This window comes from Elaeis guineensis, chromosome 1 (genome assembly GCF_000442705.2).
Source record: "Elaeis guineensis isolate ETL-2024a chromosome 1, EG11, whole genome shotgun sequence".
Taxonomy (NCBI): domain Eukaryota; kingdom Viridiplantae; phylum Streptophyta; class Magnoliopsida; order Arecales; family Arecaceae; genus Elaeis; species Elaeis guineensis.
The window spans coordinates 53063024-53135112 of record NC_025993.2 but is presented as its reverse complement, the minus strand read 5'-3'; the positions used below and the strand labels follow the sequence as shown (position 1 = coordinate 53135112).

Here is a 72089-nt window from a genome sequence, read left to right as displayed (position 1 = left end):
CTCTCATCTGGATACACGGATGGACCTGAAAAAAAAGTATCATACTCATGTGGCCAACTGATACCCGGTGATGGCATCTGGGGGATGTAGGAAGAAGAAGACGCTGCCATCTGTGGATGAAAAGGCGGTGGCATCTGTGCAGTATCGAATGATGACATATGCGGAATATGCGGTGATGGCATATGTGAAACATATGGTGACGGCGTATAACTCATATCTGGCGTCCGAACTGCTCCATACCAAGGCGCACAGGTATGTGGATCAACACCAATCGCCACCAATATTTCGAAACTTGTTCTCTCCATCTCTCACAGTATCTGAATCCGCTCGTCCTCATCAGTCGTAGATAAAGCACGACGAGCGTCCAACACGAGATCCGACATAGAATCAGTCTATAAAATAAAAATAAAACAGTTAGTATAAAACAGTCAGTATAGTGTAAAATATAAAACAAAAATATAACACAAATAATATGAAGTAATTTTCGTAATCTTACCAAAAGACGTACAGTAGAACTCTCGCCCTCGTATCCAGAAACTGCATACTGAGACTGTCCAATGACTCGCACCGTAATGCTAAAAAATCAAGCCATGTAGTCATCAGTATACGAACGGCCTCTCAAAATAGGATCACCATGAACAATGTGATCTCGACGTGCATCCCAAATATCGATGTACTGTGCATGTCTGATACGCCAGTCAATACGAGCTCTCCCTCGTCGATTAATACGATGAAGTCCCTGGCTGGTATCAAACTGCTCTGGGATGCCCTGAGTCTGACCAAACTGCCGTAGGACACGATCGGGAAGATGTCACTCTACCACATCAAAACAAATAAGTGGCACCCTAGCAGTCCATATGTCGTGTCCAACTGTACACATCTGCGGCAGTATAGCCAATATCCCATCTGTATATGGCTCCCACAAAAACTGATATAGTATAGTTAAAATAAAAAAAATTAGTAAAAAATTATAATAGATTATGAATACTGTAAATTGATATTTGTAAAAAATTCAAAATTTATCCGTCTAGATGTATCAACTAATGTATCCAACTGACACCTATAAACCCATGCCACTCTTGTCGATACGTGATGAACGTTGAATGCAACGTTCCATCTGTTTCACAATGTACTAATATTAAATAAATTTTAAATAATAAATTTTAAATAAAAAAAATAATATTTCGATACCTGTATCCCAATGGTCCGTCTAGTCTGAATGGAACATCAGGATCCTGCTGCTCTGATGGCATCTCGAGCAACTGTCGTCGTAATGAACTGATAGTCGGCATACGCTCCCATACCCAAATCTGCAAATTTTAAAAATTAAATAAATGATATATCCAATGTAAAATATAATTAAAAATAAAAAATAAAAAATTTAAATTCACATACCTGTAATAATACAAGATAACCGTCAATCTCGCTCTGATCAGCATAGGAACCCCGACACATAGCTCGGTATAGACAAGCTAGTACTGCACTGCCCCAACTGAGTCGACGAGCGAAGTTTAAATCCTCTAATAATGGCAAAAACATCAACTTCATCTTATTCGATGAAGTATCAGGTAACAGGACACCACCTAACAACCGCAGCACCTGACCCCTAACATACTGCTGCACCATCTCCTCTGGTGCATCATCCGCAATATGAAAATGGCGATAACGATCATCCATACACTCAATCCTGAGTCGTGAATGATCGAAAAAATGTGCGTCGGGCTCAAACCCTAACAATCGCAAACACAAAGCCTGCCACTCCGGAATGGTAAGTGTGGGATCAACTCCGGTAACTGGATCTCCATCAACTGATAGTCCAGTAAGGATGCTGACATCCTATAAACTGATGGTCGCCTCACCAAATGGAAGATGAAATGTGTGTCTCTGGACACCATCTCTCAAGCAAAGCAGTAATAAGCCCAACGTCCATCTGTATACGACCAATCCGATATACTCCATAAAATCCTAGATATCGTAAATAATCTAATACTCTATCTGGGATGTCCTCTATCCTCCAAAAATCTGCATCGGATCGTCGTAGACGAAGATGTCTGGACTCCTGCAATAAAATATAACAATTAGATAACGTATATGATTTTTTAAATAAAATTTTAAAGAGTAAATAAGATTGTAATGCTTACGCCGCCATCTAAAATAGTCTGTGATCGATGGTGCTCCTGCAATGTAAGAATGCTGCTGTCTCGAGGACCGAAATATCGTGGATCGTAAGCCATAATACGCTGTCTCAAGCAATATTATCACAGATGTATTAAAAAAATATGACAATATATTTTAAATTTTTTTTTAAATACAATATTATCACACAATACAACTTAAACACAAAATTCAGTTCATCCCAACATATTAAACACGTAAATTCAAATACAATCTCACAGTAATTCATAAAACAATGACAAAAATAAATCTTTGAAGCTTTCAATTTCTTCCACTGCTTGAAGTTGAAGTATGTTGAAATATCCTAGGACAGCGACGACGATCATGACCCTGTTCCCTACAAATACCACAGTGGTTCTTATTTCTTATTTGCCTATCATCCATCTCATTTCGTAGTCTCGTTGACTTTGGTCTACCTTTCTGCTTCGGTCTCAAACGATGATGATCAGGCATACATTTGAACATTCGTGTATGCATCCAATAATCTTCATGTGGTAGTGGATTGAAATTATCGCTCCAAGCATTCATATATGCTGTAATTATATATGCATCATCCACAAAACCACTAAAATATACAGCAATTTCTTGACACACAGCTAAAACATGGGAACATGAATATTTGTACGTGCTCCACTTTTCACAAGAATATTTTCTTTCAGCTAATGTAACAGTATGAGAATTTTCTTCACCTCGTAACCCTCCGCTTGCTCTTCTCGTAAGCACTTCATATATACCTCTTTGAAGGTTGAATGCTGTTACTCGGTGCTGGTTAGTTTTAACTTGATCTTCAGCAATTTTAATTGCAACATGAGTAAAAAAATTATTTGGATTCTCTTCTACATATCTCAAGGCTTGGGCATACCTCGTATTGAAATATTTGACAAGACGATAAAATATCATTTGAACACAAGCTGTAATTGGCACATTTCTAGCTCCTCGTAAAACACTGTTAAAAATCTCCGATAAATTTGTAGTTAAAATACCATAGCGTAGGCCATCATCATGTGCCAATGTCCACTTCTCCTTTTCTATCTCGGACAACCAGCTCCAAGCTTCTTCATTCACTGTTCTAATCCTACCCATGATAAAATTGAATTTACGAACTTGATGAGCACTTCCTGCTTGCCATACTGCTCTTTTCAGCTGCACATTTTTAAAATGAGTGTTGAAATTACTGCAGATATGTCTTAAACAGTATCGGTGATAGGCACGTGGTGGACTCCATCCAATAGACTCATCTGCGATGGCATTTAATATACCTGTATGCCTATCAGAAATTAAGCATATTTCATTTCTATCTTTAACGATATGTGTTCTGAGCTGGAAAAGAAACCAACTCCAACTTGCAGTCGTTTCCTCATCGACAATTGCATATGCTAATGAAAATATCCCATTCTCTGCATCAATGTCTGTTGCAATTAACATCTTACCTTTAAATTTTCCATACAAGTGCGTGCCATCAATGCTAATTACAGGACGACAGTGCATAAAACTCTGAATAGATGGTTCGAAAGCCCAAAAAATATAATTTAAAACGCGAACATTGGAATTCACAGCTTGAAAAAAATTCCATGAAACAACTGCACCAGGATTTGCATATTGAAGTGCAACCATATAATAAGGTAATTTAGCATAAGATGGCTCCCATTCTCCATAAATATCAACCAATACCTTCTGCTTTCCACACCATGCTTTTCTGTATGATACTGTATATTGAAATTGATCATTAATGGCTGCCACAATAGCTTCAACTTTAACACCGAGATCTTTCTCAACAATTTATCGGACTAATGTGCTAATCATCTTTCCACTGACATGTTTGTGGTCTCGACTCAATCCCGTAAACAAACAAGTGTGAGGACCCTCATATTTTGTGATTTGAAAATATCCATATTTTTTCAACAATGCAGCACGAAGCCTCCATTTACAATGCTGAACATTATCTGATGATGCGCATCGTACGGACCATAATTTCGAATGCGACTGAACTACATTGTATGTCCGATGCTTCATAATATGATAAAGATCAACAGCTCTCCTTACATAATCTTTACTCTCAAACATTAAACCTTTAGAAAATTCAGTCATCGAAGAGTCCCAAAATTGATTGTCAGAATTCAATCTTCGACCAGCACTAACACAACCACCATCATCTAAATTTATATCATTAAAATATTATGGAGGTTCGTGCAAACGAGGTTGAGATTCTTCCACATTAATATTAGCTTGAACATCTTCATCATCATTCTCATCTTCATCATCATCATCATTACTGCTACTGTCATCATCCATCCAACTGTCTTCATCTTCATTTTCATCTGACTCAAAACCCAGACTATCAGAATTTATTCCACCGACTACCCAATCATCATTTCCTATATGAGTGTCGTCTCCCGCACTTACCACTACTTGTACCAAAGGAGAAGTCACCATAGCAGAAGACACAGGAGAAGTCACCACAGCACTTGGAATAATTGGACAGCTAGGACCGGCAGTAGTGGAATGTTGTTCTGCAAAACCGACCTCAACACTATCGGTTTGTATCATAGGAGTTACGAAAGGTAAGGAAGGCTCAATATTATTATCCGCTTGAGTTAAAAACCGACTATGGTATCCAAAGCTTGGTACATCTTCTTTTTCAATATATAATTCTAAAAATCGACATTCTGAATATTTCAAAAGAAAGGTCAGCATTTCTTCGACATCATCATCGTCATCAATTGGAACCAAGATATATTTACTCTGCATTAACTGTCCCGACAGATTAGGAGATCTCCATTTCAATTTTATTTCATATTTTTCTTTGTCTACAGGAATACTGCTGTATAAATGATCCAATAATTCTTGACGTGATAATGATGAAGATATTCTAATCATCCGATTTGCAGGGTGACTATACTGCATACCAGTTTGATCATTCTGTATCATGCCATCATAATACAATAACACACGAACTCGAGTACTGGCCATTTTCTCAAAAAAACCTACAATAAAATCAAAATTAAAATATTTAATATTATTAATTATTTTATCATTTCAAAAGATTTAAATGATACATGCATCATATCATCAACAAATAGATATAGATAGATCCTATCCCATTCGGGAATTGCATTAATTCTATAGATTGATTACATTAATCAAACGATATGCAAAAAAGACCGAAAGAAATTTCGGCAGCATTTTTCCTTAGTTCTCCCCACACGACTCAAAATGTGTGAGGAGAACTAAAGAAAAATACTGTTCGAAATTTCTCTCGAACCCTCCGCATATCATTCGAATAATGTAATTATCTATAGAATTAAAGGCAATTCCCAAACTGTCCAAACTGGACAATCAATTGACCAATGTATGTATTTTACGATATCCGTATAAAAATATATATTTCATATATATTTTATACGGATAACGTAGAATATTATACATTGATCAATTGACGGGTCTACGTTTTCATGAAATGCAATATATTTAAAAATTTAAAATACAACTGAATCTAATTAGATAAAAATAAAAATAAAAAAAAATTAATGAGATAAAAAAAACGAACGCCGGAGCCCGTGGGCCCCACCGTCATCATAGCCCATCGCCATGCGGGGCCCACCGTCAGGGCATGCGGCCCCCGCCGACCGTCTGTGGCCCACCGCCGGGGCGCACGGCCCGCGGTCGGCCGCAGACGGCCGGCGGCAAAGGAGAAGGGAGAGAGAGAGAAAGGGAGAGAGAGAGGAGGGGCGCGCGGCCCTCCGCCAACCGTTTGTGGCCGGCGACCGAGGAGAAGGGAGAGAGAGAAGAAGAGAGAGAGGAGGGGGTCGGGGCCCATCGTCGGGATGCGGGGCCCGCCGTCGGGGCGCGTGGCCCACCGCCGGCCATCTGTGGCCGACGGCCAAGGAGAAGGGAGAGAGAAAGGAAGAGAGAGAGAGAGAGAGAGAGGAAGAGAGAGAGGAGGGGGACGGGGCCCGTCGCCGGCCACCCGGCCGTCTGTGGCCGGCGGCCAAGGAGAAGGGAGAGAGAGAGGAAGAGAGAGAGAGGGAGAGAGAGGAGGGGGCCGCGGCCCACCGTCGGGATGCGGGGCCCGCCGCCGGTCGTCTGTGGCCGACGGCCAAGGAGAAGGGAGAGAGAGAGAGAGAGGAGGGGGCCGGGGGCCACCGTCGGGATGCGGGACCCGCGGCCCGTCGCCGACCGTATGTGGCCGGTGGCCAAGGAGAAGGGAGAGAGAGAGGAAGAGAGAGAGGAGGGGGCCGGGGGCCGCCGCCGGGGCGTGCGGCCCGCTGCCGGCATGAGACTAAGAGAAAAAGAGAGAGGGGAAGAGGGAGAGAGAAAGAGGAAGAGGAAGAGAGAGACGGAAAGAGCTCACCGCCGCCGAGACCTCGCCGCCGTGCCACCGAAGAGACGCCGGAGAAGATCGAGAAGGGAGAAGGGAGAAGGGAGAAGGAGAAGAGGGAAAAGGAAGGAGGGGAAAAAGGGGTTTGGGGAGGAGAAATTTTAATTTCTTTAATTATCTATTTGTAATCTTTTAATAAGTAAATTTAATTAAATAATAAAAATAATAATTTAAATGATAATTTTTAATTTAAATTAAAATTAAATTTCTTTAAAATTTATTTTTTCTAAAGTTCAATTTGTAAATTTTTTTTCCACATTTTTCCTCATTTTTTAACTTTTTAATGTATTTATTTTTTGATCAAAATTTAATTCAAATTAAAATTTTTTAAGTCACATTTATAAAATACCCTAAAAAAGAAATTGTAATTAATTTAATTTCATTTTATTCTTTTATGAAATATATTTTTTTATTTATAATTTTTTTAATTTTAATTTTCTTCCATTTTTATCTTTTTGACATTCTATTACGTATTTTTTTTTCTTTATTTAAAATATTTTTTAAAAAATTATATTTAAATGTATTTAGTTATTTAAAATATTATTTTTAATTTCAATTACAATTTTAATTCTTATTTCTTAAAATTAAAAATTATAAACTTTGTTCTTCAATTACAATTATAATTTCTATTTTTTTTTAATTCTTTATCTTTTTATGAAATTTTTTTAGGTCATTTTTAAATTTTTTTTTAAATTTTTTTAAATAAATTAATTTTAATTTGAGAAAATAATTTGAAAAAATATTTTTATTTCAATTAATCTTTAAAATTTTATTTTTTTTAAAATTTTAATTTATAATTCTTATTTTTTATGATTTTTAAAAATTTTTATTTTTTAATGCTACATTTTATTTTATAAATTTTTTTAAAAATTTTTTTGACAAGCATTTGAAATGATGTTTTTCAATTAAATTTCAAATTTTTATTTCTTTCATATTTCTTCCTCTTTTTTTTTATTTTCTATGATATTTTTTATTTTTAAATTTTTTAAAAAAAATTTTCATATTTTTTAAAAAAAAATTGAAAAATAAATATCTAAATTAAATTTTTTTTGAATTACAAATTCAAATCTTTATATTCTAAATTTCAATCAAAATTAAAATTTTAATTTATTTATTAATTTCAAATTTAAAAAAAAAAATTCCATTATTTCTCGATTTTTTTCTTTTTTTTTTGGTGGGAAAAATTGAAAACGTCATTTTGAATGACGTTTTTAAAAATGTCATTCAAAATGGCGTTTTTAAAGATGCCATTCTAATTGGCATTTTTTTTTTTTCCTTCGGACGATGCCATCGTGGAAAGTAGGGTGACATGGAAGGGGAAAAAATGCCATTCAAAATGACGTTTTTCTCTTTTGCATTAGTTTGGTAAAAAAGTTTGATTTTAAATTATTTTGATATTTAAAATTTTTTTTTGTATTATTTTGGAAAAGAGCTCCATAGGTATAGGTGCAGTAATGTAGTTATATTGGATGTGGAGTCAGAGACCTGGGGTGGAGTTCAGTTCTGACAGTTTGAATTAGAACTGTAGGCATTAATTAAGAGAATCAAGTAGTCCCAGGATGCTCAGGTTGCAGGGGTAGAAGAAGCTATCACAAATTGAGAGTAAACTGAAAGCGTAGCGGTTATGTTCATATATTTTTAAAATTTTATGATAAAATATAATTAAATAATTTAATATAATATATATATATATATTAAATTTAAAATTATTATACAGAATTCATGATATAAACTAACATACATATATATAAATCTGAAATCTAAAATTCAACAAGTATAGATCATATCTAAATATGAATTGAGTTCAAAACTTGATACCTAAGCGCGGATAGCAGATTACTGCATCCAAAATTCGTGATAGTTGATTTTTCATGATGCTCGGTGTTGGGTAAAAATACCCCCCAACCGAAATTCGTGTCAGGAGTGATCCTCCAGGGATTCTACCAACATCCGACTTTCGACGACATCTTTCCGAACCTCTCCAGCAGCCGAGCCTCTGCAACATTCCCAAGTTATGCCGACGGATAAACCCCTATCAGTGTCAACTGGATTCTCCACGACGGACGGACTCCATCCAAGTTTCTACGATGGTTGACCACCTTCTAGCCTTCGTCCGGACTCCTACGGGAGCCGGACCTCTTCTCCGAACTCCAACTGCAGGTAGCCTTCGTCCGGACTCCCACGGGAGCCGGACCTCTTCCCTGAACTCCAATTGCAGGTAGCCTTCGTCCGGACTCCTACGGGGGCCGGACCTCTTCCCCGAATTCCAACTGCAGATAGCCTTCGTTCGGACTCCTACGGGAGCCGGACCTCTTCCCTGAACTTCGACTGCAGGTAGATTTTGTCCGGACTCCTACGAGAGCCGAGCTTCTTCCCCGAACAGGTAGACTTCGTCCGAGCTCCTACGAGAGCCGGACTTCCACCCTGAACTCCTGTTGCAGGTAGACCTCACCCCGAACTCCTACAAAGGCCGGACTCCGAGCTTCTACTGCAAGCGACCCACTCCGAGCTTCTGCTACAAACGATCTACTTCAAATTTCTACCACGAGCGGTCCGTGCCGGATTCCCACTATAAGCCTTCACCCGAGCTTCCATTGTGGACGAATTCCTTTCGGATTCCTATTGCAGACTGGCCTCGGCCGAGATTCCTCGACAAATGATCCCCATCCGGGCTTCTACGGAGATCGGACTCTGACCGAACTTCTATAGCGGACAAATTTCGGGCTCACGGAATCCAGCAGCTGGACCCCTCCAGCGGATGAACCTCTCCAGCGCCATCCGACATCCCCGCCGGTCGACCCTCTGCCGAGTTCTGCATGAAATCGGACTGCGTCTAAGGAAAGCCTCTGACCGAGCTCCTACGGCAAGTGGTCCTCGCCTGCAGCCTTAACGCCCAAGGCACCCAACAGGATTTGCAACATCCGAGTTCCTCTCAGATGGATAGCTACATCTCTCCGCCAGGCACCTCAACCGAACTTCGGCCGACAGGCCTGGGCCCCCTGGCAGACCATAGTAACGATCACAACTCTGCTCCACTTTCTGTGACGGATTCCGTGCAGCTCCATCACTCCCTGGCAGGCCACAGTAACGGCCATGACTCTGCTCCACTTCCTGCGACGGATTCCGCGTGGCTCCATCACTCCCTGGCAGGCTACAGTAATGGCCACGACTCTGCTCCACTTCCTGCGACGGATACCGCGCGGCTCCTCCACTCTATGGCAAGTCACGACAACAGACGCCGCTCCACCCCCGCAACAGACTCCACGTGGCAAGTCACGGTGATAGCCACGATTCCACTCCGCTACTCTTCATAACAAACTCCTCCTGGCCCCGAACGGCCCACTGCCAGACGGTTACAAACGTCGCTATCAGTCTATTGCACCCTCCGCCTATAAAAAGGAGACCCCAGATACGTTATTCTCTAAGCTTTAATTTCTATCTCAAAACTCTGCTAAAATTTTCGTTCGAGCACTCCATTCTTGTTGAGGCAAAGAACTGACTTAAGCATTGGAGGGTCTTGCTGGAGCACCCCCAACTCTGATTTAGACTTCCTTTGCAGGTCCCGACGATTACTGTGACTCCCTCGACTCCAGCTTCTCCGACGCCGGCGGATTTCTGCACCAACAGGATTGGCGCTAGAGGAAAGGGGGCTGTGTCTTTGCAGTACTCTTGTTCTTAAAGGAGCGCTCAACGGAACCACCTTCGGTCATCCTCTCCGACATCCTCTTCTCCTTCCTCTACCAAGTCTTCGCCTGATGCCTCCCCGCAAAGCATCCATCCGGCGATCCATGGCCTCAGCGGCCAGATCTCAGGCTCCGGCCTCACCTCCAGTTTCCCAGGCTTCTCCGACAATGGCGGTTGGCGCGGAGCAATTCGACTTGCTGGTTCAGCAGGTCAGAGGCCTCACTGAAGCGGTACAGGCCATGCAGTAGCAACAACAGCCGCAGGCATCGGTGCGACTGGAAAGAACGTCGTCGGAACTCCAAAATCCAGCAGTAGGACGGGCCACTTGGGCCAGTCGCCCCGTCTTTCCCGGAAAGACGAATCCGAGGGTGGAGAGCCCTCAGTCAGATCACGATTCTACTCCTAGAAGATCTCTACCTCCATTCTACCAGAAAACCCTCGAGACTCGTAGTCGAGAGAATTTTCTGGATCGAAGGCTCTAGGAGATGAACCGTCGGATCGAAGAACTCCGTCATGCTCCCCCCGCTTATGGTGAGGATATTTGTACTGACCCTCCCTTCTCTCAAATGATCATGCAGGAATCGATCCCGCCAAACTTCAAGCTCCCTCAATTTGAAAGCTAAGAAAATAACAAACTATCTTTCCAGATAAGGTAGAAGATTATAAGTGTATCACACCCAATAAGACAAGGCTAACCACCTGACTCTCCTCCTCACAACACCTCAATCTCTGCCTATAAATAGAGGTCTATAGGAGACCCCTAAGGTATGAAATCACTTCTCTCACAAAACGCTCACTCCTTCCCATTTATTTCAGAGATCTAACTTGAGCGTAGGAAGGTCCCCACCAGAGCTAACTTTGATCGGGAATTTATCTTGTAGGTCCTACAGCCACCATTCTGCCGTCGCCGCCCGACTCCAGTTGATCCGACCCAAGGACAGATTTCTGCTACAACAATTTAATGTTGTGGTCAAGGACTCATGACTCGGATGGATGGGATGGATCGATTCTCTGCACTCGTTCGTGCAAGGTATTGTCTACTTTAGAGATTGCTTTGAGGGGCTGCTTCACATACACTCCCCTCCATGGTTTTGCCTTTCAAAAGGCACCTCGCTGGGGGGAAAGAATGCCTCGATCCCATATAAATCAAAGTACCGCTTGACTCACAACCGATGTGGGACCAAAGGTGCCATCCTCCCACAACAGTAGCCCCCAGTCAAAGGAGACTGTGTGCATGGGCAGGAGGCGATTCCCACAGACCGTCAATGTTGCGGTTAAGGGCTCATAGCTTGGATGGATGGGATGGGTCAGTTTTCTGCACTCGCCCACATAAGATATTATCCACTTTAGAGGCTGCTTTTGGAGGCTACTTCACATATACTCTCCCACAGTTTTGCTCTTTAAAAGGTACCTCACTAAAGGGAGAGAAAGCCTTGATCCCATATAAGCTAGAATCCCGCTTGACTCACAACCCATGTGGGACTAAATGTGCCATCCTCCCACAACAATATTCATCTATAGGTAACCTTCTACATGCCTAGTTGCCGGCAAGCAAGAGGCCTCTAATTAGGCACTTGAAAGTTTCTATACATGTTTCCTGTGTGTTGGTATCAAAGCCAATGCAGAACTAGCTTGAAGGTAGATAATCACTCTAAGTGGAAATAGAGAGGCATCACAAGATGATGCATTTAATGAATCATCATCTTGGTGGTGAATAGAAAAGTCATTTTTGCCAAAAGGATACAGCCACAAGTGTGAAAAAGAGAGGATAGGCATGTTTTCTGCAGGAAGCCAAGGAACAACGGAAGATCTGCACTTGATCTTTTGACAAAAAACCAGCACCTTACAATTCTAGACTGCAGAAAACATATCACACCATACTCATAGGATTTTCAGCTTTGTGCTGTAAATAACAGCCAATAAATGCAGGTCAGAAAGCAAAAGATAAGGAATATTTAAGGTGGAAAAAAGCATAGATGAACAAAAGGGGTGAAAGTTGGGAAAATAGATAGGGAGAAGAATAGACAGAGAGGAGATAGTAAGGGACATGCACACCTTTATTTTCCTTTTTTTCTTTTTGATTTCTTACCCTGGAATCTTAAAATATGATGTCCATGATTCATGGTTGGTGCACTACAAGAACACAGTAGAGTATCAAGAGCAAGAGTATTATGAAATGGACAAAGGATTATATCTATATCAAATTAAAAAAGCACGGCTGAAAATAGAGCCATGTATTTTGGTCCATCATACCAAAAACTGTGATGTTAGCTAAAAGCTCTATTGAATATTTGATGAAACAATGAACAATATAATCATCATCTACAGAATGAATTAAAAGTACATAGCAGAAGTAAGACCACATGATTACATTAGAGGAGATATTAGCCGAAGCTGCTTCTCTTGGCTTCTAGATAATTTTTCATGTTCATGAAAGGCTTGTAAAACTCTCTGCACTGCAGCTGTAGCACTCTCAATTTTTGCACGAGCACAAGCTCTTTCCTCTTCAACCACTTTTTTGGCATCTTCAGAAGCCTAGAAACAAGATGAACTTATTAAATCTAGTAGAAATTCATCACTAGAATATGATAAAGATAAGTCTGCTGCTACTGGTAAAATAGAAGAACTCAATGATATTGGAGTGTTGACTGCCTTCAGTATGATTCTATGACTTGGCTACTACTAGCAGATTTTTTTTCTCTTAATAAATAGCCATGAGTATGAGGGTGTGCTGCACTGTTGTAAGATGTTTCTGAATGAATTCCATCTTTCTTCTCTATTCCTCAAACTTGTACCACCAAGGATTGAAACCCCGGTATCAGTACCTGTCAGGTATGGATCCCCGGCCAATACAATACTAGGATGGGACGGGACAGATTGGAATGATCATTAACAATAAGAATGAAGAGGAACAAATTAAAAAAGAAAAAGTGTCCCATGATGTCAGAACTGTTGGGTTCCGATGGCACAACGGAAGAACTAATGTTTAAAAAAATTTTATTCAAAACACCTAATGCACCGAAACCTTAATGCCTAGGACATCTTGATAATAGCAACCAAAGCATAATCATGCATAGGAAGCATACCTATTAAATTCTGATTTGGTGAAGAATTATTTCCTCTAGACGATCAAATGTTCGCCCTCCAACGATGATCCACACAGAAACTGAACCAAAGACAGCACTTCTTCATCTTGCTTCAAGAGTTCTAACTCTTAGAACTCGACCAACCACCAATCGATCAAATCCTCCTCCAGACCTGAGTCTGGACCTCTCAGAACCTCCTTTGGACTTGACCACCTTCTTCAGGCCTCTTAAACCCTTAGAATTATTAGGGATAGGCTTGTCTTAAAAGAACAAGCCTTGTCCTAAAACCTAGAGTTGTAAAAGAGGGAGAGAGAGAATAAATAGGAATGTAGGAATTGAATGATCAATCCATTATGTCAGTCCCTATATATAGAATCGGAGGGGGCACCAATCGAAAGGACACGCCCATCTGAATCACTGTATCAGATAACCAAAGTTCCTTCTTGTAGAAAGACACATCTGGTTTTCGATACATCGATTTCCTCTCCCACGCGCACGCCAAGGATAAACGGATGATTTTGGCATCCCATACCAAATCAGATTAATCCTCAACTTGCCATGTGGCAAGAGGATTCAAATTTGGTTCCAAATAACCAAATAATCTGATAAGTGCCACCCCGCTTCTGCTTTGTGTGAAGACCTTATCACCCGCGCATGCACTGCATAAAGGATGTTTTTGGCATCCTTTCCCAAATCAGATTCAACCTGATTTTGCCATGTGGCATCTTCATTTGAATCGGAATTCAAATGTGCTGGAGATAAGAATTTAGAACACCACCTTCTGCCTAAAGCAGGAGTCTTCTGGCAATCTTTCACGTGATCTGCAGATCACCGTGCATGCCATGAGAAAACGAAGCATCCCACACCCATTCAAATGTTAAATCATCCTTTAAAAATGATGCCAAAGAGGTTTAAGATCAGATTTTCATGTCCTAAGGGTCAGAGACCCAAAGCAGGACTCTAGGACCTTCTGCATGCCAAAAGGGGAGAGCGCGTGCACTCCTTCACAATTAGCACCAAGAGTCCATAACCACTTGGACTCTTGGTTCCAACACATGGATAAGGGCTTTTAGGTGCCCCATTTTAGGCTGCCTCTAGGTGGCTTGACCGAACCCAAATACTCCCTAACTTGGATTAGCCAAAAAATAAAGATTGAGATCAAATCAGATCTCCCAAGGAGCTAAGGTTAGCCACACGTGCTAGCATGCTTACCGGCTACCCGATTGGATCCACAATTCCAATCAACCAAATCAATTGGATCTTTGGTCAATTCCTTAATGTATGTGACCCATTGGATTCCACATCTAGCCAGCAGTAGATCCAGATGCAAGTTGACCTAATTCGATTAAAATCCTTTCTAATCGATTAAGGTCCAAACCCTGTCAATTCGAGTTCAACAATTAGAATCCTTTCTCATTGACGATCGAATTAAACTTTTTAATTTGATCAAACCTACAAATCAAGATTGACGTCTAATAACATATCATGACTATCCAGAAGATGTAGAATTTGATGAAAATACCAAATATATCCTTCAGTGGTAAGTTATCATGCAATTCAATCCTTCGATCATTCCCGCATCCTGAATATATTCATGAGTATGAAATCATGTCTAACTCAAACACATTCTTATTAATTCTCCATCAATCAATGATGACTCTAATGAAACATTAGAAATTCTTTCTAATCTTTATCCTACTCTGGTCTAAGACTTCTTGAATCATCAAGAGATGAGAATGCATAGGATGACATCCCTCTTACTAGGAGTGATCGATTTCCTTGTTGACCGACTCACAACCTCCATACACACTACACCATATCCAAAACATCCTATACATGTCTTAATGTCATCCTATTCATGTACACAAGATTTCATGGTGATCTCAGGTCTAAGGATTACTTGCATAACTCCCACTTAGAGAACCATCTTTTGACATACAAGTAAGGCTCCATAAGATGTTTTCTGTCGGCGAGTTAATTCAGTGAACTCATTTTCAAATGAGCACCCACATTCTTGTATTAGTGTCCCCACACAAGTGGCTAGTGAGATCAGCCACCTCCATCGAGCATACATAGAATGTGCTGGTCTATCCAAAACATTGATCCCCGACTCAATACTCCTATGATTAGAAATATTTAAGATTAGGATTTTAGGATTTTAAGTCTCATAGGCATGATCCATTCATATCTCCTAAAATTATTATCCTAATTTTTAGGATTCATCATAATCTTATACACAATAAGATGCAGCTGAAATGATGAATCACACCTCATTTCATTAACTAATGAATAATGTCATTACATGAATTGAAAATTAACAAAGAAAAATCCCATTGCATCACTCATGCAATTGGCTTGTAGGGCACTCTTCTTTCAAGAACATCCTAATTGTCTCTATGCAATTGATACCAACAAATAGTTGGGTCATCCTTGTTCATAAGTCAATTGTTGTCTATGAAGCATTCCATAGTCAGTTCTCTTGTCAGAATGGTGCATACAAGTACTAGGCACTAAGACAAACCATGATGTAAATCCTTGCATACCGCTTTCCATATTAGAATACAATTATCAGGGATTTTGACCATGCACAGTAGCATTGTCCATGTATATACAGTACAAGGTCACCTACTTTGCATATATGTGGATCATGAAATACCGTACCAGACCGAACCACCCGATACACCCATGGTATACCATATCAGTCTCATACTAGTATGGTGCCGGTGTCTTGTACCATACCAACACTTGATACGCCATCTTGTACTGTATCGAACCACATATCAACACTATCATAAGATGGTACCAATATAGGGTCCAGTATCGAGACAGTGAACCTTGATGTTAAGTGTAGATATACAATCAATAATGAGTGCATCCATTAGGCCTGGCGCCTTGTTGGACAATTGCATTGCAGAATTGCAAAACTTTTTCCTTATATTAGATGATACCATACCATGAGATCAATATTCTAGGTATTTAAAATAGGAACATCACATAAAAGTTTAGTCAAGATGCCCATTTTTGACAAATGTCCACTTCGGGATGTTACTTTCAAGTATAGCGTCCATATGAGATGAGAAGCCAATTGTACTCCCTTGACTTATGAAAAAACTATGAGATGGCCATACATCTATCCCTACTTTATAAATAGGGTAAATCTATACTTTTCTTTCTTTAGCAATTTTGATTAGAGAAGAGCATATACTTTTAATGCCCGTAGTGGATGCCCAATGTTTTTTCTTCAAGTAGTGAACACCAATGGCACTTTAACACCACTTGAACAAGTAATATGATAATAAGGAAAAGAAAAGAAGGAAATGCAACCTTCCATCTTCTCCTCCATTCTTTCCATTCAAATGCATTAAAATTGTCAATATGCCACCATGAGACTCTATCAGTACATACCAACTATCACATCACTCCAATGGGCCAATGCCCTACCATATGCAGTCCTCAGCATCACCAACAAAAGAAGCTCCTAGATAAAATGGACATACAGACTTGATGATGTTTACTAGTGGTGGGGTGAGGCAAAAATGGCAGATAGGCGAAAATAGGGTTGCTGACTTCACTTGAAAATTGCAAAATAGAAAAACAAGAACCTAATAGACCCTTGTTTTGATCGCCTAGAGGACACAACCCTTCCTCCAGTCCTCCGCGGCCCTCCAACAGCCTCTGCGGTCCTCCCTCCCTCTCTCTCTCCCACCTTTACTGTGCCGATATGAGCCCGGCATGGAATGCCATGGAGGCATATCGAACTATGCACCGACAGACCAGTCCGACCCTCGGTACCAACACAATGAATCTTGGTTTACCGATTTAAAATTTATGGTATAAGTTTAAGTGGTTTACTTTAAAGAAACCCATCAATTTCAATATATTAAATACCAAGTGTCAAGGAAGTATAGGAAAGGATCATAGTATTTAAAATTTCTATAAAGAATCAAATCATTTTCTCATGACTTTTGACTTCTAGAACCCATTATAGCCAACTTTTCTTGTCAAACATCACATTTTTCAATGGGCCAAGGGATACAATTGACTTCTTATTATGTACCAAAGCCAAAGTTGAAAGACAAATCCCAAAATGGACATTTGTAAAAACTAAGCATCGTGAAGAAATTTTAGCATAATTTTCCCTTTAAAATAATGCTAGATACTTGTTAACATAGACCATCCAAATCTTTGGTAGTTTCCGCTACATAATAAAGCATCAACCATCCTCTTCTTGGTTGTATTTTCCCTCGAACTGATGAGGAAAAGTGTCACAAGATTTGATGCGAGAGCCCTATTACCTACCTTAGCTTGAAGGGGATAAATAGATCGGGCATTTTGTTTTCATTTTGAGTTTATCACTTAGGATGTAGAGTAATTTAACATAGATGGTGAGCCTTGGCATAATAATAAGGTTGCTCCATCATAACCTAAATGTCATTGGTTTAAAATATGAAAACAACCTTTCCACATGTAGGGGTAAGGCTGCATATATCTAACCCTTCCCAAACATTGCAATAGTGAGACCCTCATGCACTATCGCACACATTTTTACTTAGGCTATATTTTAAGTAGGTTTTCATGTCCTATTTTAAGAATGTTCATGTTTGTGGATCCCATTTAGGTATAGTTGGGTCAGAAATCTTTCCAAATCATTGAGAGTGTGTTCTAAGGAAGCTTTAATAGTTTTCCATTTGGGCTAAGTAGAATTTGAATTTTGCAGTTGTTGGAAAGTTTTGATTTCTGTTTGTTTTAAGGACTTAAGCAAATGGTCAGAAATAAGATGTTTATAAATGGGGAGGTCCACTTCTTCATGCAAACAGAATTTATTAAGAAACTGATTTAATTGTTGTTCCTCTTGTGTCTAGTTTTGCAAGTTAGATATGAGGCTTTCAAAACCTTTGTATAAGGCCTAAGTTTCGTGATGGTCGGAGACTACTAGATATCAACAACTCCTTTATTCTCCTTTCTTTTTTTATTTATTCTAAGTCTTGACCTTTCTTTCTTCTAATTATTCTTCACACGTACACACACACACAGAGTTTGCCTTACTGCCCCATACCACCTGGTATAGGGTGTATTGTGCCGTACTGGGAGGAAACTAGTATGAAATCCCATTTCGAGTTGGTACAATCCCTACACTATCCATACCAAGGTGTAGCATCCCACACCGAGGCATGCCTCCCCGTACTGAGGTGTGTACTGATCCGTACCAAAACATATCGACCTAGGGTGTACTAAGATAAAAATTGAGAAAATAGTTTGCGAGCTGTTTCGACACAGATACTATACCGACTATACTGTATCAAATCGATAAGGTACCGATACTGTATCCGGTACCAAGATAGTGGACCTTGCACGCACACACACACATGTATGTACGTATGTATATGTGTATATATGTATGTATATGTGTGCATGTATATGTGCATATATGTATGTATATGTGTGTGTGTGTCTATAGATAGATATATACATATATATGTATGTATGTACACACATATATATATCTATGTATGTATGTACATATATATATAGAGATATATATATATCTCTACATACATACATACATACATATATATCTCTACATATGCATGATGTATGTATGTATGTAATGTATGTATGTAATGTATGTATGTATGTATATTACACACACACACACACACATACATATACATATACACAAATATATATATGTATGTATGTATGTACAAACACACATATATATAATACATAGTTTCCTTTAGTTCGCATCAATGTTATTTTTTGTTTTATATGAAAATCAGTTTTTTTTTCTAGAAAATTCCATGAGGTGATTGATTTTGGTATTTAGAAAATGGTATGTATCAAAAAAATTCAAATTTAGGTCCTAGAATCCTAAACTCAGGTTAGATAATAATCAATTTCCACCTTTCTTAAAAAAATTAACTCTCCGGTTCATTTTTATATAAAACTCAGATATCAACCTGAAATTTAAGCAAATTGTTATAGCAGCTCTAGTATCCCAAATCCTAATAGGTCTCGTTATGTAGTCTGCACTATATCAAGAATAGGGTAACCTTTTTGAGAATGTCCTTTGGAATTACACTTAATCAAGGTTTGTTGAACCGTGCCAAACCAGCCAATTCAGGGCATACCAAACCAAACTGATCGGCTACTGGCATGGTTCAATATATTGATTTGAAATGGAGGGAGAGGGAGAAGGAGAGAAAGGAAAAAAGGGAGAAATGAGGAGGGAGGAGAGAGAGGGAGAGGGAGAGGGACGGGAAAGAGAGATCACGAGAGATAGAGAGAAGGCTCGAAAGCCCTCATCTCATTGGCAAGGGGTTCCCTTGTTTCATTTCGAAACAGGGAATGCCCCTTTTTTTTTTTTTTGAAAATTTCAAAACAAGGGGTTCCCCTGCTTAGTTGTAATCTATGCTCCTAGATTTAGAGCTTAACCTTCCAAAAACAGTACACTATGGCAATTTAAAAGGGGTTGTCACAAGTAGCCACTTAGGCACCGAGATAGTCCTACATAGGCACTCGAGCAGGCCTACCAACTAGGTGCCTAACACTTTCCAACTTAGTAAGTGAAGTGGGTGCACCGCACCTAGGCATGTTCCTAGTTGCCTAGCGGCTCCTTTCTTACCAGGAGGGCACCCTATTTCTTATTTTTATTTAGCACTATAAATTTCAACCATCTTTATATATATATATATATATATATATATATATATATATATATATATATATATATATATATATATATATATATATTATAAAGTGTATTTACCATATATTTGAGGGTGGGTCTGTAAACCGTGATACATTTTGGGTCTTCTCTCATCTATCTAAGGACAACCATGCATCAGCTGTCTCTGGTATCTTTTACCCTCCTCTCCATCATGAGTAGCAAGATGATCGAAAATAATGAACAAGCGAAAGGAGGAACCTAGAGGTTATGGTTATTATATTTGTGATAATTTAACTATACAAGGCTATTATATTTAAGTTAATAAATTTGGAAAATTTTAACAATGAAGAGCCTGCCTAGCCTAGACACTTTGCCTTGGCATTTAAGGGCATTTTGACAACCCTTGGGTTCAAAAAAAAGTTTTGGGTTCCTTAAGAAATATATAAAAATGTTTTGTTGGTTAAACATCGTTATTAAATCAAGTACCCGGGGAACATGCCATAGCAAGGTAATATGATCATCATTTTCTTGAAAGCACCTCTCCAAATGTCTCATTTGACTGTGGAACATTAAGAATATTCTTGTAGTCAACTAGACTTTGCACGCCTAAAACAATCTTATTCAATTTGAGTTGCCTGATTATTGTGCATATTTTCCTCTAACATTTTTTAACTTCTCTGTGGAATTTATGATTCCTTTTGATCATTTATGGTGCTTCCCTTGCGCTTTCACGGAGGTCTAATTCTTTTACTTGCCTTGGAGCATTTGATCACTCTAGATAACTTCTAGTTATTTCATTCCAATGGAGATCTATATGCTTCTGAGGTACAAACTTTGGATTTCATCTCTCACTTGGCGTGCCAATCCTTGCAGCCATCCCAATGTCCTCGTGCACTATCACCATCCCCTAGAGACTTCTCGTATGTTCTTGTAGCCATCTTGCTCTACAATTGGGGACCTAAGCCATTGTTCATCCCCTTTGTACATCAACATATATTATACTCATGACTCATGAGCATGTTATGATCCACAAAGATTTCTTTTTATTTAACCAACCACAATCGAGCACTTGGATATTTTATCTGCATCATTGATAGCCAGAAATTTGCAACTGTCTTCACTAGAGCACTACCTTCCAAGCAGATTGTTTTGTTCTCACACAAGCTTGGAATGCCGCTTTTAGTTGCTTTTGATAATGAGACTAGACAACCACATCAGACAACCATCTCCAAGAGCACGAGATAGATGCATTCCATTTAATGACATCTTGAGAAAGGGAAAATTAGAAAGGGATATATGGTTCATATTTATTTTATTTTAATAAAATCACTTTTATCTATCATACATCTATGTACATTTATCTCTCCAAATTAACGTCTTAATGCATACTAGGAAGTGTTTAAAATCATGATATTTTCTAATTTTGTTCTCATTCTAAGAATGCCACTTGTACCAGAAAGATTTTGTAGCCTATAAAAGAAATATTCATTTCAAAACAAACTGAAAGTTTGTTAAGTAGAATATATTATAACATAAAGAAATTATCCATTGTTCAGAACCACTTCAATAAGTTTACCTATTTACTTATATTATGAATAAAAAAATGATAACAACCTAAAATTCCAAATTCTCCTACATTATTAGTGGACAATATGAAAAGAGGCCTTCTCGGTCTTTTTGCTTCCTAATCCTGAAGAAAAGCAGTACACTTTTATAGCAATAAATAGAAGTTCAATTCATGGTTGGCTAAACCATCCCAAATAGGGTAGTTTGGGATGGACAGAACTGAGTTGACCCCAAACCAAGATAGTTTTGGCTTTTGAAATGGGGTAAGAGGCAAACTTGAATGGGCTAGATCTCTCATGAGACCGAACCTGATTGGTTCCTCTTAGTTTGCTTAGGCCAAATTGCACCCCATTATAGGTATCCCTCATCCCACAATCCCTCATTTGTGATACTCAAATCTCTCTCCTTTTTCTCTCTTGAACTCTCTTGACCAGCCTTAATGCTTTTGCCTTCATTGTGGCTCCTCTTCAGCATCACGCTACCAGCATCCTGCTCCTTGGCTTCCCCCACCAAGTTGCAGCCTACGTCCTCCCCTTTGTTGCCGCCCAAGGCTTTCGAAATTAGAGTTGGGCTTAGAGGGCATCCCTTGTCATCCGACGTAAATGTCTCTCTCTCTCTAGATCAACCACCACTTTCAGATACCCCTACCCCTTGCCTCCCTCTGTCCTCCTCTCTCTCTCTAATGAAGACTGGGGGTACCAGCACCTAACCAACATGGTGTCGTATACCATGTGTTTATATAGAATCATATCATATTTACCTGATACTAGGCCAACAAAGATCATTGTATTGACACGGCTAATCTTGGTTTAAAAAGGTTCTTCATAGAGGTATGTACCATCTCGTACCGGATATATAGTGTCATATAGGTAGCATAATGAGACTTGGGATTGGGGCATGCCGAGTCTTGGTACGCCGAACCGACCTCTATACTAACATGGTACCGATATAGAGTCCGGCACTAAGATGGCAAACCGGTTTAAACCAACTTTTTCTAATCTCCTACAATTTATCTGTGGTAGCTTAATATGCAATGGTGCATTGCTAAAACCGGCTTACAAGTCAAACAATTTTCCTAAAAAAATGAGAAACAATTTCTTTTTTTTTTCATTCAAATAATGAAGCAAATTTGTCTGCTATTTTATCCATAAGCCCAATGGACATAGTCAACATTGTTTATGTGAAAACTTAATTCAATATAGTTATCGAGGATGCAAAAGCTTGATCTTCCAAATGCTCTTTGCCTCAAATGTGCTATACTTATTCCTCAAGTTTACATCAGGGCCCTATCTAATTCCTAAACAAATTTAGTAAAAATATTAAATAACTTTATTCAAGAAGTTACTTATTCCTCATTAATCAGGTAAAACTATTCATCCCCTCCCCACCAAATAGCTTCAAGCTGGTTAGAGCCAAGGAAGTACCATAAATGTAGTTTGCTGTTATTATGAATCCCAAAAGTATCCATCATTATTGGGGCTTTACTAGGTGTGAAAAAAAGGTATTTATCTTAATAAACCTCGTTACGGTGATAACCGTGGATACCTCGGATCAGTGTGTGATACTTCAGATCAGTGGGCTTTGCCGACCCAAACACCGAGCTGAGGTACACAGAGCCAAACTATTTGTATCTAGTTTGATGTGCGGCCCATCTGACACGTAAGCTTCTTCAATTACTTCGGTCAGTCAATTTCCTGGCACGTGCAGCAACTATCCACCCTAAGTGGATAAACTCAGATGTAACTACCCATAATCTCGCAGGAGCAGATAAGGACTAAAATATCTCGTCCACAACAGCACGTCCAACAATCCGACAACCTCGGAACTGCACGTTCCCATGGTTGTTCAACCATACTCTATAAATAACCAAAATCCCGAGGATCTAGGTAGCGATCCATCTCAGCTAATCACTTGCTGCTTTTACTATTCACTGATTCCTTACTTGAGCGTCGAAGGGTCTTTGCTCAAGCGAAAATCTCTGGTTCGGACTTTATTTTGCAGGTCACTCCAGCACCCCTACTCAAGACTCAGTCGCTCACCTTCCGACCTCAGCCAGAACCAACAGCAACAGATAAAGGAAGGGCACAATCTTCGCATCATGCCACCAAAGCGAGTCTCACCTCATCTCACCAACGCCATCGCCTCCTAACAAGCGGGAAGCCAGGCTGACAACCAGGTGCAGCCATTGGTGATAGAGACTCCTCCGCCAGCCCAGCCAGCACTGATCACAACAGACCAGTTCAACCTACTCTTCCAGTAGGTTCAGACCTTGACAACCACCGTTCAAGCGGTCCAAACTGTTCTTACGCCTCCACCGACGGTGCCACAGCCTGATCAGAGTGCTCCTGCACCCCCTTCAGCAGTGCCATCAGTACATCCCTCAACGGCGCCACCAACACCTCTTGCGGCGGCACCCCTGTCGAATCCAACTTCCCAGTCACCACCATAACTTGAGTAGCCGCGAGCATCTCCACAGAGTCCAGAGAGGAGGCAAACCCGCCAGAGCCGTCTTAGGGCCCAGCAACCGGCAAGGCCGCGATCTCCCAGCCCGCTATCGGAGCACGATTCAATCTCTAATCGCCACTATCCCCAGCACTCCCAGGCCTGCACCATCCAAGATGGTAATGCACCATTCGAGATCTTACCATCGAGAGACGGTTCCAGGCACTCGATAAGCTGATCAATGCTCTCAATAATGCTTCCTCGGCGCAACCCTACGATGGGTTCAATAGCGAGCCACCCTTCGCTCCGAGGATAATGCTTAAGCCACTCCCTCAACACTATAAGGTGCCCCAATTTGAGACCTACGACGGAACTACCGATCCCATCGATCATTTAGAGACTTTCAAGGTGGCGATGCTCCTTCAAAGAGCAATAGATGGCATCCTCTCTCAAGCATTCCCTACTACCCTCAAGGAGATAGCTCGACAGTGGTATTCAAGTTTGAAGCCGACCTCAATCTACTCTTTTGAAGAGCTATGTCAGCATTTCGTCGATCACTTTGTCAGTAGCTAGCTACAACAAAAGCGGTCCGACTACCTCCACACCATCAAACAGAAGGGGGGAGTCGATTCGTGCCTTTGTCAGTCATTTTAATACGACCCTGGAGGTTCGTGACCTAAACCAGTCGATCACGATGTTCGCCATGATGAGCGGACTTTTGAAGAATGACTTTAAAAAGTCGTTGGTGAAGATCTTTTCTCAAGATTATCTTGATATGCTTGTCCGTGCGAAAAAGTATGCCCGCATGGAGGAGGTTTTCATTAAAGAAATCCCTATCAGTTCTATTGTGGCAGGAAAGAATAAGGAGCGCTTCCCAAGACAGAAAGAGAGAATCCATCAGTACTCTCGATCTCCATTTCAAAGGCGAAAAAATGGGGGCCTTCATCGAAATCGCCGATCTCAGAGTCCTCAAAGGAGGGATTGGCAACCCTCACCGCCAATGAGGTACACCAACTATACGCCTTTAAACGTCTCCAGAAGGGAGATACTGATGGAGGTTCAAGCCAAGCTGCCTCAGCCTCCGAGGATACGGACGAAGCCTAAGTGCTATGATCCAAATAAATATTGCCACTACCATCATGACTACGGGCACAATACTGAAGAATGCCACCAACTCCGAGACAAGATCGAAAGGCTTATTCGATAGGGGAGGTTGGACCATTTTATCCGAAGGAGAGCACCTCCACGTTGATCTCCTCTGAGAGCTCAGCAACCACCCCCTTTGCCTCAGCCACAGCCAACACTGGCACATTCAGAGAGGCAGGAGGTAGAGGGACAGGCGGCAGTAAAAGATCGGCCCCTGAGGGAAGAAATCTACATGACAACTAGGGGATCATCTGGGTCAGCGAAGCTTCCAGAGACAAAGAAGCTGAGGCTTGAGGATGGGCTCGAGGTGCCATTATATTCACCGAGCAGGACGCAGAGGGTGTGCAAGTCCCGCACAATGATGCGGTGGTTGTAACTGCAAATATTACTAACTATAATGTACATCGTGTATTTATTGATAATGAAAACTCGGTCGATGTTTCGTATTTTTCTATCTTCTCCCAAATGGGATTTACTCTAGATCAGTTGGTAGATTCGACACCCTAATTCAAAGTTTCTTCAGAAGCTCGATGATTCCAGAGGGGATGATCAGGCTGCCTGTCACAGTAGGCACCTCACCTCAGCGAACGACGATCTAAGTCGATTTTCTGATGGTTAAACTTCCTTCAGCCTACAATGCAATCCTTGGCCATCTGAGCTTGTGGATCTTAAAGGCCATGGTGTCAAGCTATAACTTGATGGTAAAATTCCCAATAAAGAATGAAGGCAAATCTGAGGCAATCAGGCTATGACTCGACAATGTTTTGCTACCAAACTCCGAGCAGAGGCCCAACCTGAACTTCCAATAGGGTTGGATGCCCAGGATGATCTGACAAAAAAGCGCGTCCAGCCATTTGAGGACCTCCTGGAGGTCCCACTGAGGAAGAAAAATCCCCACCAAACGATGAAAATCGGCTCACATCTAGACAAGGTAACAAAAGATCGGCTAACCGCTCTTTTGCAGAAAAATGCGATCTCTTTGCTTGGTCGACCACAGACATGCCTGACATAGATCCAGAAGTTGTCACACTGCCTGAAAGTGGATCCGACCTGTCGTTCGATGAAGCAAAAGAAGCAAAGCTTCGTCCCGGAGCGCTAGAAAGCTATAGCTGAAGAGATGGACAAACTGGTCAAGGTTGGCTCATTAGAGATGCAATGTACCTAGACTGGTTGGCAAAGGTCGTCTTGGTCAAAAAGGTAAACAAGAAGTGGCGCATGTGCATCGACTTCACTACTTGAATTAAGCCTATCCCAAGGACAGCTATCCGTTGCCTCGGATAGATCAGCTGATGGATGCAACTTCAGGACATAAGTTTCTCACCTTCATGGATGCCTTCTCCGATTATAATCAGATCCGGATGATGCCTGAAGATGAAGAAAAAATAGCCTTTATTACTGACCGTGGGCTTTTTTGTTATAGAATGATGTCCTTTGGTTTAAAAAATACAGGAGCTACCTACTAACGATTGGTGAACAAGATCTTCAAAGATCAAATCGGCCGCAATATGAAAATATATGTAGATGATATGCTGGTCAAAAGCCGAGCTACTCCAGATCATATTACTGACCTTCAAGAAACTTTCAACCTCCTTCGCCGATTCCAGATGAGGCTGAACCCAATAAAGTGCGCCTTCGGAGTTACCTCCGATAAATTTCTCGAATTTATGATCTCGCGAAGAGGCATCGAGACAAATCCTGAGAAGATCAAGACAATCCTTGAGATGACACCACCAAAAGCTATTAAAGAGGTACAGTGTCTAACCAACAAGATCGCTTCGCTCAACCACTTTGTCTCCAGATCGATCGAGAGATGCCCCCTTTTTTCCAAACCCTCAAACAGCCAAAAGACTTCCAGTGAACTACTGAGTGCCAAAAGGCATTGACGGAGTTGAAACAATATCTCAGCTCTACACCATTGCTCACGAAGCCTCAGCCTGATGAGGAGCTTTTACTATATCTCACCGTTTCTCTAGTGACGATTAGCTCAGTCCTTATCCGAAAAGGACAAATTCAGAAGCCCATATACTAGGTGATCTACGGCCTCCATGGCCAAATCTCAGCAAGATCTGCCAGCTCCGGCCTCGTCTCCAGTTTTTCAGGCTCCTCCTCCGGCAACAACAGTCGGCATGGAGCAATTCGACCTGCTGGTTCAGCAGGTCAGGGGTCTCACCGAAGCGGTGCAGACCATGCAACAGCAGCAGCAGCTGCCGCAGGCATCTGTGCGGCTGGAAAGAGCATCGTCGGAGTTTCAGAATCCGGCGATCGGGCGGCCCACTTGGGCCAGCTGTCCTGTATCCCCCGAAAAGGGGAAGCAGAGGGCGGAGAGCCCTCTGTCTGATCACGAATCCACCCCCGGAGGGTCCCTACCTTCGTTCTGCCAGAAGACCCTCGAGGATCTCCTGGATCAAAGGTTCCAAGAGATGAACCGACGGATCGAAGAGCTCTGCCATACTCCCCCTACTTACGGTGAGGATATCTATACTGACCCTCCTTTTTCTCAAAGGATTATACAGGAACCGATCCCGTCGAACTTCAAGCTCCCCCAATTTGAGAGCTACGAGGGACCTCGGATCCGGTTGACCACCTAGAGGCCTTCCGGACAATGATGCTGCTCCATGGCGCGCCAGACGCCATCCTGTGCCGAGCTTTCCCATCTACCTTGAAGGAAGCAGCAAGAAATTGGTACTCAGCATTGAAGCCGAGAACTATCTTCTCCTTTGATCAAATGAGCCACCAGTTTGCGGCTCATTTCATCAGCAGCCGACGTCTCCGGAGAGGTTCGGAGTCCCTCATCAACATCTAGCAAAAGGAGGAAAAATCCATCCGAACTTATATCAACCATTTTAACACCGCCGTATTGGAGGTCCGAAATTTGGACCAATCAGTTGCAATGGCCGCCCTGAAGAGCGGTCTTCAAAAAAATGATCTTCTATTTTCTCTGGAAAAGAAGTATCCCAGAGACTTCGCTGATTTGCTGGCTCGGGCCGAAGGATATGCTCGAGCAGAGGAAGCCTTCAAGCTGAAGGACGAGGAGGCCGCGAAGGAGCGACAGGCGGGCGACTCCAGCAAGCCCGCAGCTGAAAAAGGACCGAATGAAGCTCGGCCACGTTCTCGAACTTCCCCCAGACACAAGCGTGTCCGAACTTCCCCCCGAGCTCGTAGGCAGAGAAGCCCGAACCGCAGAGTTCGACGGAGCTCTCCCCCAGGAAGATTCCACAGCTACGCCCCTCTCAATGCTCCAAAAACTCAAGTGCTGATGGAGATCAGGGAGCAGCTGCCAAGGCCGGAAAGGATGCGCATACACCCCGGAAAGCGCAACCCTAACAAATTCTGCCTCTATCATCGTGACCACGGCCATGACACGGAGGAATGTATTCAGCTCCGAGACGAGATCGAGGAGCTCATCAGACGAGGTCGGCTCAACAGATTCATCCGACGCCAGCCTGAAGGTAGGAAAGATCGGCCGAGGACCCTACCACAACCAGAGCCGCCAAGGAAGGAAGAACAGCCTGAAGATCGGCCTCCAATCGAGATCATCAACACCCTCTCTGGAGGACCCCGGCAGGGAGCAGTCAGTGGATCGACCGGACCGCCCAAGCGGCAAAGGACTGAAGAATCGATAACCTTTACTGAAGAAGATGCCCAGAAGATTCAATTCCCCCATAATGATGCGGTCATAGTTTCTTTAAATATTGCTGACTATGATGTATGCCGCATTCTTGTTGATAATGGAAGCTCGACCGATATTTTGTTTTACAATGCATTCTCAAAAATGTCCATTCCAGATGATCGATTAGGGCCGATAAGCTTCCCATTGGTAGGGTTCACTGGCGATGCTGTGCCAGTGGAAGGAGTAATAACTTTGACCGTAATTACAAGTCGGTGCCCGAAATAATCTAGAACGCAAGTGGATTTTCTGGTAGCAAGGGCACCGTCTGCTTACAACGCAATACTCAGTCGATCTGGCCTCAACTCCCTCCGAGCTGTGGTATCGACCTACTATTTGAAATTGAAATTTTCTACAAGCCAAGGGGTCAGAGAGGTCGGAGGAGATCAAGTTCTAGCAAGACACTGCTATAACATAGCCTTACAAAGAAATGATCAGTCTGACCTCTGTTCGGTTGATGGATTAGACACCCACGACGATCTTGCTGAAGAACGGGGTGAGCCAATTGATGATCTTGTCTCAATTCCTTTGAACGATGGGAATGAAGAGCACGTGGTGAAGATCGGCTCCAACCTGAGAGAAGAGGTACGGACACGGCTCATCAATTTTCTACAAAAGAATGCGGATGTTTTCGCTTGGATTCCGACGGACATGTCGGGGATTGATGCGGAAGTCATTAAACACCGTCTAGCTGTTGATCCCAAACATCGGCCGATAAAGGAAAAAATTCGAGGTCATGCACCGGAAAGGCAGAAGGCAATAGCTGAGGAAGTTGATAAACTCCTGAAAGCCGAGTTCATCAGAGAAGTCAACTATCCGAACTGGATCTCCAATGTGGTTCTCGTCAAGAAATTGAACGGCAAGTGGAGGATGTGTATAGATTTCAAAAAGCTGAACAAAGCCTGCCCGAAGGACAGTTACCCTCTGCCCAGAATTGACCAATTAGTGATGCAACCTCGGACCACGAGCTTCTCACTTTCATAGATGCATTCTCCAGCTACAATCAAATCAAGATGGCACCAGAGGACGAAGAAAAGACTACTTTTATCACTGATCGTGGTCTTTACTGTTACAGGGTCATGCCTTTTGGCCTCAAAAATGCAGGGATGACCTATCAATGACTGGTGAACAAGATCTTCAAAGAGCAGATCGACCACAACATGGAGGTCTACATGGACGACATGCTTGTAAAAAGCAAATCCTTAATAAACCACATCGCCGACCTTGAGGAGACCTTCAGCGTCCTCCGAAAATACAAGATGAAGCTGAACCCAACCAAATGCGCTTTTGGAGTAACCTCAGAAAAATTCCTGGGCTTTGTGGTATCGGGGCATGGGATCGAAGTAAATCCAGAAAAGATTCATGCCATCCAGGAAATGACCGCCCCAAAGTCAATAAAGGAAGTTCAGCGCCTTACTGGGAGAGTAGCAGCTCTGAATCGCTTCGTCTCAAGGTCGGCCGAACGGTGCCTACCTTTCTTTCAGACTCTCAAGCAACCGAAGAACTTCTGTTGGACCACTGAATGTCAGCAAGCGTTTGAAGAATTGAAGAACTACCTCGGCTCACCTCCGCTATTGGCAAAGCTCGAACCTGAAAAGGAGTTTTTCCTGTACTTGGCGGTCTCCCCTGTGGCTCTCGCAGCAGTTCTGGTTAAGGAAGAAGTAAAAATTCAACGGCCGATCTACTACATAAGTCGAGTATTGAGAGACGTCGAAACCAGGTACACTAAGTTAGAGAAACTAACTTACGTCCTGTTGATTGCAGCCCGAAGGCTCCGACCTTACTTTCAAGGGCACACCATAACACTGCTCACCGACCAGCCGATTAAGGCAGTTCTGCATCGAGCGGATGCTTTCAGAAGGATAGCGAAATAGGCGGTCGAGCTCACGAAATTCGATATCAACTATCGATCTCGACCGACGATAAAAGTCCAGATATTAGCAGACTTCATAGTGGAATGCACTATCCTGGAAGAAGCCGAACTTGAACGAGGTGAAGCTGACAACCCAGGGCTCCAGCCGAACTCCCCTGAGGAAAGAACAGATCTCCCTGATGGTTTCTGGGTCCTCTATGTGGACGGTTCCTCCAACATTTCAGGCGCAGGCACGGGCCTGATCTTGATCAATCCAGAAGGAATTATCGCGGAGTACGCGCTGCGCTTCGAATTCCCTGCGAAAAATAACGGAGCAGAATATGAAGCTCTGATTGCAGGACTGAAGATCGCCAGAGAATTAGAAGTAGATCGGCTCCAAGTCTACAGTGACTCCCAATTGGTGGTGGGACAAATCAACGGAAACTATAAAGCTCGGGAGGACAGTATGACCAAGTATCTCGAAAAGGTAAAAGAGATCATCCCTGCCTTTGGCAGCTTTGACATCAAGCAGATTCCAAGAGCAGAAAATACCAGGGTCGATCTTCTCTCCAAGTTGGCTACACTGGCTCCGACTGAACTACCCAAGGAAGTCCTCTTCGAAATTCTGAAATGTCCAAGTACAGAAGAACCGCAGCTTGTAATGGAGATCAGCCATGAACCCAGCTAGATTGACCCACTGGTTGCATACCTCAAAGACGGGGTTCTTCCTCATGATGCAAAAGAAGCTCGGAAGCTTAGAAACCAGGCCTCCAGATATATCCTTTATGAGGGCAAACTGTACAAGAGGTCGTACTCTTTGTCCCTCCTGAAATGTCTCCGGCCTTCCGAAGCCGACTTTGCCTTGTAGGAGGTACATGAAGGAATCTACGGAAGTCACCTGGGGGCCAGATCTTTATCCCACAAACTGCTCCGACAAGGTTATTACTGGCCTACAATATACCATGACTCCATTGAATATGTCAGAAAGTGTGATCGGTGTCAGAGATATGCGAATATCCAAAGACAGCCCACCTCCGAACTTACACCTTTAAGTGCCCCATAGCCATTTGCACAATGGGGGATGGATATCCTTGGACCTTTTCCCATGGCGTTCGGGCAGCGGAAGTTCCTCCTGGTGGCAATTGACTACTTCACCAAGTGGGTCGAAGCCGAATCTTTGACGAAAATCACAGAAGCTAAAGTGCAGGACTTCGTCTGGAAGTCAATCGTTTGTAGGTTCGGCTTACCCAGAACTCTCATTATTGATAATGGGCGACAATTTGCTGGAGCAAAGTTTATTGAATTTTGTGAGGACTTAAACATCTCCCATAACTTCACGTCAATAGCCCATCCGCAGGCAAACGGTGAAGCCGAAGTGACCAACAGGACTCTGTTGCAAGGAATCAGAGCGAGACTTGAAAAAGCAAAGGAAACTTAGGCAAACGAGCTTTATCAGGTGTTATGGGCATACCGAACTACCCAAAGACTGCCCACGGGAAAGACCCCCTTTGCCTTAGCCTTCGGAACAGAAGCCGTTATCCCGATTGAACTCAAGCTTCCGTCGGCGCGAATCGTGGCATTCGACGAGCAGCGCAACTCACAGGATCTCAAGGCCAACCTCGACTTGTTAGAAGAAAAGCGGGAGACCGCTCAAGTTCGAATGGCAGCCTACAAGCAGAAAGCAGCCCGCTACTACAACTCCCGGATCAAGAGCAAAACCTTCAGAGCGAGGGACTTAGTACTTCGGCGAGCCGTTGTTTCACAACCTCAGAACCAAGGAAAACTTACCCCAAACTGGGAAGGCCCGTATGAATCAGGGAGGTAGTCCGGCCCGGAACATACTATCTAAAAGAGCTCGGAGCGGACCTTCCGCGACCATGAAATTCGAAAAATTTACAAATGTATTACCGATAACTGTCTTAAATAAAAATTTCATATTCACATATCTTTTCTTTTGGCATGAGCTTATAATGACAGGGAGTAGTTCCTTCAGACAATCGAAACTAAGCGTATCAGGAACAAGAGGAGAACCTCATCCCGACACAAACGAAGATCCGGTTATTAAGAGACCGGATGGGGGGAGAGGCCCTCGCAATGGCCCTTATGCGCCCCCACAGCCATGTTAGGAACAGGAGGAGAACCTCATCCTAACATGAGCAAAGTCGAAGATCCGATTATTAAGAGACCGGATGGGGGGAGAGGTCCTCGCAACGGCCCTTATACGCCCCCACAGTCATGTTAGGAACAGGAGGAGAACCTCATCCTAACATGAGCAAAATCGAAGACCCGGTTATTAAAAGACCGGATGGGGGGAGAGGCCCTCGCAACGGCTCTTATGCGCCCCCACAGTCATGTTAGGAACAGGAGGAGAACCTCATCCAAACATGAGCAAAGTCAAAGACCCGATTATTAAGAGACCGGATGGGGGGAGAGGCCCTCGCAACGGCCCTTATGTGCCCCCACAGCCCTGTTAGGAACAGGAGAAAAATCTCGTCCTAACATGAGCTGAAATTGATTGTGTCGGAAACAGGAGGAGAACCTCATCCTGACACAAACGAAGACCTGGTCGTTTAAGATCGGATGAGGGGAAAAGCCTCCTCAACGGCTCCTCTACACCCCTACAACCCCGTTAGGAGCAAAGGGAAAACCCTCGCCCAAACATAAAAAAAAAGAAGAGAGAGAAAAAGGAAAAGCGACGAGCTACGCCAGAGATAAGGGAAAAACGAACTACATCTAAGACACAAGGGACCTCGTCTCAACGAGGAAGAAAACTCTTGTCAAAAATCCTCAATCTCTAAGGGGGAACCCAACACTAGCAGGAGAAAATAGACTTCCTCAAAGTAATGAGAAGTTCGGACCCCAAGCTCGAACACCGGGAGAAAGCGTCAAATTCGAATGGCCTCGAAAAGACTTTCGATCATGAACAAAAAGGGCGAATCAACGCGGCGATAACCAGAAACCTTCAAACAACGTCGACATCAAATAAGATAAAAGACAAGAGAAGCTCGGTAAACAACAACTCAGAGCAAGAATAGACAAGGTAATGAAAAAATTTCTTTTCATTTCATTAGTAAAGAGAGCATTACAAAAGCCTTTGAAGGCCATAAAAAAAAAACAACAAGAAAAGAAAAGAATACATGGAACAAAAGGTAAAAGAAGCTCTGACTTCGAACTCTCGATTCCAGTCATTATCAGGGATTGCTTTAAGTTCTTAACTTCTTCTTCCAGTTCTTTCTTTCTTAACAGCATCTCCCGATACATTTGGTGAAACCGCCGGCTTTCGCCCTCCGATTTTCGAAACCTCTTCCTCAGAACTTCGAACTCCGCTTCTGCATCCTTGACCGCCTGCTGCTCATAGATCAGCTGAATTTTCAGCTGCTACAGTTCGGCCTTCTCCTTTCCAAGGGCTACGGACAGTTCTTCCATGGTCCTCCTCAAGAATCGGAGCTCGTCGAAGCCTCGAACCGAAACGGCCTGGGCTCTTTCAGACAACTGCTTTTGAAGGCGAGCAACCTCATCGATCGCCATCTTGAGCCTCCTTCTGTAGTTGTCTATTTACCCGCACCAGTCGACTCAGTAAGTGTTGTAATTCGTCTCGACGTCCTATAGCTGTTTCTGGAGGTCGGAAAATTTCTTCGACCAGTCCCGACCGTACTCAGCCTGAGTTGGAAGCCAGGATGAGCTCCCTTCCAATTGGCCAATCTTCTCCCGTGCGGCCGCCAACTCGACCTTGAGGGAGCTGATCTTGGAGGCCTGAGTCCAAGATCGATCGCTGGCGCGTTTCTGAAGTTCCTCAAGCTCCTTCTCGAAGTTGGTCTTCTTCCGGTTGTAGTCCATGAAGTCCTTTTTGTGGAGGTTCCGAAGGCGAGTAATCTCCACGGTGGCTTCCGAATGGCTCTTCCTCAGCCTGTGAAGTTCGTCGTCCATCTTCTTTGATTTCTTCGTTAGGTGACGAACTTCCCTTCTCAGATCCCGGATCATAGACTTCAAAGAAATCCCCTGCGGTAGGGGAAGAGCTTCGACAGGGCATTGTTGTCAGAAAACAAGAGCAGCACAATGCAAATCATTGCAAAAGAAAAAAAGGAAAAAATAGGAGAAAAAGAAGCTCTCTGTAAAGAGGAATCCGATTTCATTGATTGAATAATTCTTAAGTACAAGAGAAAGAGAAAAAAAAATTATAACAAAGAAAAAGTATATAATTAGAGGTCTCGAACCTCTGGAGCAGAAGTGGAGGAGCTCGGCACCCCCAGAAGGTCGGTCATGGCAGCTGCGATAGTTGAAGAGATCCCGACTGGAGGGAGACCGACAGCAGCTTCGAAAGGTCCGGCTTCATCGTCGGACGCTTCATCCAAGAAGCTGAGGTCGAGTTCGGAAAACTTCTCGACCACCTCCTTCTGACAAAGCTCGAAGCTTTTGATAAAGGCGGTCGGGCCGAACTTGATATTCAGATCCCTCATCTCGGAGGAGGTCTTGAACTCCTCTACTGCTCGGGCCCTTGCCTCCGAGACTAGGATCGGGATATGCTCCTTCAGCTTGGAGACTTCGGCCTCTACCTTCCTTCTTTCCTCCTCCAAAGCAGCCTTCAGATCCGTCAAAATTTATTCCTCCTTCTGGAGTGCCTCTTGGAGACTTGTGACTTCGGCGACCTTCTCCTTAAGACGGACAACCTCAGCCTGGCGACCTTCCTCCGCCTGGGCTGCTTCCTTCTTTGCCATTTTCATCGCCTCGATGTTGGCGATGAACTGATGTCCAATCTGCAAGAGCGGCCAGGAAGTCAATATAAAAGCTAAGGAATGAACTAAATGAAGAAGTGAAAGGAAGAAAAAAGTAAATCGGCCTACCTCAAGAAAGGACCCCAGAGAGTCCCAAACCCGCTGTTCAGGATCGGCATGGACGATCCTGTGGACAATCTCGGGCAAAACGCACCCGTCGACCAACCTTTTTATTAAATCCCTGTTGTTGAAGGGATTCTCCCCCGGATCCTCTTCGGAGCCGTTGGACCCTTCAATGGTAGCCCTGCTGCTGCTGATCTTGCGGGCCACCGTCTTCTTCCTTCTCTTCCTTTTGGCCCCCGACGCCTCCTCGGGACGAGACTCTGGAGTGGGAACCTCGGCCGCAGGGCTTCTTGAAGAAGCTCGGGAGATTGCGGGCTCGACGTCGGAGGGGGCATCAACGACAATGGCCGCCTGGGCAAGCACGGCCGAGCTTGCCTCCTCTACCCTCGCCTTCTTCGCCGACCCAGAAGTTGCGGCGCCTTTCCTCTTGTGGGCCTTGAGACCCTTGGCTAGTATCTGAGTTGCGTCTGCGTCCATACCTGCAATGAAAAAAGATCGGCACAGCTTAGAAACAGAATAAGAGAAAGAGGAAGCAGCGAATGACTTGAGAAAGAAAAAATACCGATAGGGTTGAGAGGGCTCAGGCCGATATTGAATAAAAGTTGCTCCTTCAGAAGGTCGGGGAAGAGAGGAGTTGGATAAGTTTTAAGTTTATTGGAGGCTTCAAGGTCATCCTTTCCCAGACTAGAAGCCCGACGGACGGAGTCCCTCAGAGAGCCCCAGGAGGACAACCCCAGCATCAGGGTCGGGCATCGGACGTAGAAGTACCTCTCCTTCCAGTTGTGGATAGAAGAGGGGGCACCTTTCAGCAACCCCTTTCTATCGAACTGAGGGGAGAAGTACCACCAGTCCTTTGCCGAAGGGTGATGCTTAAAGATATAAAAGTTTCTAAACAAGGGAAGAGTTGGCCGGACTTCAGCTAAATGACAGAGGGAAAAAAATCCTATCAGAAACCCAAAGGAGTTCGGCGCTACAGAAACTAGAGAAATGTTTAAAAAGTGAAAAAAAGCAACAACAAAAGGTGGGAATGGAAGTCGAAGCCCGGCGCGGAAGGCTTCCTGGTATAAACAAAAGCAGCCAGGAGGAGGGGCGCTAGCTCGGTCAGTTGGCCCGGGAAGCTCAAGCTCATACTCCGAAAGAACCCCGTACTGAATCCTAATCAGTGAGAGTTCGTCCGAGGTCAAAGAACTGGAAATGGTGTCTGGTACAAAGACCGAACGAGGTCCGATCCTAAGCACGGGTTCATCTACAGTATTAAGATTTTAGGGGGTTGGAGCTGACAAACTTCTAGAACTGCTAGAGGAGGAAGTATTGGAAGACATTTTGAATCAAATGAAAACCCCAAAAAATCCCTAAAAATTTGAGAAAAATAGGAAACAAGGCGCTCACGGAGAAACCGAATGGGCGGAATGCAGAGGAGGAAAAACAAAAGAACAGCGAGAAAAAGAAGGGTTCCGGAACTAACCTAGGCTGGTCCGAGAGGTGCAGGAGGGCAGCGAAGGCGATGAAGGTCGACCTGAAGGGCGCCTAAGACCGAGAGGGACGTTGGAGGAGGCGAAGCTCTCGGAGAAGAAGAGGAGATCGAAGAAAAATCTCAGACAAGGTAAAACCCATGAAAGAGGGGGACAGGTTTAAATAGATCTCAGGATCCGGCGCAATAATGATTGCAGATCTCCTTTGGCCGATCTATAACCACCGCATGTCCCACTCATCATCGCAGATGGCTGACGACTGACAGAATCATTATTACGCCGTACCTGGGATAACACTCCAGAGGGAATTTCGAAAAAATCTTTTCGGATCGCCTCGATTTGAAAAGACTCCAGCACCGATGCGCCAAATGCCAAAATATCTGGAAACAATCGAGTACGAAAATCAAGGAGGACAACTTCGGCTGTAAAAATTTCTCTGTACTTTCTTCGTTCGAAATCCGAACTCGAAAATAGGGAAACTAGTGCTGGGTATAAAATAACCCCTGTCGAAGTTCGTAAGAGGCCAACCCTCCCAGGATTCTTCCGGCTTCCGACCTTGTACGACGTCTTTCTAAACTCCCCTGATCGTCCGAGCTTCCACAGTACCATCCGGACTCCTCCAGCAGTCGACCTTCCACAGTGTCCTCCAGATTCCTCCAACGGACGAACTCCTATCGTACCCTCCGGACTTCTCCAATAATGAGCTCCTTCAGTCGTCTATCGGATTGCTCCAAATGCTCTCTGAGCTTCACTATCAGCCGATTTTCTACGGTGATCGACTACTCTCCGAATCTCTTCCAGACTTCCTCCTGTCACGATCAACTTTACTCCGAGCTTCTTCCGAACTTCGTCAATGTCTGGACTTCTCCAGCAGCAGGACTTCTACAGTAACCAGACTCCATCCAAATTTTTACAGTGGTCGACCGCCTTCCGAACTTCAGCCGAGCTTCTACAATAAGTGGTCTCCATCCGGACTTCCACGGCAACTGGTCTCCATCCGAGCTTCTACAGTAAGCGGCCTCCTTTCGGACTTCTGCAAGAACTGGACTCCGTCCGAACTTCTACAGTGGATGGATTCCAGACGAATTTCTACAATGGACGGGCTCCAACAGCCGGATTTCTACAGTGATCGATTGTCTCCTGTATCTTCCGTACCTCTCCAGCCATCAACCTTCAACAGCGCCAACCGGACTTCAACAGTGCCAACCAGACCCCTCTAACGGATAAATTCTATCCAGACTCCTCCAGCAGTCGACCTTCCACAATATCCTCCAGATTTCTCCAACGGACGAACTTCCACAACGTCTTCCGGACTCTTCTATCGATCAACCTTCTATAGCGCCTTCCGAATTCTGCTATCGGTCAACCTTCTGTCGGATTCCTCATGCAACCGGACCTCTCCAGCGGACAGTCTTCAGACAAGCTTCTACATCAGACAAATTCCAGACGGACATCTCTAGCAATCGGACTCCAGCTGGATTTCTCCAACAAAAAATTTCCATCCGAACTTCTATAGCAGATGACTTCCGTCTGCAGCATCAACGCCTAAGGCATCCAACAACAATTAACCCGTCAGCAACCTCGAAAACATCCGAGCTTCTCTTAGATTGCTGAGACAGAGAGCTATTCCGCTCCACCAAACATTCCAACCGAGCTTCAGCCGTCCGACCTGAACTCTCCGACAAGTCGCGACAACGAACACCACTCCACTCTCTGTAACAAACTCTACGTGCCCCCACCACTCTCCGATAAGTCGCGACAATGGACACCACTACTTTCCGTAACAAACTCCACGTGGCCCCGAACGACCCACTACCAGGCAGTTACGGACGTCACTGTCAATCGATTACGCTCTCCCGTCTATAAAAGAGACCCCCCAGATACGTTCTCCTCTAAGCTCTAAGCACTATCTCTAAACTCTGCTAAAATCCCATTCGAGTGCTCCATTTCTGTTAAAGCAGAGTACTGACTTGAGCGTCAGAGGGTCTTGTCGGAGCACCCCCAACTCTGGTTTAGATTTTCCTTGCAGGTCCCGACGGCGGCTGTGATCCCCTCGACTCCAGCTTCTCCGACATCGGTGGAATTCTGCACCAACATGTATTGTTGCTCCTAGATTGATTTTGATGACTACAAAATAGTTGGAAGGGATACAAATAATTTTTATGTGAAAAAGACCTTATGCTCTACAGAGGCAAAATCGTAATTTCATCAAAACTCTGATTTGATAGCATCATCGTGTAGAACAAATGATATGTAATCTATTGGTGAAAGTTTCATGTTTTTGGACTTATATTTTTGGAGTTATGAAGGTTTGAAGTTCATGAGTCGACTCATGAGTCAACTCATGAAACTATGAGCTGATTGGCACGCAAAGATTAGCCATGGCACGCTGGTTTTCTGGCTTGGCACGACCTGTGAGTCGACTCATGAGTCGACCTCTGCTGTTTTGGGCCAAGAAAATCCAGAAACCCAATCTCTGGACTTTGCAACAGAGGTCGACTCATGAGTCGACCCCTGAGGCATGAGTCGACTCATGAGTCGACTCATATGACGGGATTTGCCTGTAACGGCTAGTTTTTGGCCAGATTTGGTTGCTTTTAATGCTCACTTTTTGTGCTCTAACGGCTCTTTTTCTGCCTAGTTTGTTTTCCCTTATCTCTTAAGGCTATAAAGGTTTCAAAAGGTGGAAAACAAAAAGAGGAGACATCCAAATATCCAAGAGGCATTCAAGTGATTTGAAAAGAGAAAATCAAGAGTATTCAAGAGGGCATTCAAGTTCATTCAAGAGAGAGTTTCTCAAGCCAACTTCTCAACCTCATTTAAGAGCTCATTTACAGCCTTCAAGAAGCCAAAAAAAAAAAATCAAGCTCACCAACTCCTCAAGCATTTGCTTCATCTCTCATCCACTTTGAGGAAATCCAAGAAGGGCTTCTTCATTTGAGTAAAGCGTATTTATTGTTATATTCGCTCACTTAAGGAGCTATTCTTGTACTTAATTTGTGCTCTAAACTGAGTTTATCTTGAGAGCAATTGTTTTTGTTTTGGAGGGTTTCCAAAACAAGGAAAGGTTGATCCGAACCTGAAATCGGAGTGTGTGGGTCGGCTTGTACCCGGGAAACAAGTGGACTAGCTTGGGATAGCTAGTGTCGGAGTTTCCGACGGTTGTATTCAGGTTGAATACAAAGTTTAGTGGATTGAAATTCCCAAGTAGGAGCTTGGGGAGTGGACGTAGGTGCAAGGTTGGCACCGAACCACTATAAATCATTGTGTTTGTGGCATGCTTTATTGTTTCTCTCTAACTCTCCATTATATCCTTGCATTCTTGTTTTAAGTAATTAATCTCAAACCAAAGTATCTCTCTTCATTCATCAAGCTTTTGATATATAACTTTTACAAGTAATTAGTTAAGCCTAAATTTTTTAAAACCCAATTCACCCCCCCTCTTGGGTTGCATAGCTGGGCAACAAGTGGTATCAGAGCCCGGTGCTCTAGCCCTTCTTTGATCTAACAATCAAAGAGCCAAAGATCTATGGCAACCCACGTCGGCACTTCTCTAGCCGAGGGGCAATCTACCAACCGACCTCCACTTTTCAATGGGTCTAACTACACCTATTGGAAAGCTCGGATGAAGATTTTCATACAAGCACTAGACTATGATATGTGGAGTATCATAGTGAACGGTCCACACACACCCACCAAGATAATAGATGGAGAGGAGTCAACCAAACCCGAAAGAGAATGGGATGAGGTTGATAAGAAATTGGCACAGTTAAATGCTAAAGCTATGAATGTTCTTTACTGTTCACTTGATGCAAATGAATTTAATCGCATTTCTACCTGTGCATCTGCTAAAGAAATATGGGATAGGTTAGAAGTAACTCATGAGGGAACAAATCAAGTAAAGGAGTCTAAAATAAACATGCTTGTACATAAATATGAGTTATTTAAAATGGAGCATGAGGAGTCCATAACTGCTATGTTTACTCGCTTTACTGATATAATTAATGGTTTGAAGAGTCTTGGCAAATCTTATACTAACAGTGAACTTGTAAGGAAGATTCTCAGGTCATTGCCAAGAACCTGGGAAGCCAAGGTGACTGCTATCCAAGAAGCAAAGGACTTGAACACTCTACCTCTAGAAGAGCTTCTTGGATCCTTGATGACTCACGAGCTTAGCATGAAGCAACATCAAGAGGATGAAGTCAAAAAGAAGAGAACCATTGCCCTCAAATCCACAGCCTCTCCTGATGAAGAAACTGACGATACAGAAGATGAAGAACAGGATGAAGAAATGGCACTCATCACCCGAAGATTCAAGAAGTTCCTAAGAAAGAGGAAACAGGGGATGAGAAAGAGGCCTTTCACAAAAGGGGAACAAAGCAAAGAGAAAGAAAAAGATCAACCCCTTATATGCTATGAGTGCAAGAAGCCGGGGCATTTCAAATCCGAATGTCCACAATTGAAGAAAGGTCCCAAAAAGTTCAAAAAGAAGGCAATGATGGCCACATGGAGTGCGAGCGACGACTCAAGCTCCGATGAGGAGACCTCAACAGAACAAGCCAACCTGTGCCTTATGGCACACGATAATGAGGTAAATTCTGAAACCCCTAGTGATTTTACTTTTGAAGAATTGCATGAAGCCTTCAATGATTTAATTGATGAATTGAAGAAACTAGGAATGAAAAATAAAGAACTAAAACTGAAAAATCAGTCTTTAGTAAAACAAGCAGAAAATCTTTCAGTTGAAAAATCTACTTTGCTTCAAGAGAACCAAAGACTAAAGAATGATATAAATAAGCTGAAACCTATAGTAGATAAATTCACCTTAAGTTCAAACAAACTAAATATGATTCTTGAAAATCAAAAGGCCGTATATGATAAGGCCGGACTTGGCTATAACCCCTTAAAGAAACAAAAATATCTGAAAAATATTTATGTAAATTATTCAAGTAATAAGTCTACCAATACTACTTGTTTTAAATGTGGTAGAATAGGACATAAATCTTACACCTGTGCAAACATAACTGTAAAGAAAATATGGGTTCCAAAAGGAACCATCTTGACTAACCAAAAAGGACCCAAGAAAGCTTGGGTACCTAAAACAAAAACTTGATATTTGTTTGCAGGTGTGTCTAGCATCCCATGGAGAAAACAGAAAATGGTATCTGGACAGTGGATGCTCGAGACACATGACTGGTGATGAATCACAATTCATCACGCTTGATGCTAAGGATGGAGGGATGGTCACCTTTGGAGATAATGGCAAAGGAAAGATCATCGGGATAGGTAACATTGATATCACTCCCTCCAAATATATTGAAAATGTTTTGTTAGTTAAAGGTTTAAAGCATAACTTACTTAGCATTAGTCAATTTTGTGATAAAGGGTATAAAGTAGTTTTTGAATCATCTGTTTGTATTGTGACTAGTCCTATTAATGATGGCATCAAATTTATAGGACATAGACATGGCAATGTTTATATGGTAGATCTAAATGATTTAGCCAAATTAGACATGCAATGCCTAGTATCCTTAAATGCTAAAGTTAATGAGACTAGTTGGCTTTGGCATCGTAGACTTGCTCACATTAGCATGCATTCTCTTTCAAAATTAATTAAGAAAGAATTAGTTCATGGCTTGCCTAAACTGAATTTTGAAAAAGATAGGATTTGTGATGCATGTCAACTAGGTAAGCAAACTAGAGTTTCATTTAAATCCAAAAACTTTGTTTCAACTTCTAGACCATTAGAGCTTTTGCATATGGATTTATTTGGACCAACTAGAACCACAAGTCTAGGAGGAAAACGATATGGTTTTGTAATAATAGATGATTATTCACGTTTTACTTGGGTTTTCTTTTTGGCACACAAAGATGAAACTTTTCATATTTTCACTAAATTTCATCGAAAAGTCACTAATGAAAAAGGATTTTCAATTCAAAATATTAGAAGTGATCATGGAACTGAATTTGAAAATCAAAACTTTGAAAAATTTTGTGATGAGAATGGAATCGGCCATAACTTCTCTGCTCCTAGAACACCCCAACAAAATGGGGTAGTTGAAAGGAAAAACAGAACCTTAGAAGAAATGGCCCGTACCATGCTTTGTGAAAACAACCTTCCAAGATATTTTTGGGCGGAAGCTATTAACACAGCATGTTACATTCTAAATCGTGCTTTAATTAGACAATTTTTTAAGAAAACCCCCTATGAACTTTGGAAAGGAAGAAAACCAAATATTGCATATTTTCATGTTTTTGGTTGCCGATGTTTTGTATTAAATAATGGTAAGGAAAGACTTGGTAAATTTGATGCAAAATCAGATGAAGCAATCTTTCTGGGTTACTCCTCTGCTAGTAAAGCTTTTAGAGTTTTTAATAAAAGAACTTTAGTAGTTGAGGAGTCCATTCATGTTGTCTTTGATGAATCTAACGATCTTCCTTCAAAGAAGAATGAGGGTGTTGATGATGCAGATCCATTAATAGAAGGTATGAAGGAAATCACTCTGAAAGATTCAGCCACTCCAGAGGACAAGGAACAAGAAGACAAACAAGATGAGATAAGTGAGGAAATTCAAGAACAACCTCAAGGTACAATTGACCTACCCAAGGAATGGAGGTATGTTCACAACCACCCTAAGGAGTTAATTATTGGTGATCCTATGCATGGTGTAAAAACTCACTCTTCACTTAGAGATGTGTTTAATCATTGTGCTTTTGTATCTCATTTTGAACCTAAAACTATTGAAGAAGCTGAAAAAGATCATAATTGGATTAATGCAATGCAAGAGGAACTTAATCAATTTGAAAGAAATAATGTTTGGACTTTGGTTTCAAGACCTAAAAACTGTTCAATAATTGGCACAAAATGGGTCTTTAGAAACAAATTAGATGAGCATGGTAATGTAATTAGAAATAAAGCAAGATTGGTTGCTAAAGGATATAATCAAGAAGAAGGGATTGATTTTGATGAAACCTTTGCACCAGTAGCTAGATTAGAAGCCATTAGACTTCTACTTGCATATGCTTGCTTTATGAAATTCAAATTGTTTCAAATGGATGTTAAAAGTGCATTTTTAAATGGATTTATTGCTGAAGAAGTTTATGTAGAACAATCCCCTGGATTTGAAAATCATGCATTTCCTAATCATGTCTTTAAATTAAATAAGGCATTATATGGATTAAAACAAGCACCTAGAGCATGGTATGATAGACTAAGCAAATTTTTACTAAGTAATGGTTTTTCAAGAGGTAATGTAGATACAACCCTCTTTATCAAAAGAAATCAAAATGATATGTTAGTTATACAAATTTATGTTGATGACATAATCTTTGGGTCTACTAATGAATCCCTTTGTCAAGACTTTGCTAAGCTTATGCAGGGAGAGTTCGAGATGAGCATGATGGGAGAACTCACCTTCTTCCTCGGACTCCAGATCAAACAATCAAGAGAGGGAATCTCCATCACCCAAAGCAAGTACACCAAGGAACTACTCAAAAGATTTGGAATGGAGAACTCCAAACCCATTGGCACACCAATGAGTCCCTCATGTAAGCTTGACAAGGATGATGAAGGTAAATGTGTAGACTTAAAATACTATAGAGGCATGATTGGATCATTATTATATTTAACTGCAAGTAGGCCTGATATCATGTTTAGTGTTTGTTTATGTGCTAGATATCAATCTAATCCTAAAGAATCTCATTTGAATGCTGTTAAAAGAATCCTTAGATACTTAAATGGTACTCAAACTTTAGGGTTATGGTACTCTAAGGACTCACAAATAGATTTACTAGGATATTCTGATGCTGACTTTGCTGGATGTAAACTAGATAGAAAAAGCACAAGTGGAACTTGTCAATTTCTTGGAGTTAACCTAATCTCATGGTTTAGCAAGAAACAAAATTCGGTAGCACTGTCTACGGCTGAGGCCGAATACATTGCAGCCGGAAGTTGTTGTGCTCAAATCTTGTGGATTAAGCAACAACTCGAAGACTTTGGAATTAAACTTAATGAAACACCAATAAGATGTGACAACACAAGTGCCATAAATCTATCTAAAAATCCTATTCAACACTCAAGATCCAAACATATTGAAATAAGACATCACTTCATAAGAGAACATGTTCAAAACAAAAATATAATTCTTGAATATGTTTGCACCGAAAATCAATTAGCTGATATCTTTACAAAGGCCCTTAGTGAGGATAGATTCTGTGAAATTAGGAGAAATCTAGGAATTCTTGATCCATTTGCCTGAATTATTTTTCAAATTCCAATGATTTATGGTCAAAATCTCCTAAGCCCTCAATTTCCAACACCTTTCTTGGTCCCAAAAGCTCAAGTTTTTCATTCTAAAAACTCATCTTAGAGCTAAACTCCTCCCCATAATTCAAATTTTTTGGAATTTATTCACATTTTTCCTGATTTTCTGAACTTCATGAGTCGACCCCCATGAGTCGACTCAATGGCAAACTTGTAATTCCCAGCAACTTCCAACGGCTGAAGGGTTTATATGTTGAATTACTGTTCGTGAGCCGACCCTCACGCTCGTCTTCCTCCTTCGGAAATCCATTCTCCCTTCTCTCATTTGCTCCATTTCCTAGGCTTGAGCTAGTGGAACTCCTCCCGCCTCCTCTCCACCGCAAATAGCCACTCCGGGAAAGGTTCTTTTGTGACCTCTTCCCTTGTTCTTCACGGTTGGAGCGTGCCCTAGCACTCCACCGTCCCTCTCAAATCCACTCATTCTCTCCTCCAAAACCTCAAATCACTCTCTTATAATCCTTCCTCCACTCCTTCACTTGCTCCTCAAGTCTCCTCGTCTGCTATTGAAGAAGGTATGGCACCAAAAATGAAACTTCCCCAAAGGAGAAAGTCTGTCCGGGAACTTGAAGAAAGTGTCAGAAGGAAAAGACAAGCGGCACAGTCCACCTCTGCTCCCGTTCCAGATTCAGTTCAAGGTCCTTCACAGTCTTCTCAAACTCCCAGTAAGAACCCTCTCTCAGATAGAAAAGTTGAAACCGGGAAAAACATTGACTTCCGGTTCTTTGAAAGTGAGGGATTTTCTTTAGCAAGTAAGATCAAAACTCAGGGATGGAGCTTTTACTGTTCACTCAAAGAAGTCACCCTTGTTGACCTTGTTAGGGAGTTTTATCAGAATCTTATTTATGGAAATGGGTCTGTAACTTCAACTGTGAAAGGGGTTGATATCTGTCTGGATCCTGTCATTTTAGGGGAGATTTTACACTTACCTAGTGAAGGTTATGCATACATGGAACTCCCCGTGAAAGAAGAAGGTATAAGTGTTATATTTGGAGGAACCTACCAAGGGAATTTGAATAAACTAGAGGCCAAGATTTTACCTATAGAAATGAGAATCTTACATCAAATGGTCACAAAACTTTTCTTCCCTAGGAGTGGTAGGCACGATCTTCTGTCAGGCAGGGACATATGCATTATGTTTCACATTATCACAGAAACCCCCCTAAACCTCCCAGCACTTATGATAGAGGCCATGAGAGAGACTCTGAACAGATCTAAGGCACATTTGCCTTATGGTATGGCCCTGACTAGAGTTTTCAGGAGGTTTGGAGTTAGTTGTGAGGGGGAGGCTCCCACCAAACTGTCTCATGTTGATACCTTCAACCTACACACCTTGCATCGAATGGGGTTCACAAAAAGTGGTGGTGGTTGGATCAGGGGAGCTGAGGAAAGAACAGAAGAAAGAGCAGAAGAGAGAGCAGAAGAAAGAGCTGAGGATACAGCAGAAGTCAGAGCTGAAGAAGAAGAAGGTCCATCATCTCCTGTTCATGGCTTCAGGGCAGCTTCACCAGATATACAGTTCTTTCCGGATCCAGAGGCTGGCCCTTCTGAGTTTACCAGGATACCCACACCTGTGCATCAGCCAGAGAGCAGAGCACCTCCGCCAGAGTTCACACTGTCCGATTATCAGATTGAGCGGATTGCACAGCGTATGGTCTCTTTGATGTCGAGTCAGATGAGCAGTACTTCATTTGTACCAGGGGCTACTTCTACTGATCAGACTTTGACTCCCCACATCTCCACAGTATATCAGATGATGGCAGATCAGTCCATGAGGATTCAGCAGCTTGAGGACACTGTTCTGAGATTGACTGGCAGAGTTCTCGAGTTACAGGGGCAGGTCTTCGATTTGGCACACCCTCAGCCTCAGGAGTCTACGATTGAGGTCACTGATCTCACTGCAGAGGCCGGCAGACTCAGAGGAGCTCTTGAGGGCGGTTATGAGTTACTGAGGAAGGAGATCAGAGGATCAAGTGAGCAAGCTACTACTCAGTTCACTGCACTTCTCCAGGCTGTCTCCAGGGCACTGACTGTACTTGACTCCATCAGACTTACCCTTTCAGTTCAGTCCCTAGCTTCTCAGCGTTCTCAGCCACCCAGTTCCTCCCGTTCGCCTGCTCGTGCCAGTTCTTCCTCTCGTGCCAGAGGCAGACGGGGTCGAGGACGCATCTCAGATCCAGATCCATCTGATACTTATCACATTTCTGATGATTCTGATCATTGATCATTTCTAGATCCTAGGTCTTAGTGTTTAGTCCTCTCTAGGATCTGTATTTTTGGGGCCATGTATTGACATGAGCTAGTTGACTTTGTATGTTACTTTTTATGTTACAATCTATGTACTGCAACAATTATGGCTTTACCTTTGGAATGATGATTATCTTACTTTGGTTATATATTCTCTTTTGTGAAATATTGTCCTCTCTTTATGGTATTATCATTTTATGATTGCTGTTAATAGTTGCTTCATTAAGGGGGAGCAAACCCTACAAGAAGAGAAATTAAAGAATGCTTCAGAAAAAGGACTTAACCTTGTTTGATGATGTCAAAAAGGGGGAGAAATTAAACACAAAGAAAGCAAACACTACAAATTATGAGAAATTAATACATTGACAATTTTAAGTACAAATGCTTAATATACTGCAAATAAGTACCTTTTAAAATTACTCATACTCTGATTTGCTGTAAACCATTGAATATGCTTTGATAGGCTTTCAAATTCTAAACCCACTCTGATATATTGAATACATTGCTCTAATACTTTGACAATTTTTTTTACTACTCCGATACATTACTCAATTTTACTCTGATACATTGAAAAACTGTTTTTATTACTCTGATACTTTGCAAAATTTTTCTCTGATACTTTGTAAAATTGTTTTCCCTACACTGATACATTGCAGGATTTTCATTTCTCTTGCTCTGATACATCTTAAACTTAAATGCTCTAATACTCTTTCCAAATCAACTATTCAATATGCTTTGGCACACATGACTAGTTTTGAAAATTGAGAAAATTTTTCAAAATACAGTTTGCTCTGATAATAAAATCAAATTTTCTGCTCTAACACTAAAACAATTATCCAATGAGCATATCTTCCAATCTTTAAGCAAATGGGCAAACTACTTTTGCATATAACCATTTGTTTCACATACCAAAAGAATCATACTCTTTTCAAGCATATGCATCTAAAATGCAATCTTTTGAAATTCATGATTCATACAAATGCTTTTGTTCAAATGTTTTGTCATCATCAAAAAGGGGGAGATTGTTGCTCCTAGATTGATTTTGATGACTACAAAACAGTTGGAAGGGATACAAATAATTTTTATGTGAAAAAGACCTTATGCTCTACAGGGGCAAAATCGTAATTTCATCAAAACTCTGATTTGATAGCATCATCGTGTAGAACAAATGATATGTAATCTATTGGTGAAAGTTTCATGTTTTTGGACTTATATTTTTGGAGTTATGAAGGTTTGAAGTTCATGAGTCGACTCATGAGTCAACTCATGAAACTATGAGCTGATTGGCACGCAAAGATTAGCCATGGCACGCTGGTTTTCTGGCTTGGCACGACCTGTGAGTCGACTCATGAGTCGACCCACAAGGCATGAGTCGACTCATGAGTCGACCTCTGCTGTTTTGGGCCAAGAAAATCCAGAAACCCAATCTCTGGACTTTGCAACAGAGGTCGACTCATGAGTCGACCCCTGAGGCATGAGTCGACTCATGAGTCGACTCATATGACGGGATTTGCCTGTAACGGCTAGTTTTTGGCCAGATTTGGTTGCTTTTAATGCTCACTTTTTGTGCTCTAACGGCTCTTTTTCTGCCTAGTTTGTTTTCCCTTGTCTCTTAAGGCTATAAAGGTTTCAAAAGGTGGAAAACAAAAAGAGGAGACATCCAAATATCCAAGAGGCATTCAAGTGATTTGAAAAGAGAAAATCAAGAGTATTCAAGAGGGCATTCAAGTTCATTCAAGAGAGAGTTTCTCAAGCCAACTTCTCAACCTCATTTAAGAGCTCATTTACAGCCTTCAAGAAGCCAAAAAAAAAAAATCAAGCTCACCAACTCCTCAAGCATTTGCTTCATCTCTCATCCACTTTGAGGAAATCCAAGAAGGGCTTCTTCATTTGAGTAAAGCGTATTTATTGTTATATTCGCTCACTTAAGGAGCTATTCTTGTACTTAATTTGTGCTCTAAACTGAGTTTATCTTGAGAGCAATTGTTTTTGTTTTGGAGGGTTTCCAAAACAAGGAAAGGTTGATCCGAACCTGAAATCGGAGTGTGTGGGTCGGCTTGTACCCGGGAAACAAGTGGACTAGCTTGGGATAGCTAGTGTCGGAGTTTCCGACGGTTGTATTCAGGTTGAATACAAAGTTTAGTGGATTGAAATTCCCAAGTAGGAGCTTGGGGAGTGGACGTAGGTGCAAGGTTGGCACCGAACCACTATAAATCATTGTGTTTGTGGCATGCTTTATTGTTTCTCTCTAACTCTCCATTATATCCTTGCATTCTTGTTTTAAGTAATTAATCTCAAACCAAAGTATCTCTCTTCATTCATCAAGCTTTTGATATATAACTTTTACAAGTAATTAGTTAAGCCTAAATTTTTTAAAACCCAATTCACCCCCCCTCTTGGGTTGCATAGCTGGGCAACATGTATTGAATAGGGTTCCCTCTAAAACCGTTCCTACCACACCGTATGAGATATGGCATGGTAAGAAGCCAAGTCTGAATCATCTCAAAATTTGAGGTTGTCCGGCTCATACCAAGAGCAACGAGCTAAAGAACCTGAGGAACCAAATCAATTAGAACCAGTCCTAACACAACCTCTTCCATCTCGTAGATCGACTAGGATTTTCTGTCCTCCGAAAAGGTACTTAGGTACTATACAAGAGGAAGTAGAGAAAATGTTCCTCACGAGAAATGGGACTTATGGTGATGACCCCAAGACCTATGATGAGGGGATATCAGATATCGACTCCGAAAAATTGTTAGAGGCAATGAGATCAGAAATTGACTCGATACACTCAAACCAAGTCTGGACCTTGGTAGATCCACCTAAAGGTATTGTACCTATTAGGTGTAAATGAATCTTCAAGAGAAAGGTGCAGATGGGAATGTGGAGACATTCAAGGCTAGGCTCGTAGCGAAAGATTATAGTCAGCGAAGAAGGCATTGACTATCAGGATACATTTTCGTCCGTAGCCATGCTAAAATCCATCCGCATATTACTTGCTGTTGCAGCCTATTTCGATTTTGAAATATGGCAGATGGAAGTGAAAACGGCATTCTTAAATGGATATCTTGAGGAAGATATCTATATGGAACAGCCGCTTGATTTCACATCCAGTGATGATGATCACAAGATCTGCAAGCTGCAAAGGACCATTTATGGACTTAAGCAAGCATCTCGGAGCTGGAATACTCGTTTCAATGATGTGATCAAAATGTTTGGTTTCATCAAGAACGAGGAGGAACCATGTGCATTCAAAAAGATCAGTGGGAGCGCAGTTGTCTTCCTCGTACTGTACGTAGATGACATCCTTCTGATTGAAAATGATATTTCCATGTTGACCTCAGTCAAAATATGGTTGTCTAAGGAGTTTTCTATGAAAGATCTAGGAGAGGCATCCTTTATACTAGATATTAAGGTCTATAGAGATAGACCAAATAGGATGCTAAAACTCTCACAGAAGATGTACATAGAGGAGGTGCTAAAAAGATTTAGCATAAAAAATTCCAAAAGAGGTTTAGTACCTTTTAGACATGGCATTCATCTCTCCAAAAAAATGTGCCCTAGCACACCTGAGGAGATTGAACGCATGAGCAAGATCCCTTATGCTTCGGCAATAGGAAGCCTCATGTATGCCATGCTATGTACACGACCTGATATAGCCCATGCTATGAGTGTCACAAGCAGATATCAGTCAAATCCAGGCGAAGAACACTGGACTTCTGTGAAATGTATCCTTAAGTACTTAAGAAGGACTAAAGATATGTTTCTAGTCTTTGGGAATGGAGAACTCCAGGTTCAGGAATTTACAGACTCAGACTTTATGTCTGATATAGATGATCGAAAGTCAACATCTGGAAGTCTGTTCATTTGCAATGGTGGTGCAGTTAGCTGGAAGAGTTTCAAGCAGACAGTGATTGCTGATTCCACCATGGAGGCAGAGTATATTGCTGCATCGAAAGCTGCGAAGGAGGTATTCTGGTATAAGAAGTTTGCCGCGGAGCTTGGAGTGATGTCATCGGATGCCATCCCTCTTTACTGCGACAATAATAACGCCATAGCCCTAGCTAAAGAGCCAAGGTCTCACCAGAAGTCCAAGCATATCGAGCGGCGATTCCATCTGATCTTTGATTACTTTGAAAAAGATTATGTCAAGGTTAAGAGAGTCGACTCCACAGACAATGTGGCAGACCCACTGACAAAGCCATTAGGCCAACAAAAGATCGAAGCCCACCTTGAGAAGATGGGATTTAGATATGTAGCCAATTGGCATTAGGTCAAGTGGGAGTTTGTTAGATGTGTGCCCTAGATGCCAGATTGGCTGACACATTTCTGTACAAATGTAAGGGCAAATTTATAATTTTGACTATAAATGAATAAAAGGATTATTCTACTATCACATTGTGTACATTATGTCTGTGATACATCCTTTGAGTTAGTAAGAATGTTAATTCATATTTTCAAGAGTTGAAAATTTAAGACATGAATTTACATAACTAACTCATAAACAGCTCCTGACCATAGGATCATCACGATGATAGTGATCGATTCGGAAGGTTGGTGTACGATCACTTCCTTAAGGTAGATGTGTCTTGAGTCTACGGTGTAAAGACACCGAAGCGAGAGTACAAGTATTCGTTGAGAACAAGAGTACTGAGCGTGACCACCTCAAGCAGTCATAAGGAAGTCTACCTCTCGTCGATGACTAGCTCGATGCTGCAGCTGTGTCTAGTTCTTTGACCTAAGGTACATCGACAGTTCACCTTGAGTGTGTTATAGTTTGACTACACCATAACTCAGTCTCTTAGCCATTCGGAACCCTGAGGTGTATGTTGACTGTAGCATATTCATTGTAGGAACCAGATCGCACCAAGAAGGGATCTATCAACCTCGGTAGATAAGAGGAGTAGTCCTATGATGATCGAAAGATCGAGTCCTTAAACCCATGACCATGGCAGAGTGAAATAATAGAAAAGAGTTTTTCATTAAGGTTTCACATCGGACTTGGATCGATCGATTGATTCATATGACTGATGTTGGGTTTGACGAGTTCACCTTAACCCTAATTCAGTCGAAACTCATGATAGAAGAACTCAATCACATAGGTAGCTGCACCGAAAGGTTCATCTTCATTTCTGATGGATTGCCACCATATACTGCTAGGTGTCATTGGTAGATTTTGGGAGCAATTAGAATGATCTTGATGATCGATCATTCTAATTATCTGAATCAGAAGAGTTCTGATCCATTGAAAGGAGTTTCGATGATGTCGATAATGAGATCACGACATGTCTCATTACCATACGGAAATGAACCTAACTGGGTCACACAAACAAGAGTTAGGATCTGGATGTCATCAATTGAGCTAACCCAGTTCGATTGATTTGGATTAGATCCAATTAGGTTCAACGAAATCGTGCTAGCACACGATTGAGCCTAACTTTTTCCTCGTGTAATCTTTTCTATCTCGACTGAGCCAAATATGATTTGACTCTCCCAGAGAACCTTGAGAAGGTTTCTCATAGTCTGACTGGAACTAGTCCAGCTCAGAAAGGATTTGTCTTAATTCATGAGATGAATTTAAAACAACATCTGCTAATTCCTGTCACCTGTCATTTCCGTTTTAGGACATTGGTCAAACGTTGACCCATGGACCTTGGACTGAAGGCCACTTGGCAAGAGGTCATTGAAGATTTTTTGTGGAGTGTCCACCTGCTAAATTGGGCCTCAAAGTGGGCGCCATATTCAGATTGGGCGTGCGCCCCAAGTGGATAAGGATAGAGTCTCATGAGATGAGGACTCTGATCCCTTGATTAACTTGGACTGTGGGGCGCAAATCTCACTGTGCTTATCCAGTGTTGGCGCCAACAGTAGGAGGGATTGTGGAGATTCTTATCTGATACGATCAGATGATATCACTCTATCAATCAAATTTTTTTCAGAATTAATTGAAATCTTCTAATTGGTCGAATGATGTGGCACTGCATGGCGCAGCAGGGTCTATTTAAACCCTATCTGCACCTAAGGTTAAGAGACTCTGTGCAATAACCAGCAAAAGCCTGAATCCTCTCCACTTCTCTATGCCCCCTCTGCTCCTCTCCCTCCCCTCTTCACGTCCAAGAGGTTGGACATCCATCTGGTGCTTGTCCAAGGCATGATGGCCTCCTGATTAGAAGGCTGCAAAGATTTGTCGAGAAGCTACTGCTCCAGCTTCAGAAGATCTTTTAAAGATCTTCTAGATCAGATCCAGATCTGATTTTTGGAGCAAAGATTCGCGAGAAGACGATCCAGATCTTACTTGAGTGGATACCGGTAGAGGCCAGACGACTGCGTGGCTATTTTAGAACCTTGGACATTGCTGCGATCATCTACAGGATAATCTAGTTACCCTAGAGGTATTTCTCTATTTCTCATATTTTCAGATTTAATTTTAGATTTAATATCAGATAATAGGAATTAGATCTAATAGATCTTAGATCAGAAATATCGTAAAATAATTTTTTTGAAATATTCCGCCCCATATCTCATTAGATCTGGAAGATCCTACAAGGAAAAAGCCGATTTTTCCTTCAGTTAATTGGCTCAATTTGATTAAGCAATGGGACTTGTATCAAGTCTAATTTGATTGGATTTAATTTGACTCATTATGGATTTGATTTGATCAACTCTATAGGATTATAGGATAACCCCAAAAAGATCGGATGATTAGTCCCAATTGAATTAGAATTTGGGTTTGACTCAATTTCTAATTAGACTAGGATATATGAATTCCTATTTGGACTAAAAATCCTCATTTTCTTAAATGTACCAAATCCTAATTGGATTAGGATTAAAAATTGAGTTTGACTCAAGCACCAAGAAAGAATCCAATAGGACTAAGACTCCTCCAATTAGGAGACATCTAATCTAAATTAATTGGGCTCCAAATCAGATTTGGATTCCTATTTATTTGAGTCTAATATGGTCCTAATATGATTAAGATTTATTGATGTTTTATTGGGTTTAAAACAACCAATTTAATTAAAAGTCCCATGGATTTAAAACTCCCTTTTCCATGCACCAACAAGGATTCCACACCACCTTCAATATGTGCACCCAAAAGTCCCATGCTCAAAACCAGATTTCACGCCTCCCTTCCTCCCATTATTAGCGTGTAAGAAAGGAATAAATCCTCTCTCTTTACCGTGTAAACTTGGGCGAATCTGGATAGATGTGGGCGGTACAAAATTAGGAGAGTCCAAGGATGCAAGGACTCTTGATTCCTATCCAAATTAGAACTCTTCTATGCCTATTTAAACACCAGCAATATGGGACGTGAATGGGGCTGAGAGAATAAGTTTTGACACCATAAAGGAGATCTTGTGCGTAGAGAAAAATCAAGAGGAGAAGAGAGGGACGACATGCATGGGTATGGCGCAAGGTATGATCCTTTCTTTCTTACATCCTATTGTTGGTTGTTTAGACATCCTCTTCTCTCCCTGTCCATGTTTAGACATGGATGTCTCATCTTCTCTTTGTCAAAAAGTTGAACAAAATTCCTACATCTCTATTGTAGAGATTTCGTGCATAGATTTTATGAAGAAAAGAGAAGAAAGGGTTCTTCTCATGATCTCTAGCGTAGAGATCAAGATCCTCCTACATCTTCTTATTCTCTAAGAGTGTCTTGAGAGAAAAGAAAATTTTCAACCGTCAAGATACGATCTCTGCAAAGGAGCTAGCACCCCAGTGAGATCAAAAGGCTTCTAATCAGATCAAAATCTCATGTGGAGACCCATAAAGACCAGACGCTTGTGCGGCTACAAGAGACCTTCGAAAGACATCCATGATCATTTGTTCACGTTGAAGATTGATCCATGTCCAGATATATTTTATATTTATTTTTCTCTATTTGATTTCTATATCTGAATCTTATCTCATATATGATGATCCTGTTTATGGTTTGAAAATTTGATCTTATGCATGCTTAGATTAAATTAGATTTAATCTGAAAAATTTTAAAATTCCGCTGCGCACTTGTTTTGTAAAATGTGTATGAAACCATAAAAATCCAATACCTAGAACTTTCAGAATTGGATGTGCAATACCGCCCGAGGCCTTCCATCAAGGCTCAAATGTTGGCGGACTTCGTACTCGAGTGTACCATCCTGGATGGATGGAGCTCAAAAAGTGGAGAGAGGTAAAAAAATGTAGAGAATTCAAGAAGTGAAGAACTAAATGCGGGACCTAACCTTGAGAAGCAATGGACCCTACATGATGTGGCAGAGTACATCACGATCAGAGGCCGGGCTTATCTTAACCGATCCTAAAGATGATGTGGCAGAGTACACTCTGTATTTTGAATTCCCAACCACTAACAATGAAGTAGAGTACGAAGCTCTGATCACTGGCATAAAAGTTGCAAGAAAAGCAGGAGCTCGACATCTAAAGGTCTACAGTCACTCCCAATTGGTAGTTAGACAAATCACAGATGGATATGAGGCCCGAGAGAAAAACATGAAGAGGTAGCTTCAAAAAGTAAAGGATTTAACCTCATTCTTTTCGAGCTTTAATATGCAACAAGTCCCCAGAGTGGAAAACACCAGGGCAGATGCATTGTCAAAATTAGCAGCCTCACTACCCGCTGATTTAGAAAAAGAGATCTACTTTGAGATATTAAAAGCCTCGAGCCTCAAAGAGTCCCTTATTGTCCAGCAGGTTAATGAGGAATCCAACTGGATTGATCTGTTGCTCAAGTATCTGAGGTCGGATGAGTTACCACCAGATCGCAAGAAGGCCCAGAAGATAAGGAAGCAGGCCGCTTGCTATGTTCTGTATGATGACAAGCTATATAAACGATCGTTTTCTTTGCCTCTTTTGAAGTATTTATGCCCATTTGAGGTTGATTATGCGCTACGAGAGGTTCACAAAGAGATCTGCAGAAGTCATTTAAGGGGTAAATTCCTATCTTACAAGATTCTTCAGCAGGACTACTACTGGCCCACTATGCAACAAGATGCAGACAACTTCATCAGGAATTACGATCGATGCCAGAGAAACTCCAACATACAACGTCAGCCGACAGCACTTTTAACTCCGATCAGTGCCCCTTGGCCATTTGTTCAGTGAGGAATGGATATTTTTGATCTTTTTCATCGGGAATCTGATCAGCGCAAGTTTCTTCTGGTAGCTATTGATTATTTCATAAAATGGATGGAGAGTAAAAGATTTTATCTGAAAATCTATTATCTATCAGTATAATCTTCCCAAAGTACTGATCACAGACAACGGCAGACAATTCAGTAGTGCTCGACTTCGTAAATTCTATTAAAGTCATGGAATAGAGCATCGCTTCACATCGATAGGCCACCCACAAGCAAATGAAGAGGTGGAGGTGACTAATAAAACTCTCCTACAAGGCTTAAAGGCCAGATTAGATCGGATGGGGGGGTCATGGGTAGATGAGCTTCATCACGTATTATAGGCTTATCGGACCACTCAGATCAATGGGCTATGCCGACCCGAACACCAAGCTAAAGTACACAGAGCCCAGCTATTTGTATCTAGTTTGATGCACGGCCCATCTAACACGTAAACTTCCTCCATTACCTCGATCAATCAATTTTCTAGTACGTGCAGTAGCTGTCCACCCTAAGTGGATAAACTCAGATGTAACTAACTTTCCATAATCTCATGGGAACAGATAAGGGCTAGAATATCTCGTCAGCACGTCCAATAATTCGACAATCTCGAAACTGCATGTTCCCACGATTGTTCAACCATACTCTATAAATAACCAAAGCCCAGATGACCTAGGTAAGCAATCCATCTCAGCAAATCACTTGCTGCTTTTGCTGTTCACTGATTCCTGATTTGAGCATAGGAGGATCCTCATCGGAGTGAAAATCTCTGATTCGGAATTTATTTTGCAAGTCACTCCAGCACCCTTGCTCAAGACTCAGTCGCTCACCTTCCAACCTCAACCAGAACCAGCCGCAACAAACCTAAATAAAGAGGAAAAAGTAAAATTTATGCAGGTTTATATGGGAATGAAACAGGGCCTAAGTACGATAAGTCAAAGGGTTAGAGAAGGGAATGCAATTGTAAGTAGTTTTATAAGATCGAAAAAACTATTTTTGTTGGAAAGGAGGAGCAAAAGGAAAGAAAGGAGAAAATGGTCTACTTACATTTTTATGTGCAATATTAATCATATGGAATAGTTATCAAAATTTAGATAGCGAATGATAAGATTGAGGTGCTGAATGTTACAACGTTGTAGATATAAGTGATAGAAGCATCGAATAGTACACATAAAAATTCTTTTGCACTACCTTTTTAAGCAAGATTGCTAACTTTTTCACCTCTGATTTCTCATGAAGCAACTCTCCTTCTCTTTGAACCAGCTGATCTGCCAAAGTCTCCACCTACAAGAAGTGTGCATCATAATCAAGTTGAACTCTACAGAAATGATAGCATAAATGGCAGCAATGACAACAGATAATGGCTCATGAAATTCAAACAGATTAGGATATACAACAATCATGAAGTATGAATCCTTAGAAATTCACTTTCTGATATTTCTAATGAGGCATCTCCCATAATAAGCATAAAAAATTAGGTTTTAAATCTCGTGGGACGAGGCTATCCCGATTTTCTCCTGGAACAGAATGTGCTGCTATTCTGAGACTTGGGATAAGGGATGTCCCAAGACGTCCCTATTGGGATGCCAAGATAGTCCTGTCCTGACACATGGGATGGTATCCTGTTCTGGTGTCTTGTAAAATGTCCCGCCAGGACCTAAATCCTTTAAGAATACAATGCACATAAGCAATTTGTAGAAAAGATCTACAAAATTTTATTTCTCACTTTCTTTTACAAAATTCTCTTCAAGTAGTTTTGTTTAATAAGAGCAACAAATTCCATAGATGCCAAAATGTTCACAAACCATGAGTGTACTGTGTCAACATCTCAGTTTACATTGCAAATAAAATAAATTAAAACAACTATCAAATATTAATCTGACATCATCCTTCTGAGAATGAAAGACAATTGTTTTCTTCAGTCATATTCAAGTACACTTAGTCAAATAAATAAATTTGAGAAATAAGGAATCAAATAAAAGAAAAGAGTAGTTCCATCATGTGAAAAAAAATGAAAGACTGAGACCAGAAGAACATTTTGGCGTGATGCCAGGCTTTGACCTTCATATGTTGTTTTCATTTTTGATATAATGCATATGGTTATTAAGTATAATGCAGTGTTTGCTTATGCACAAAAAAAACTATGGCACACACCAGAACTGAGTGATGCCTTGTACAGCAGAAGAGGAGATTAAATTCATATACAGATGTAATAAGAGCAGAAAATGGTACATAGAATACAAAGCTACAAACCATGGACATTGCCTCCTCAACTTCATCTTTATTTTGGCCCACCATGTGACCCTTTAGTGATTCAAGTACAACCAGCAATTTCTTCAGAAGGACATGTCGGTCAGTCACTTCTCTCCGCTTGGCCTAAAATCCCAAGCAAGATTACATTTAAAAAATATGTGGAATGGTAATTTGTTCACAAATAAGAACAGCACTGCAAAAGACTAACTCAAGACAAGGATAACAACCAGCGAGTCACTATATGAGTACAATTTCCACATTCCAATATATATGATTATACGGAATTGTCACAAAAGGAAAATGAGAAGAAGAAGAAGAATGGTTGAGGGATACAAGAGTCATAATCTACAAAATCAAAAATATTACAAAGAGACAGTAAGCATTCTTGGATTCAAGGTTCACGGGCAAAACCTCATGAGACAACTTCGTGGCAGTATTCAGACCCTTCTCAAATTTCTTGGCCAGGTCACGAACAGAGAGACGCTGACGCTGCTCTAGTAGCTCAGCAGTCTCTTTTGCAACAATATCTTTCAAGGATGGTGCTTCAGGCCCTTTGTTGGGCTCGACAAGTATATTATTCGCTCTTATCTTGTAATTTGAGAATTTACTAGAAGCAAAGCTCACGTTTTATGTCACAAAACGAACTGCCTCATTCTGCATTTGCTCTCTAAAATCAAGTGTCATTGCCCCTACACCAAGCACTCTCTTTGCCATCAGTAGTCAACCATTTTCACAGTAGAAACTTTAAGCAAAAAAAAAAAAAGAAGGAAAGACCATAACCATAAGTTGCAATCGGACAAACTTTCTAGAGTTAAAGTTTACAAAGATCATAATCAACAAGAAGAGATCAAAACTTCATACTGAATTTACGAAATAAATCAATCCACATTGTAGACCTCTGGGTTGAGAGTGACGAAAAACTAAATAAAAGTAATTTCGATGCTACCAAAGCTCCATACAGGGCCATTAAAAATGAATAAGTAAATAAATAATCCACCATATTACAAAGAGAAAAACACCAAAAAAACAACTAAAAATATACACCGGTGAATTTTGTCCATATCCAACGAACTATGAATTCGCACTGAAAGCAGTGATCTTTTACAAACTAGAAAACCCTCTCGCTTCCGAAAAGCTCAAGTCTAACAATCTAAAAAAAACTTGCAAGAAATGAGCTTTATCACGGTACAGCTATAAATCAAGAAACATTGTGGAAGATGGAAATCAATAGCAAATCGATAAAAAATCTATAACAAGTTAAACTAGAAAGCAAACCCTAGCTCGAGAATCTTCCAGCATTCGACCAAAGCAGTACACTTACCGATCCAGGTATAGATTCTTGAACTGATTCTTTCTGGACTTAGATTTCTTTCCCTGAAGCCTCTTTTACCTTCTTTCCTTTTTCTTGGATTCTTTCTTGCTTAGTATAAAATATATGGAGATTTTGGAGATTTTATAAGCGAAAAAAAAGAAAAGGAACTTTCAACGCTGCTCTTTTTTCGCTCTCCCCCTGTGACAAAGCGAGCGGAGGACTGCTTTTCGCAAAAGGGCGGACGCAGGAAAGAAGTTTCGGCTCAAGTCCTTACCGGATACTTTTGGCGGGGCCCACGGTGTCCAGCTCATTGTTATTTTTATTATTCTATGTGCGGGTCTCACGGACACTGGCTTTTCTCCTCTCATTGCCTGGACTCGAACTTCCAAGGCTACCGTCAACTTGATGCGTGCTTGTACCTTCGAACGGTGATATTTTCCAGCACATACAATGGCCTTGACCGGAATAAATGACATGTGAATAATCCCTGGAAGCAAATTAAGAACACTGATGGGGCATTTTAGGAGTAAGCTTGTATTTTGTCACGTGTCATGCACTTTTCTTTGGAATCAATTGATGGATGGTTGTGGTCCGAATAATTATTTTTTATTTAAACAAATTTAGTAATAAATATTTGCTTTAATATTATATTTTATATTAAAAATAATATAAATTTATATTTTTTTTTGGGATATCCGATAGATTTAAGATATCTTTGAATATTTAGATCCGATGACACGGCAAACAAGAGACACTTCAAATTCAAGAATACCAATCGGAGATCTCCCTTTTTTTTAGCCCTTTGCGGGCCAATCTGCGACTTAGCTCTCCCGATATGTGAGTAGGCATAAAAGATGCTGAAGAAGATATGTCATGCTTCCGATCTGAGATCGCGTGCCAAAGATCGTGACAACCACCATATACTCATAGAAAATTTTTTCTATAAGCATGCAAGGTATCTTATCATACTATCTTAAAACAACAGCAGGATAATTAGTCAATAATTTAAATCCAAAACATAACAATCTAAATTCCAACTTTAATATCTCAATAAATTCAACAATATTCAATACATCTTACATCAAATTCAATAAGACTTTCAGTCTAAAATAAAAGTATTGAGGTTCTGCTTCTTATCACTTTTCCATTCATATCTTGTATCATTTTAATTCTTCAATATCTATAAAAATAGTAAAAATAGGAGGTAATGAGTTAGACAGTCCAGTAAGCAATGATCACTTTACATAGATTTCATCAGGCATTAAAGTAAATAATCATTTATAGAAAATAAGCATATAGAGTTCATCAATTCGAAATCAATTTCAATTATGCAATACAATTCATGCTAAATTCATTTCTTTTCCGAAAATTTAAGTTTCTTTCGAGATTTCAATTTCTTTCTTTTTTAAGTTTTTTTTCATCAACCATGAGCTATAACTACATTATCCCTATGGCAGGGTCATAATACTACGTATCTTTTTGCGGTAAACTATGAATCATCTGGCAGCAAAGTCCTTCGGAATCGCTGGTCTCACTGACGGTTTGTCGCTGGTCTCACTAGCGACATGTCGCTGGTCTCATTGACGATATAATCATCAGGATAAATTATTTGCCAACGTATTAGCCCCCATGGCGGAGTTCTTTACATAGTCAGGTTATCAAATCATATTGTTCTTATATCAGAATTTTTCATAAATCATATTTCATATTCAAATTTGATAAGAAAATATATAATCATGCAGTATCAAAATAAATCAAATATAATGCATCATGAAATCAATATATTCAATCATGATTCATCATAACATATCAAAATAAAATATTTTTCATAACAAAATATCATTCATCCAATTCATACATCGTTTCTCAAATCATATCAGAAAAATATATTATAATTTATCGATAAATCTAGAAAAAGTGAAACATTACTTACCTCATATGTATTCCAACAAATCCACATAATTCTATAAATTTTCTTTCAACATCCTTTGTTCATAGATCATATCGTGATATCCCATGATCAAACATCCACAATCTTATATAAGATCAATTTCAATAATTAGAAAGGACATGAACAATTAAGAAAGATAGAATTGATGGATACCCACATCCCATCGTCCAGATTGGTCCGATCATCTAATTTCATTGGGTCAAAATTCAATTAGGACATAGATGGTCTAAAGTTTGACAATCGGATCAAATCAGATTTGACGTGATAGGATTGAAAATCTTTTATTAGATTCATAAATCAAGTAGATAGAAAATCAGAGGAGAGAGAATTCATGAGGTACAATCCAAACTGATTAGGTGACACAATCCAATATCATGATTGGTCCAATCAAAATGATCCAATCAAGTCATGGTTCAACCAGTATTCAAATGATTCAAAATAAAATTATGGATGATCAAATCTAATGGTTCATGATCTAATTAAGGTGCTGGAATACTACTTGACTATTGGGAATAGTGTCCCAAAGTCAATTGTCAGCCTATTGACGGTTGTGCTCCTTTTGTATTAGTACATGAATTATAAATAAATAAAAATTATTTTGATATTTTTTCATCACAAATATTTCATCTTCTAATGAACTCCTGTGTTGTGGTGAAGTCCTTAGGACTATTTAGACTCGACAAAGGAGGATTTGTCGCTTAGTCCTTAAATCTGTTCGCGACCAAATGATACGTTGTTACCAATGACGACAACGTTTATCGAGCATAGGTCATTGTGTGCCATATGGATTGGTTGTCATCATAACCAAGGAGTGTGGAGACACTGGTATGGCATACAGGTGAGATGTAATGGTACATCTGCACTGAACGTGACCGACTCTGGAGCTATTTCTGCTGTCAAGATTTGCTCCGATGGGATATGGGTATAAATATCCCTCCGACCTGAGACCGCCACGGTGACTTGCAAGCAACTCACTGCACTTAGGCACTGGACTACCTGAATTTCTAATTCAGTGACGGAAAGCTACTGGATGTAGTCAAGTACTTGACTTGTCGGTGCGTGTGTCAAGATGGGATTGACCACTCCAGTTTAGGAGCTGTGTATAGTCGTGTTTCAATTTAGCAAAATCTTGACCAGGATAGTCCTAGTGAGGAGTCACAGGACTAATTGAGTTGAGCACGATTCGGATGATTTCATCAGGGTTGACAGTTTAACCCTGAGTCATCCTAAACACAGGGGTCAAAAGGGATGAATTTTACGGTAACCATATTCACGTAGGTTCTGAATATTGCGATTGCGACTATTCGACCTATCCGATCGTCAAATATCATTGCTAGATGGTCACTTCGATTAGTACAGGAATTGGTTCCTGTGCTACCGGTTTAGGTTCAAACCTGTGGGGTCACACACATTAGAGGTTCCTTTCTGATCTGATGGTTGATTATGAGTCTTATGTGTCCGAGACTCTATGATTGAGAATTAGAATTTTTTGATCATGAGTTCTACACATTTTGGGTATCGGGGTCAAAATTTTGAATTTCGAATTTTGAATTTGAAATTTGAACTCTTTGATCAGGGTTTCATATCGATGGTCTTTGATGCCTAATTGTCCATCGAATTTGGACTCAATATTTATGAGAGATTTAATTAGTGATTTGATCACTAATTAACTCAATTTAATTGAGTAATTATTTTTGGATCAAGTCCAATTGAATTGGATTCAGTTGGGTTTGACCCGATTAGGTTAAGAGTTGACCTAATCGTCGAGATAGTTTGGTCTCTGATTTGATCAGGGGTTGGACTTAGTCAATTTCTGATTTGATTAGGATTTTATTGAGTCTAATTAAGTCTAATTAAGTTAGATTTAATTTAGTCTAATTGTGCTTAACCTATTTTGATTAGGTTGGTTCAATTAAGATCAAACCACCATTTGAATTTGAATCCCTGCACCACCTTAAATCTCTGCGTCCATTTGAATTCACGAGAAGAAACTTCTCATGAATTTTTTCGCATGCAAAGCCCTTCTCACGCCCACTCTTGTGTGCCAATATTTGGATAAAGATGATTAGTTAGCCATTCAAATTCAAAGCGTGTTTGAATTTGAATGGATAACTTATCTCTTGCGCATACATGACATTATCCACTATAGCGCCCCACATCTCACACGAGAAAGAGCTTTTCGTGAAACCTTTCTCACACAAATGGATGAGGATAAGATTGGTTGACACTTGAATTCAAATTTGATTTGAATTTAAGTGAGCAACCACCTCTTCTTATTCACTCACACGCTTTCAATATCTCTTGCGATGTTTTATAAAATGAGAAAGGGAGGGGGCATAGGCAATGAAAAGAAAGAAGAGATAAGGGGCATGGGGAGGTTCTGAAAAAATTTTGAAGTGTTCAAAATTTATCGAGAGGAGAGAAAAAAGAGAGAGAAGTGGGCGTAGGATTTTTGGTGTGTACCCTAGGATTTCTACCTAGGGTTCGGGAAGTGAGATTGGTGTGCCACGAGTGTCGTGAGTCCACCAAATTTCAAAGAGAGATCTATCAGCCTCTCAACCAATCGTGCAGATGATCCAGAGCATCCAAAGAGTCGGCACACATCGATCGAAGGAGTTCGATCAACATCAGCCATCAAAAGGGTGAAATCACGAACTAGCATTCATAAGGAGCCGATCAGACGGGAGCTTCGTGTGGATGATCCGCAGAGGTCAGACACTAGTGTGGCTGCGACGTGATGATCAGAGCCCTCTAACGGTGATCAAATTACGATGATCGACTACCCACAAAAGGTGATGTATTCTGAACACAATACAGTAAAAAGTTTACTGTTTCAAATTTGAATTTCAAATTTAAATGTATGCTATTGTATCATATTTAGATCTTAGTGTAGGATTAATTAGTATTAATTAATGAGATTAATTAATAATTCTGCTGTAAAATAATAATTTTTAAAAAATTTTAAAATTACCATTTTGCCCCTGCACTGAATTTTTGCTTCAAATGGTATCAGAGTATGGTTCTAGAATATGATATACATATGCATGCGTAGATTAAGGTGTAATCTATAAGTTTAAATTTGAAATTCAAAATTTGAAATTTGAAATTTGAAATTTGTTGGAAGTTTCAAATTGGAAATTCAAAATTTGAAATTTGAATTTTAAAATTTAAAAATTGAAATTTATTTGAAATTTCAAATTTGAAATTTGAAATTCAAAATTTGAAATTCAAAATTCAAAAATTTAAAATTCAAAGATTGAAAATTCGAAATTTGAAATTTGATTGAAATCTCAAATTTAAAATTTAAAATTTAAAATTTGAAATTTGAAATTCGAAATTTGAAATTCAAAATTCAAAAATTTAAAATTCAAAGATTGGAAATTCGAAATTTGATTGAAATCTCAAATTTGAAATTTGAAATTTGAAATTTGAAATTTAAAATTCAAAATTTAAATTTTGAAATTGGTATATTTATATATACTTGATCCAAGTAGCAAATAATCTAATTGGGTTTGTTGCCATGGCCGTCCGATCATAGGAGAAAAGTAGGGTTTAAAGGCCCTCTCTTTCCATTCGATGGGGTCTCCTATGGCGGTAGGGATGCCGATGCAATTATATCTCATACCGATGAAGCAGCGAAAGGACTTAATTATAAAATTTATTATGAATATATTAGATTAGATCTAAAAGAAAATTTATGATTTATTTTGAGTTATTTTCTATTATGAAATGAGCAATAGGATTGCTGTTTATGAAATGTGCTAACCCGTTTGTGAAATGAGTTAACACATTTGGTGAACAGAAAATAAAATCTTTCAAAATTTAAAAATTATTTTTGAAATACCAAACCTTGACCCATCAGCCCAAGTACTTAATTAAAAGAATTATTTGTGAAATGAGTCAACACATTTGGTGAACAGAAAATAAAATCTTTCAAAATTTAAAAATTATTTTCGAAATGCCAAAGCTTGACCCATCAGCCCAAGTACTTAATTAAAAGAATTAAGTATTGTCTAGTAGATCTAGAATTGTGAATTAAGACCTAAGACAATTGCATAAATTTGTAGGTCAATGGGTTAGATGAATTAGGTCCATAATTGGGTTAGACCTAAGGTTAGCTTAAAAAATGGACTAAATGGAGTAATTGGTCAAATCTAATCAAAAGTTGAATTAGATTAGGTCAAGGATACTCTAGACTCAACTTCAATAGTTGTAGTTGAATGGGTCCATGTCTTTAACTAGACCAAGATGGACTTAATTCATGGCTACGCGGTGAAGCCCTATTTACTAAGTTGATCAAAATTAAAACTAATGAACCGGTTGGTGTCTAAGATAAGTTCGGCAGTTTTGACTAGTGGTTCTTAAGCGGGAGCTACTCGCATTGATTCGATCATTGACGAGTTAATGACAAATCCCCACCACTGATCTCACTTACCTAGCCAATCTGGTAAGTTAGATTTGATTAGATCACTTGGTGATTAGAGCTCACCCATGTCATTAGGTAAATCAGTGTGACTGATTTAGGTGCTCCTAATGCCAGCTTTAATTAAATTCTTTTTAATCTGACTTGGTGAAGTCAGTGGGAGGATTGAAATTGGCTAGATGATTTCTTCTCTACTATCCTTTAATAAAATCCTCAAAAATTATTAGGTCTCTAAAATGATTAAGTTATAATGATAACTAAGTCAATGCCTCCCATTAAGTGAGTGATAATGAGTCCATTAGTTCAATGATCATTGGAGGCCCAAAGGTCTGGTGCTCATTGGCAAATGGAATTATCATTCATAATATGATTATTTGGTTAAGTCTTTCTGATGGTGGTTAGGTTGGCCGGTCAAAGTCGGGCCTGATCATTTATTGGTCTGATTCACCAAATTAAGTCATGTTAATGGTTGGACCTAACCAGATCTTTTCAGTGGAGGCCAAAGCCTACTGATTAGGTTCTGGGGCAAAATCAATTACTAGAAGTTGTTTAGAGAAACAACTGATTAAGAACCTACCCATAGATGCACATGGGTTGACCAACCAAAGTTGGGCTCGTGTGTAGTCTGTGTGGATTCTAGTACCCATTAAGGAATTAAAGTAATTCCTCGAATTGGAGGTTGAGGCTACCAGTTCGTAAAAATATTGGAAAAAACTTTAGACTAAAGTCCAAGTCTTTAGTATTAATTTATGTACTAATAGAGGTCTGGTTTTTCTTTATACAGCTATGGCCACTACCCTGTCGCTCCGATCATTATTAGATAATGACAAGCTCATGGGACCTAATTTCGATAGCTGGTATCGAAAATTGAAAATCGTCCTTGAGCATGAGCGGATCCTTTATGTAGTAATGGATCCAGCACCTGAGGAGCCAGCTCCGAACGCTCGTAAGGCAATCCGAGACACTTACCAGAAGTGGCTCAATGACCGCACCACCGTCCGATGTATTATGCTGGCAGCAATGAATGACGAGTTCAGCCACAGGTTTGAGAACGCCCAGCCACAGGAGATGCTTCAAACATTGAATGACTCCTTTGGCACGCCTGACGATGTTGAAAGGCACAAAACTAGTTGTGCCATTTTCAATGCTCGGATGAGGGATGGGGCCTCAGTCACTGATCATGTACTATACATGATCGAGATGATTGAGCGCCTGAGCAAATTGGGTTTTCCTCTGTACGAGCAGCTCGGTAAGGATGCGATCCTTAATTCCTTGCCCAAGTCCTTTCTTCTATTCCTTACTCATTTTCGAATGACAAAGCCTGCAGTAAACTACCACGGGTTGTTGGGGTTGCTGCAGAACTTTGAGAAGGATCACCAGCTCCATAAGGAGTCGGTGAATGTAGTGGGAGGGTCTTCTTCTCGTCGTCGACCCTTTGGGAAGGGGAAGAAGAACAAGAAAAAGAAGAACAAGAAGGTGCAGCCTCATGCTGGGATGGTTGCACAGGGTCAGACCAAGAAGTGCAAGCCCGATCAGAGCCAGGCGGAGTGCTTCTTTTGCAAGAAGCAGGGGCATTGGAAGAGGAACTGTCCTCAATACATTGCCTCTCTAGACCCGAACAGGCTGAAGAAAAAGCAAGGTAATTATATGATAACTCCTTGCAACTTTTCCATTTGTGATACTACTGCCTGAGTATTGGATACTGGAAGCCCTTATCATATTTGTAATTCGATGTAGGGTCTGCAGGTCAGTAGGAGATTTGATGAAGGCGAGAGGTTCCTGAACGTTGGAGATGGAAGTAAAGTTTCAGTTCTAGCTTTAGGAATCATGAGTCTTGTAATCAATTTTCGTAATGTAATTCTGAGTGAATGTCACTATTGTCCAAGTTTTTTATTAAATATTATTTCTGTAGGCCTTTTGGCCATATACGGTTATGATTTTTTAATAAAAGAAAATATTTGCAATATCATTTTGAATGGTGTTACAATGTTTGTTGGACAATTAAATAATGGAATTTACTTACTATCACAGCCTGTTAATGTGGTTCAAAACTTCGATAAACGTCCTAGAATAGATAATGTGTTAGAAGTCTACCTTTAACACTGTAGGCTAGGTCATATCAATAAGAACAGGATAAATAGGTTGGCTCAAGAAGGAATTCTTGAACTTGGTGATTGTGAATCACTTCCAACCTGTGAGTCTTGTTTTCTTGGAAAGATAACCAAGTCACCTTTTACTGAAAAAGGTGAGCGAGCCAGTGAACTCTTGGGTCTGATACATTCTGATGTATGTGGACCTATGAGCTCAAGTGCAAGAGGTGGATATTTCTACTTCATAAACTTCACAGATGACCTATCGAGGTATGGGTATGTCTACTTAATGAAGCATAAGTCGGAGTCGTTTGAAATGTTCAAACTATTCTGAAATGAGATAGAAAAACAAACTGAGAAGTGTATTAAAATTCTTCGATCTGATCGAGAAGGTGAATACCTTTCCAATGAGTTTCTGACGTATCTAGGAGAGAATGAGATTCTCTCTCAGTGGACTCCTCCTGGAACACCATAGCATAATGGTGTGTTTGAAAGGAGGAATCGGACCTTATTGGACATGGTTCGATCCATGATGGGGTTTGCTGGTCTACCGATCTTCCTCTGGGGATATGCGCTCAAATCGGCTTGTTACCTTCTAAATAGAGTTCCGAGTAAGTCTGTAGCCAAAATACCATATGAGATATGGATAGGACGTAAGCCAGTACTCTCGCACCTTAGGGTTTGGGGGTGTCCGACTTATGTTTAACGTTTAATTATAGACAAGCTTGAACCTAGGTCTGACAAGTGTAATTTTATAGGGTACCTAAAAGAGACCAAAGGGTATTATTTCTACCTTTCTGATGAGCAAAAGGTGTTTGTCAGCCTTAAGGCAATCTTTTTAGAAAAGAAGTTCCTTAGTGAAGGAACTGTTACCTCTAAGATCGAACTTGACGAAGTTCGACAGGTAGAAAAACCGACACATGTTACTGAACCTGAACCGGATTTGATTAGATCAGATCCGGAGCTCATTGATTATGCACCCTTAAGGCGGTTAGGTAGAGTACCACATCAACCGAACAGATACTATGGTTTCTTGGTCTGGGATGCAATCCTGTCGAACTTGATGAAAACGATGAGGATCTGATCACCTACATGGATGTAATACAGAGACCTGACTCTGAGAAATGGCTAGAGGCCATGAAATCCAAAATAGAGTCCATGAAGGTCGACGATGTGTGGACATTGGTTGACTCACCCAAAGGAGTGAAATCCATAGGGTGTAAGTGGGTCTTCAAGAGGAAGAGGGGCGCAGACGAAAAGGTGGAGACGTATAAAGTCCGTCTGGTTGTCAAGGGATATCGTCAACGTTATGGTATAGACTATGACGAGACATTTTCTCCTGTGGCAATGCTCAAATCCATTCGGATTATGCTTGCGATAGCTGCCCATCTAGACTATGAAATCTGGCAGATGGATGTGAAGATAACTTTCCTAAACGGAGAGCTGGATGAAGAGGTGTATATGATACAACCTGAAGGGTTCACATCCACAGATGAGTCTAAGGTATGCAAGCTACAAAGATCCATTTATGGACTTAAGCAGGCATCTCGGAGTTGGAACATACGTTTTGATAGGACGATCAAAATGTATGGCTTCATTAAGAATGGAGAAGAGCCCTGCATTTAAAAGTGGGCTAATGGTCCAGTAGTAGTATTTCTTGTATTGTATGTGGATGACATTCTCTTAATCGGGAATGATGTCCCTGCATTATAGGGAATAAAGATTTGGCTATCATCACATTTCTCCATGAAGGATCTGGGAGAAGCTTCCTACATCCTAGGGATGAGGATCTATAAGGATAGATCCAAAAGATTGCTTGGCTTATCCCAGTCCACGTACATTGATACTATGCTAAAAAGGTTTAGCATAGAGAATTCCAAGAAAGGCTATCTACTGATAGGCCATGAAATTTCTCTCTCGAAAAGGGATTGTCCGACAACACCTCAAGAGAGAAAGCGTATGGGTAGGATTTCATATGCTTCGGCAGTGGGATCTATCATGTACGCCATGACATGTACACGATCAGATGTGGCATACTCACTAGGGGTAGTGAGTAGATACCAATCTGATCTAGGGGAGAATCACTGGAAGGTTGTTAAAACCATCCTGAAGTATTTAAGAAATACTAAGGACTAGTGGCTTGTATATGGTGAATCAGACTTGAGACTTATAGGGTTTATAGACTCTAGTTTTCAGTCTGATCACGATGACAGCAAGAGTGTGTCAGGATTTATTTTTACCCTTAATGGTGGGGCTATCTGCTGGAAGAGTTCCAAGCAGCACACTGTGGCTGATTCAGTATGCGAGGTAGAGTATATTGCTACATCAGATGCCGCCAAAGAAGCGGTGTGGCTGAAGAAATTCATCATTGAGCTCGGAGTAGGACCCTCCCTTGTTGGTCCAGTTTTGCTTTACTGTGACAGCTCTGGAGCCATTGCTCAGGCGAAGGAACCGAAGGCACACTAGCGGATAAAGCATATTCTGTGCCGCTACCATCTCATCCGAGAGATCATGGATCGAGGTGATGTCGACCTTCAGAAGATCGACGGGAAGGAGAATCTGGCCGACCCATTCACTAAAGCCATTACGGTGAAGGAGTTCAACGACTACAAGTCGAAGATGGGTATTAGATATTGCACCGATTGGCTTTAGGCCAAGTGGGAGATTGTTGGAAATAGTATCCCAAAGCCAATTGTCAGTCTGTTGACGGTTGTGCTTTTTTTATATTAGTACATGAATTATAAATAAATAAAAGTTATTTTGGCATTTTTTCATCACAAATGTTTCATCTTCTAATGAACTCCTGTGTTGTGGTGAAGTCCTTAGGACTATTTAGACTCGACAAAGGAGGATTTGTCGCTTAGTCCTTAAATCTGCTCACGACCAAATGATACGTTATTATCAAGGATGACAACGTTTATCGAGCATAGGTCGTTGTGTGCCATATGGGTTGGTTGTCCTCATAACCAAGGAGTGTGGAGACACTGGTATGGCATACAGGTGAGATGTAATGGTACATCTACACTGAACGTAACCGATTTCGGAGCTATTTCTGCTGTCAAGATTTGCTCCGATGGGATATGGGTATAAATGTTCCTCCGACCTGAGACCGCCACGGTGACTTGCAAGCAACTCACTGTACTTAGGCACTGGACTACCTGAATTTCTAATTCAGTGACGGAAGACTGCTAGGTGTAGTCAAGTACTTGACTTGTCGGTGCGTGTGTCAAGATGGGATTGACCACTCCAGTTTAGGAGCTGTGTACAGTCGTGTTTCAATTTAGCAAAACCTTGGCCAGGGTAGTCCTAGTGAGGAGTCACAGGACTAATTGAGTTGAGCACGATTCGGATGATTTCATCAGGGTTGACAGTTTAACCCTGAATCGTCCTAAACACAGGGGTCAAAA

General features: G+C 41.1%; 1 protein-coding gene across 1 annotated transcript; it reads right to left on the bottom strand.

Moving 5' to 3' along the window:
- Positions 1-12468: 12468 nt before the first annotated feature.
- On the bottom strand, positions 12469-60423 carry LOC105034896 (stomatal closure-related actin-binding protein 1). Its single transcript, XM_010910215.3, has 5 exons — positions 60228-60423; positions 59318-59595; positions 58907-59029; positions 57845-57937; positions 12469-12772 (listed from the first exon to the last, which is right to left on the bottom strand). Exons 3-5 carry the CDS (start codon positions 58949-58951, stop codon positions 12605-12607), a joined length of 306 nt encoding a protein of 101 aa, XP_010908517.3. The 5' UTR covers positions 58952-59029; positions 59318-59595; positions 60228-60423; the 3' UTR covers positions 12469-12604.
- Positions 60424-72089: the final 11666 nt, after the last annotated feature.

Coding starts and splice junctions, on each gene's coding strand:
- LOC105034896 (XM_010910215.3), bottom strand. CDS start 58,951: ATGGTGGGCCAAAATAAAGATGAAGTTGAGGAGGCAATGTCCATG. Junction 57,938..58,906: donor TTGAGGAGGCAATGTCCATG/GTTTGTAGCTTT, acceptor CACTTCTTGTAG/GTGGAGACTTTGGCAGATCA. Junction 12,773..57,844: donor TAGCAATCTTGCTTAAAAAG/GTAGTGCAAAAG, acceptor TCTTGTTTCTAG/GCTTCTGAAGATGCCAAAAA.